This window comes from Chelonoidis abingdonii, chromosome 11, assembly GCF_003597395.2.
Source record: "Chelonoidis abingdonii isolate Lonesome George chromosome 11, CheloAbing_2.0, whole genome shotgun sequence".
Taxonomy (NCBI): domain Eukaryota; kingdom Metazoa; phylum Chordata; order Testudines; family Testudinidae; genus Chelonoidis; species Chelonoidis abingdonii.
The window spans coordinates 63,004,737-63,057,490 of NC_133779.1; the positions used below are offsets into that span (position 1 = coordinate 63,004,737).

The following is a 52,754-nucleotide window of genomic DNA, read 5'->3' on the forward strand; positions in this document are numbered from 1 at the left end:
CCCCCCAAGGCTCAGGTTACGTGCTCAAGTATCATCCCACAAGTGAAACCACTTCCTGATATCCCAGCACCAATGCAGACAGTACCAGTAAAACTCCCACACAACATTAGCAGGTCAATTGTCCCTACTCCTTCAATTCTCTCCCCCCTTTGAGACTGAACTGAGTGGGGTCACTCTAACCCAGGGGTGGGCAAACTATGGCCCCTCAGGGCTTTGGATCTGGCCCGCGGAATTGCCCCCCATGGTGCTGTGGGCCCCAAGTTGCTTTCAGAAGCGGCTGGCATCACTTCCTTGCGGCCCCCAGGTGTTGGGGGGGGGGGAGGGAGGTGCAGAGGGCTCTGTGTGTTGCCCTTGCCTCCATCACTGCTCCCAGTAGCTCCCATTGGCTGGGAATGTGGAACCATGGCCAATGGGAGCTTTGGGGGAGGTACCTGGAGGTGTGGCAAGGGCAGTGCATGTGGAGCCCTTCACCCCCTCTCCCCCAGGGCCCACAGCGCTTCCTGGAGCGGTGTGGGGCTGGGGACAGGGCAGGCATGCAAGGAGCCTGTCCTGGCCCCAGTGTGTGCTGCTGCCACCCCAGAGCCACTTTAGGTAAGTGGTGCCAGGCTGGAGCCCAAACCCCTCCTGCAGCCCACCCCCAACTCCCTGCCCTAAGCCCCCTCCTGCACCCCAGCCTCCTGTAGTCTGCACCCCTCCTGCAGTCTGCACCCCAGCCCCCTTCCTTGAGCCCCCTCATAGACCTTGCACTCCTTCTCTGCCTCAAACCCTTGCCCTGAGCCCCTTCCTGCACACCACACCCCCTCCTGCACCCCAACCCCCTGCCTTGGCCCTGCATACAATTTCCCCACCCAGAGGTGGCCCTCGGCCCAAAATGTTTGCCCACTTCTGCTCTAACCAGTGACCTGGGGAAGTTCAGGCCCCCCTCTTCAGGCAACTGATCAGCTATCACGTTGGTACTTCTCCTCACATGGGCCACGTCCATATTGGGAGCCTGCAGGAGCAGGCTCCACCTCAGGAGCTTGGCGTTGGCTCCTTTCATCTGGTGCAGCCAGGTCAGGGGAGAGTGATCAGTGTACACAGTGAAGTGTCGCCCAAACAGATTTGGATCTAGTGTAATAGCCCATACCATAGCCAGGCATTCCTTCTCTATGGCCGAGGGCCCGTGTAGTTTTGCTCCCGAGGTAACAACTTCTTGCTCAAGTACACGATGGGGTGTCTGTCCTCCTTTTCATCAGCCTATATTAACACTGCACCCAGCGCCGTATCTGAGGTGTCAGTGAACACCATAAAGGGCTTGTCAAAGTCTGGGTTTACCAGAACTGGGCCACTGACCAGAGCCTTCTTCAGTGCACAGAGAGCCCTCTGGCACTGCTCGGTCCAGACCACCTAGTCTGGCTTCCCTTTCTTGCATAATTCAGTGATTGGGGCAGCAATGGAACTAAAGTGTGGCACAAATCTTTTGATAATACCCCGTATGATGGGGCAGCACCGCCCTGCACTAGCCCCAGCAGTGTCAGACCAGTAGCACTGACAGCAGAAGTCCTGTCCCATCTATACTGGACATGCTCCAAGTGCTCAGGGAGTATAAAAGGAGAGAGCTCAGCTCAGTCTGGGCTGGCAGCTGCAGGGGAAGGACCTGACCGAGAAGCTCCTGAAAAGGACCAGCCACTGCCTGTGAAGGCATCGGGGGTGGAAGCCTCTCCAGGCTGGCTCGAAGCCCTACTATGGGAGGAACCCAAGGAGACTACTGACCTGGAGCCCCACAGAGAACCTAGGGTCTCATGGGAGACCCCAACTATCAAGCTGGTAGGAAGTGCCCCAGAGGGAGGGTGACGGACTGGTACTTTGCCCCCATGCTGAGCTAGTGGCAAAGTTCTACACTGTGTTTAGGGCCATAGGCTGGGGCCCAGTGGAGTGGGAGGGACTGTGGCCACTAGGCCGTGCTGCCCCATGACCAGGGGCTGCTCTGTGGACTCTGGCCACTAGGCCATGCTGCCCTGTAACCAGAAGCTAAAAGGGCTTGGACCTGCTTTTTGGTTTGGGGAGCGGGCCACTTTCTGATTGCCTCCACCTTGGCTGGTTCTGGCTTTAATCAGCCGCTCCCCACCCGATGGCGCGGGTAAGATACTTCAGCTATCCCCACCTTGCACTTCTCAGCTTTTATGGTCAGCCCAGCCTCCTGGAGTTGGTCCAGCACTTGTCTAACCTAGGACACGTGGTCCTCCCAGGTCTGGCTAAAGACACAGATGTCATCAATATATGCCCCAGCAAAACTCTCCATCCCCCTCAGTAGCTGATCCACCAGGTGCTGGAAGGTGGCTGGCGTTCCCTTAAGGCCAAAAGGCAGGGTTAGGAAATCATAGAGACCCAGGGGGGTGATAAAGGCAGACTTCAGCCTGGCTTTTGCATCCAGTGGTACCTGCTAGTAATCCTTTAAGATCTATGGTGGTAAGGTTGTCCCAGTTTGTCTAGGAGCTTGTCAGACCTGGGAATGGGGTAGGCATCAGACACTGTGATGGCATTAGCTTCTGATAATCCACATAGAACTGGATCAACCTGTTCTTTTTGGGGACCAGCACCACAAGTGAGGCCCAAGGGCTAGTAGATGGCTGGATCAACCCCAAAGGCAGCATATCACTGACCTCTCTTTCCAGGTCCTGAGAAGTTTTCCTTGTAACTTGAAAGGGGGAGCATCTTATAGGAGGATACGATCCTGTCTGCACCTGGTGAACAGTCACTTTACTGAGTCCAGGCTGGTTCTAAAACAGCGGTTGGTGTACACGCAGCACCCCTCTGATCTCAGCGTGCTGGGCCAGGGTCAGCTGATCAGAGAGGGGAATTGTTTCCAGGGAGGCACCAGCTTCTGTCCCAAGGAATAGATCTACTAAAAGGTCATGTCCCTTCTCCTCCCAGTATCCACACACGGCCAACACCACGTTCCCCCTGTCATAATATGGCTTCATCATATTAACATGGTACACCTGGTGACAGAGTGCCCAGTTGGACAGTTCCACCACATAGTTTACCTCATTTAGTTGCTTGACAACTGTGGCAAATTGCCGGTACTGTTCTGCTGGGTCTCACGCTTTCTCTTCTCTGGGGTAGGTTCAGGGCGCTATTGCTTGCCCCTGAACCAGTTCTTAATCACTCCCCTAGTGTCCTTGGAGGAGAGGGGTGGAGAGGGAGGGACCTGGGCCCGCCCTCTACTCCAGGTCCAACCAAGGGGCCCTGGGGTTGTGGTGAACCACTTGACTAGCGTTTTCTTCCCCTGGGTACTTTCCCTCTCATCCGTCAGCTTGTGAAGGGCTTCTCGCCTCTTTTCTATACAAGCCTTGTGCCCCTTACCTAGGTTCTGTTGGGCTTCCCAATCCACCGCAGCACTCCTCCAAAACTTCTATTTCTCTCTGGACAAACTTCTTCTCTTTCTGCAATCTGCACTCTGCTCCAATCCAACCTTTCTCCTTCAACTACCACCCCCTGTCTGACTTAGCAGGGGGTTATAATATCCCATGACTGGAGTCAGGTGCTCTTAACTGGAGTCAGGTGCTCTAATTGGCCACAGCTGTTCTAGCTAATCTAAAGCAAACCTTCCTCCCTTGGCAGGGAATAAGGCCCCCTGCTAACACTCTTATGCTGCCCTCTGGCCATGCTGTATCACACAACCTTGAAAGGGCCTTCCCAGGCAGCTTGTAGTTTGTTTGTTCTCACGGGTATGAGAGCCATCACCTGGTCTCCAGTGGCCTAGGTGCGGGCCAGGGCCGTGCAGTCATACCAGACCTTCCACTTCCTCTGGGCTCGGGCCAGATTCTCCTGGGCCAAGCCCATGAACTCAGCAGATCTTTCTCAGAAGGTCAAGAAATACTCCACTACTGATTCTTCTTTGGGAACGGCCCTCCCCTCTCATTCATCTCTCATCAGATCCAGGGGCCCCTTTATCCTTCTTCTATATAACAGTTCAAAAGGCAAAAACTCTAGTAGATTCCTGGGGCACTTACCTCACCTGCTGTTTGCATACAGGGAAGTACATGTCCCAATCCTGCGGGTGCTGGTTCATAAATGTTTTCAGGATCATCTTTAGCGTTCCACTGAACCTCTCCATCAGCCCATTGAACCAGGGATGATATGCTGAGGCACAGATGTGTGGGACCCCACATTTCTCCCACAAGCACCAGAGTGGGGCTAAATGAAGTTGGATCCTTGGTCTGTCCAGACTTCTTTGGGAAACTCCCACTCAGCTGAAAATTGTCAACAGTGCATCTGCCACAGTGTCTGCTTCGATAGAGGACAAGGCCACCGCCTTGGGGTAGCGGGTGGCGAAATGTACCACCACCAGAATGTATTTCTTCCCCAACCGGGTCATCTTGCTGAGAGGTCCCACTATGTCCATGGCCACATTCTGGAAAGGCTCCTCTATAATGGGCAGAGGTATCAAAGCCACTTTCCCCTTGTCCTAGGCCTTCCCCACCTTCTGATGGGGTCACAGGATTGGCAGCACTGTCGGACCTGGGTAAAGACCCCAGGCCAGTAAAAGTTCTGTAGCAGCCTCTGCCTGGTATGACAGATTCCCTGATGCCCTGTGAAAGGCATGTCATGAGCCAGGTACAGGAGCTTGCAGCAATACTTCTGGGGGACCACCAGCTGCCTCTGGATCCCCCATGACTCCATTTCCCTGGGGGGAGCCCATTCTCGGTACAGGAACCCCTTCTCCCACAGGAACTTTTTCTGGCAACCTCTCCCCATGGTCTGTGCCACACAGAGGCCAGCCAGGTCCCTTAGCTTTCACAAACATTCCTCATTCAAACACAAAACAGGATTAATTTACTGTTACGAAGTGTGGGGGAGTCGGGGCCCTGTACTCCTCTTCCTGAGATTCACTGACTTTCAGCCAGCCAGTAAAACAGAAGGTTTATTAAATGACAGGAACACAGTCCCAAGCAGAGCATGTAGGTACAATCAGAACCCCTCAACTGAGTCCTTCTGGGGGGTTCAGGGAGCTTAGACCCCAGCTTGAGGTTCCCTGCATTGCACCACCCAGCCCAAACTGACTCTAAATATCCCTCCAGCAGCTTTCTCCCCCCCTCCCCCCTGCTTCTCCTCTCCTTTGTTCAGTCTTTCGGGCAGAAGGTGTCACTTCTTCCCATCCCTCTCCTGGCTCAGATTACAGTTCAGGTAGCTTCCTTCTCATCCCCAATGTAACTCCCTGGCAATATTCCCAGGTCAAATCCGCCCTGCTCCATCACATTTACACAAAGCATTTGAACAGGAACATCTTGAAATCAGCTTCAGACTCAAGAATATGGCTGATGCATCTTTACCAGTAGCACACTAGGCCATTCCTTTCTGCTTTCAGAAAGGTGGTTGGCAGGATATGGTCAAATCATACATCAATACATTTAATGCATGCAACATTATTCTTTATCCTTCAGCCTAAATTATACAAAATACAAATAAAATTCTACTACTACATATTCCCCTTTTGACCCCTCAAGAACAATTCTTGAGTGGGTCATATTTTATACAACCGTTTCATAGCAATATACTGAGAGGCCATTTGAGCTTGTGGTTGTAATTTAACAAACTTTTTTTTTTGTCCAACAGCACACACAACACATTCCTAGCAAGCAAACACAGGACAATAATGACACAACTAGCAATGGGTGAAATATGATAGACGATATGCCCTTAGAGGTTGGGGACCAACCTGTAAAAACGTCATACCAGTGATAGGCTGTCAGTTCTTTTTCAGACCTAGCAATTTTTAGCATGTCTCCATTTGCATGTAATATTTGAATTACATGCTTTCCTATATCCTTCTGTGTCTGTTGTAAAAACGGAGTCACCTTTGTTTCTGACAAGTGATCAGTTAAATTGTGCCAATCCAGACCAAGGGTAACAGAGAGATTAACCAGGGTAGCAGTTATAGCTCTCTGTGTTTTTTCTATCTTTGGCAAATAGTACATGTGATTGCTAGTATATAATACGCTGGCACTACATCTACCTTCATCCACTGGGGGTTGGCTGATACTTGCATCTTCCCAAAATCCTGTTTTCCATCATGTAACACATACACATTGTCTGTTGTACAAAACACGTCACATTTTCAGTTTGTCCCACAAACATCTTCCCAGTGATGTATTCCTACTACAGTAGGGACAAGCACACCCATTTCTGAGGGCTCCACTCTGTACACCCTCGGGTGTCCAATAATTTCTCCTCTTTTCCAGCCCACTGGCCCATAACCAGGGTAGCCAAAAGGATCCCATGGTCAATTTTGAGAGTGGGCTCACTTTCCATATTTCTGTCTCCACGGACTGACAGTGAGCAATTTTAACAATAATTTGAGTTAAACAATAAATACAGTTAAAATGATGATTAATCCTTTTCTGCCTAATGCAATAAGGGTTTTTTTGTGTAACACAATACACAACAATGCTAGCAACAAGACAAAACATAAAACAAAAAACACAATTTTTGTCGCAAAAGTAGATTCATGGTATTCTTGGTTGCTCTTCAGATGGTACCAGCTTTTCCTGAAATTCTGAAAGAAAAAGAGTATTTTCCTTCCCCTTTTGAGGTAGCTTAAAAATATCCCTTCTTTTTACAAATATCCTTGCTGATTGCAGGCAAAACAGAGTTACCCCCATACTTTCTTGGGCTTCTGTTCTATAGGGAGGCCAGTTTTCTATGACTTTTTTAGCCTTTAAGGGTTAAGGGGAAATTATCTCACTGTTCAGTTATTAAATTCATGAGGAGATGTACCTCAGTTTTTCTCCTTATATAGCAGACCAAGTTGTAATGTTTTTTCTGCTCTACTAAGTTTTGTTTATTCACAGGTAATAACTGAGAAGCATCATTACCATATGACCTTCAAGGTTTTTCCAAAAATCATACACACTATACATTGTTACAGGGGTACTTATTAACATGAAGTTTATCCCAATGTTTAATATTAAAATCAAATCTATTAAAAGTGTCTTGTTATACCATGTTTTTTATTATGACAATTTGTTTTTGAGGCCAGTGTGTTCAATGTTCTCTTGAAATTGTTTTCATAGGCTTTTTAACTTAATTATATCCTTGGCCTTTTGGTGAATTAAAAAGTAGGGATGTCATGCATATAAGCAAACCCCTTTTGTACCTATCTTTAGCTTGCAGCACTGCATACACAAAAAAAGTGTGTGTGTGTGTGTGTGTATAACCTTATCCCTCTCTTATTCTTAGGTTTGACTCCATTTTCCACCTTCCTATGGACGGTCGGAATTTGAGCCTTTTGGTTTCAGGTAGTTTGCTGACCAGGTATGTCCTTTATCTGCAGCTTCTTTGTGCTGCCATTTATGGTCTGTTCTTTCCTTCCTCTATCAGTTAGGTAATTTGCATCAACACAGAGATTTTTTGGCGTGCTTTTGGATCCAAAGCCATCAGCAGCTCAGACTCTCTATCTTAAAAGGTTTCAGAGTGGTAGCCATGTTAGTCTGTATCAGCAAAAACAATGAGTCCTTGTGGCACCTTAGAGACTAACATTTATTTGGGCATAAGCTTTCGTGGGCTAAAACCCACTTGATCGGATGCATAGGGTGGAAAATACAGAGGCAAGTATAAATACACAGCATATGAAAAGATGGGAGTTGCCTTACCAGTTGGGGGTCAGTGGTAACAAGCCAATTCAATTAAGGTGGAAGTGGGCTATTCTCGACAGTTGACATTCTTACTTATTTAAAAAATGCTAAACCTACAGCAAGGTGGTGACCGTAAAGATCTGTCACTACCTTGAAAAGTAGCTTCAGACACCAGATTCTGGCTGATGCATCTTTACAAATCACATGCTAGGCCATTACTTTCTACTTTCAGAAAGGGTGGCTGGCAGAATATGGTCAAATCATACATCAATACATTTAATGCATGCCACATTATTATTCTTTATCCTTCATTCTAAATTATACAAATTACAAACATAAAATCCTACTACTACATGAGATCTGGGCTGGGAGAGGGAGGATTCTGGTCTTGTTGCAGAGGGAGAGGATGGAGCTCCCGTGGAGTGCAGAGCCTATGGCTGAAGCTATAGGCATTGTTCCCCAGCATAACTAATGTGTTCAGGTACAGACACGTCTTGCAGCTCCTGTAGCTCCCCCAGACCTGCTTCCTGGGAAAAGCTCCCCTGGCTGCTAAAGGACCTGGTGACTGGCCAGTCTGAGATGCCAACATGGGATGAGCACAGACTGAGAACCCCAATGACCATGTATTCATATGAGGCCTTGGTGGCTGCAGAGCTCTCTACTATCATGTGCTTTGCAGCAGGGCTGAGAAGCCTGGCTGGGTGGTGACAGGGCAGTCCCTGCCCCAACCTGCTCAGAGTCGACATGGGAATGCTCACTCAAAAAATTGTTCCAGCACCACTGGCTCCAGCATAACAGCGTCTGTATCTTCAGCTTGGTAGCAAGCCATGGCCTCTGGTCACTGCTGCTGTATTATGCTGGCTGGGGACGGGCATGCTAGTCCCACTGCTCACTGGATGGAACTGGGTTGCTGGAGTGTGGGAGGATGTGAAATAGGGTGCAAACCTAGCTGAGCTTTGCATTATTGTGCAGAGCCCCAAGTCTGGCCCCCTGCTGTACAGGTGTGCTGTACAGCGTGGAATCATGCTGCATGGTCAGAGCTGCTGCTGACTCTGGTGCAGGGCATGGCCATGTCTGGATGTTTCTGAATGCTGAGTTCCTGTGATTTAACTTGTCGCACCTAGAGGGGCTAGGCCCTTACTGGCTTGGTCTCTGAGCTGAGAGGAGCAGTGTTCTCCAAGGGGTAGCTCTTTTGGCAGTTGACTCCTGAGCTCTCTATGCAAGGGCCCTGCAGGTTCGGTGTCTCTTAGTGCTTGGGCCCTTGGCCCCGGGTGCTAGCATGGAGCCCAGACAGCCAAATGAACCCTGGAGGGTAGATCCCAGTCGAATGTGCAGCAGGGCAGGATGTTACATCCTCGGCATTTTGTAACCAGCCTGAGGCTGCTGCAACACCCCTCATCCTTTCTTGGAAGTGGCTGGTGGGGGGTGGGATCCGCAGATGAAAGGGTTTCTCTGTGCAGGAGCCAGTTCTAGTGTCCCTGGGGGAGGGAGGGATGGGAACCGGGGCTGGGTGCAATGCACAGGGTGTGCAGTGTCCTCACTGGTGTCCCTGATCGGTATGATCCTGAACAGAGAGGCCCTATTCCAGCCTTTTGGAGCAGGGCACGCACTGTCCCCAGCCACTCTCACAGCATGACTGAGTAGCCATGGTCTATGTCCCCTTCTGGGGTGCTGTGCACTGACATTCCCCCTCTATGGTGGCTCTGCTCCTGGGTGGAGAGGATCTGTCTTTGGCTGGAGCGCTGGCTGTGGCGCCGGCCCTTCCAGCACAGCTTGGAGAGCTCCCTGCGGAATTTGACACCAGCGAAGGCATAGACCAGGGGGTTGAGGCAGCAGTGCAGCAGGCCCAGCCCCTCTGTCACTAGCAGCCCAAAGTCCAACACCTGCTCCAGAGTGCAGTGGCGGCCAATGTAGCCTAGGCGCTGCAGACTGTCCAGCAGCAGGAAGACATGGAAGGGGGCCCAGCAAAGCACGAAGAGTGCCAGCAGCAACAGCACCAGCCGCAGTGAGCGGTGCCTGGCCAGCAGCTGTGCCCGATGCAGTGTGCAGAAAATGCGGCCATAGCAGAAGAGCATCACCAGCAGCGGCAACAGGAAGCCTAGGAAGAAGGCGGTGAGGTGCAGCCCCACCCGCCAGGCCTGGGCCTCCTGGGCTTTGAAGCCCCAGTGGCAGATGGAGGCCTGGCCCTGGGGCTGGAAGGGCACGGTGCGGAAGTGCAGCTCCGGGACAGAGAGGGCCAGGCAGATGGCCCAAAGGAGGGCGCAGGCCAGGTGCAGGTGCAGGGCTTGCAGGCGCCGGTACAGCTGCACGGCATGCACGATGGCCAGATACCGGTCGATGCTGATGCCAGCGAGAAGCAGGATGCTGCTGTAGCTGTTTATTGCCGACAGTGCCCCCACCAGTTTGCAGAGCACCTCCCCAAACACCCAGCCATGGGCAAACTGTGTAGCCCAGAAGGGCAGCCCTAGCAACAGCAGTATGTCAGCCAGCGCCAGCTGGAAGAGATACCGGTCGGTGAGGTGCCAGGGGCATCGTCGCCGACCCAGCACCACCAGCACCAGCCCGTTCCCTGCCAGCCCCACCACGAAGACCAGGGTGAAGACTGGGGGGACGAAGTACCGTCCAAACTCGCTGACTGCATCCAGCCTGCAGGGGGCAGTGTCCTCGCTTATGTCTGGGTAGCCGCTGTAATCCTGGGAGGGGGAGAGAGAGAGAGAGGAAGGCTTACAGGGGATGCCAGAGAGAGAAGCCAGTTTACATGCCATCCATAGCCTTTGACTGTGCCAGGCAGGGGTGCCTGTGCTGACATCAGCATAACCCGGAATGGGGAATTAGAGGGGAATGACAGACCCACCAGTGACATCACCTGCCAAACCTTGCTGAGCCATGTGGGGTGGGGCTCTCTGTGGACAGCTTTTATTTTCTCCCACGTGCTTGCTGTGGGAGGAGGATGCTGGAGAGTCAGCTGAATAATAATGATTTGGACCTAGTTATGGCAAGGGGGCAGCTGGCAGCATTAGCAATCAAACATCATGATAGTCTCCTTGGTGCCCGTGGCCTCCCCCATCTGTTACCTCAGTATTTGGGGGGCAGGGACTCTTGTACAGCCCTGAGCACAATGGGGCCCCAAGCCTTGCATGGGCCCTGAAGGGGCCACACCCACAGAAATGGAAATGGATGATGGGTAGACGTTTCAGACATTCCAGTTCCTTAGCCTCCTAAATCCCATTTTCAAGAGATGTAGGGATTTGAGATCCTTGAAAATGGCACGTTGGTTTCTAAATCACTCAGGTGTTGGTGAAAGTTTTACCTATGGGGCATATGCTGCTGGTATTATGGTAGGGCCCCTGTAGGATACATTTGCCCTTCATTCTTGCTGCTTTGAATGTGAAAACTCAGTGTGTTTCAGTTATTGTCCTGTTTAAAACATCTCTGGAGCTTTGTACAGTCATTTTGGCTTCGCAGTGCACAGCTGTTGCCTTCTCATTCCGGCTGTAAGTTATGGGCCATAAATCATAGAATATAAGGGTTGGAAGGGACCTCAGGAGGTGTCTAGTCCAACCCCCTGCTCAAAGCAAGACCAATCCCGAACCAAATCATCCCAGTCAGGGCTTTGTCAAGCCTGACCTTAAAAACCTCTAAGGAAGAAGATTCTACCACCTCCCTATGTAACCTGTTCCAGAGCTTCACCACCCTCCTAATGAAAAAGTTTTTCCTAATATCCAACCTAAACCTCCCCCACTTCAACTTGAGACCATTACTGCTTGTTCTGTCATCTGCTACCAGTGAGAACAGTCTAGATCCTGTCCTCTTTGGAACCCCTTTTCAGGTAGTTGAAAGCAGCTATCAAATCCCCACCTCACTCTTCTCTTCTGCAGATTAAATAATCCCAGTTTCCTCAGCCTCTCCTCATAAGTCATGTTTGCTCCAGCCTCCTAATTATTTTTGTGCCCTCTGCTGGACTCTTTCCAATTTTTCCACATCCTTCTTGTAGCGTAGGGCCCAAAACTGGATACAATACTCCAGATGAGGCCTCACCAGTGCCGAATGATCATGTCCCTTGATCTGCTGGCAATGCTCCTACTTATACAACCCAAAATGCCATTAGCCTTCTTGGCAACAAGGGCACACTATTGACTCATATCCAGCTTCTCATCCACTGTAACCCCTAGGTCCTTTTCTTCAGAACTGCTGCCTAGCCACTTGGTCCCTAGTGGTGTATGGGATTCTTCCATGCTAAGTGCAGGACTCTGCACTTGTCCTTGTTGACCCTCATCAGATTTCTTTTGGCTCAATCCTCTAATTTATCTAGGTCCCTCTGTATCCGATCTGTACCCTCCAAGGCTGCCTTTATCAGCTTCAAATGAGGAATGATCAGTCTCATTCACTGCACAGCAGGAATGTGCCTTAGAATCATAGAATATTAGGGTTGGAAGGGACCTCAGGAGGTTATCTAGTCCAACCCCCTGCTCAAAGCAGGGCTAATCCCCAGACAGATTTTTTTGCCCGAGTTCCCCAAATGGCCCCCTCAAGGATTGAACTTACATCCCTGGGTTTAGCAGGTCAATGCTCAAACCACTGAGCTATCCCTCCCCCCCTTCACTTACTATTAAACACATTAGGGTCAGGTTTGAAGAATGTAACCTGGAAGCCAGCCCCTGAACTCCCGGTCAGCCCAATTAGCATTCCCCAAAGGTCAAATATCACACTGGGGAAATGTATCTAATACAAGGCCCCCTCAATCAGAGTCTGGCCTCTGTGGCCATGGTCCCCACGACACTGTCTGACTTCTTGGGTGAATGGCCATTACTAATGCCTTTAACCACTCTGGTTCAGAAATGATACATTGGGATTCCAGCATTCTTTCTGCCAGTGACCCTGTACAATTTAGACCAATAAATAGCAGTGTCACCCTGCCCTCTGACCTGGGGTGCTGCAAGTCGCTCTCAGCTATGTCTGTGCATGCTGCAGCCAGCCAGCCACCCCTGGGCTCTCACCAGCCTTGGTTATGGAACTGGATCCCAACTCATTCCCACATTTTCCTCTAGAAATCTTGGTCCTGTACTGCCCAGCCCTCTCCTGGACCATGCAAGTATGTTAAGTCTCTGTTATTTCTTTAAGATAATCATATGCCAGCATATTATTTCAGAGTTCTTCAGACTCTTCCATTTACAGCCACAGGATTAGATAAAACAGTAAAAGAAATTTATTAACTATAAAGAGAGATTTTAAGTGAATACAAGTCATGAGGCATAAAAGTCAGAAATGGTTACAAGAAAAATAAAGATTAAAATGCAACTGGTGCCGCACGTAACAAACTATGTTAAATTCAAAGCAAAGTTTTTCTTACCACGTGTCCTCAACATTCTTACTGACCAAACTTCTTAGACCAGGACCCCTTCTTCTGTTTAATGGCTTCTTCCTTTGCCCCTTCTTGCGCAATGAATCAATGGACGGAAAGAGAGGGAGGAGGAGGTGTTTTGTGGTGTTTGCCCACCTTTTTAGAGTGTCAGGGCACCTCTTGGAAAACATTTCAAGATGAGATTCAGAAAAGCGTGCCCATAGGTAAGGATTTTCTCTGCTGGTTTTCCCCTGTTTGAACTCCCTTTGTCTCCCTTTGTGCTTAATGACTCTGTTTACTGCTTATATGCAAATTAAACATAGCACACATTCCTTTGTTTGAGACAAACCTCAGTTTGGAACACGTTAATAACATCTGGCAGGGTTCCTTCCCCACTCTAAACTTTAGGGTACAGATGTAGGGACCCGCATGAAAGACCCTCCTAAGCTTATTTACCAGCTTAGGTTAACAGCAAGCTGCCACCACCAAGCATGTTCCAAATTTTAGGGGAGAGCCACTTGGAACTCTGCCTTCCCCCAAATATTTCCCAAGTCCCTAACCCGCCCCCCTTTCCTGGGCAGATTTGAGACTAATTACTCCCCCCAGTCCTTACACCCCTTTTCCTGGGTAGGCTTGAGAGTATACCCTCACCAATTAGTCCTGGTGAATGCAGATCCAAACTCCTTGGATCTTAAAACAATGAAAAATCAATCAGGTTCTTAAAAGAAGGATTTTATTAAAAGAAAAGGGTAAAGTTTATCTCATAAAATCAGGATGGAAAATAACTTTACAGGGTAATCAGATTCATAGAGCCCAGAGGAACCCCCTCTAGCCTTAGGTTCAAAGTTACAGCAAAACAGGGATAAACCTCCCTCTAGCAAAGGAACATTTACAAGTTGAGAAAACAAAATTAAAACTAACATGTCTTGCCTGGCTGTTTCTTACAAGTTTGAAATATGAGAGACTTGTGCAGTAAGATTTGGAGAACATGGATTGATGTCTGGTCCCTCTTAGTCCCAAGAGCGAACACCATCCAAAACAAAGAGCACAAACAAAAGCTTCCCCCACCCTCGCCCCAAGATTTGAAAGTATATTGTCCCCATATTGGTCCTTTGGGTCAGGTGTCAGCCAGGTTACCTGAGCTTCTTAACCCTTTACCAGTAAAAGAATTTTGGTGCCTCTGGTCAGGAGGGATTTTATAGAATTGTATACAGGAGAGTTGTTACCCTTCCCTTTATAGTTATATGATTTCCCTGAAGGATGTTGTCATAACTTCACATCCAAGGTTGCCACATACTTTTTATCAGGACAATATTGACAGCAAATTATGAGTTTTCAAATGATATCTTACAAGACATACCTTGTACAAATATTATTACAATAATGTATAGGGTATGGGCTCAGGGTACTTTCTGTCACAGACCCCCTGCCTGTGACAAATTTATAGACAGTAAATTGAGCTCTGGAAGACACTTACCTCGTAAAAATTGTCATACACTGTGGTGAGGCCCATGTTTCCAATGGACTTGATTCTTCTGCTGCCCAGACCCTCCCTGATCATGCACTGAAACTAAAGGTGAGACCTGTAGCAAAAAGCAGAACTGTCCAGCAAGTAATCTTGTAGCTAATAGAAAAGCTTCCGGTGATGAAAGAACTGTTTGTGTCAGGGAAAGAAACTATAGATAGGCAGAACTATGAGGCTTGGTGCAGACTAGCAGAGCCCCCCATTGCAAAGATTTTAGGGAATGCCTTCTGTCTCCCACAACTTTCACCGCTGTCTGTGTGTCTGGTAAATGATTAAATCTCTGGTCCATGTGGGTGAGGTTGATTCCCAGAGTCCTGGCTGCCCCATGACTGGTCTAATGAAGGAATCTGTTTTTCCATCAAACTGGAAGTAGGATGTCTGCTTGGAGAATAAGATTTTTGGAGGAAGGGGTAGGGGACAGGAAAGCTTTAATTTGCAAGGCTGTACTAGGTGGAGGGGAAGAAAGATTTGATCTGGGGCATCTGTGCCTGGAAGTGGCATGCATTGAACAACAGGCCATAACCTATTCTCCCCAAAAAGTAGCCTCCTGTGCAGTTTGATGCACTCTGGGAACCCTGATGCTCTGGTGGCAATGGGAGCTGCAGTCGTGATTCCTGGTGATGTGCGTCTCTGATGTGCTGCCAGCAGTTGTTTGTTTTCTTGTCTGAATGGGGTAGATGCCTCCATTGCAGGGGTGTGGAACTAGAGGCATGGGCCACATCGCTGTCTTTAAGGCACATAAGGAAAGACTGGACCTTACTGATGATCATTCAATAGCAAGGGAGCAGGTCCCAAAATGGGATTTGCAGCATACTGCCACTGGAGATCTCTAGCAGGAATTCCGGAGCCATCAGTATAATATCACTCACCATTGACTGAACTGGCTTGGCTTTGCCTCAGTGTGTGTCAGTGTAATTGTTCAAAATGCCAACCTAAACACCGAGCAGCTCTGATTCCGAAACCGTGGTGTGATTTTGTTTTACAAGCAATCAGCCCTGAGCGAGGTCTCGTTATCAGCATGTCCCATGGGAGGCACATTATCCTTGCGGTACACACCTCCACTTTCCTCTCTGTGGGCTAATGCAGTGCTAGGCTGGGTAGATCTAGGGCTGGATCAATTTTGGATTTAATAATTTGGGTTATGGATGTGCCTTGAGGGTCCCAGTACCTATTGAAGACCCCCCCTACTGCACTGGGCATCATATAGATGCTGAGATTGGAGGGGGGAAGGGGAAATTGCACTGGGTATTGCACAAACCCCAGGTGAGATTCAGCCCACATTGTGCCAAGGAGGAGGGCATTGCAGATTGCTGTGCAGGCTCTAGGACAGACCGGGGTCCCGTTGTCCTGGGTGCTGCACAGACAGATGTTGTACTCAAAGTGCTATACGGGATCTTTTCAGGGGGATTAAGGCAAAACGCCACATTTATTAGTAATACAGGTATTAATTAATACTCTATGATTATGCATATTATAAATTCCCCTCTCACCCGATGGGTGGTATTGGTGTCTTCCTTCAACCTCGGGTCCTCTACCCAGATGGCCTGGGAGTTTGAGGGTTCTGTGCAGTATCTTAGCTGTTCCTAGCACTGCACTTCTTGGACAGAGAGCTCTGATCGTTGTTCCTTGGGATCTGTTGGACGCCATTCACCCAGTTGGAGTCACAGCCCCGAGTTTGCTCCTCCACCACTACGGACCACTTGGCCTGCACTTTCCACATCCTCTCTAAGTTCCCTCTTTCAGGCCCTCGGTACTTCTTTCCAGCTTTATATTCCTTCTTCCGTGAATGTTGTGTCACTATGCGTCGGAACTGCCTCTTGCTATAATGGTCTAGTGCCACCAGACTCGCGGTGTCTGTCTCGCGCTCCATTGGTGCTCAACTTTACACTGTATCGTCTGTGCGCTCTCGTACTTCTTGACCATATGAATCCCTCGCCTCGTCTTTACCGTTCGCAATCATAGAAGTCCATCGCCACAGATCTCCGCCCTTCTCTCCACAACTCTCTCTCTCATTAGGTTCTTTCATGCGGCAGTTTCCAGATCCCATGTCCTCTCTCTCGTCGCCAGATGATTCCCTCCCATACGCTCCTCTCAAATTGCCAGCCCACATTCGCATTCGCTCCGTTCAGTTATGCTGTTCCCCCCACAACTGTGCTTTCTTAACGTCCTGCCCTTACTGCTATGAGCCACTTCTCCCCTGCGAAGCGGCCTCTCCTTCTGGCCGGTCTGTCTACCTTCCTTGTGCGCTCCTCTCGTGCTTAGCTTTGCTCCGTCACTCGAGCCTCTGTGCGCTTGGATGCTCAGGTGTCAGTGGCGTTCCGGCGCCAGTGAGTGGATCCCTCTGTGCTGCTCATGATCAGTACTCAGTGCTGTCTTTAGTCCAGCCCTTTCCAGACAGTGTTGGTCCGGGCATGGTAGTGAAGGGAGGGAAGGTATCAAGACTGATGGGGTGGAACTTACCAGCGGGCGCACAATAGCAGACATACAGACCAGCTACAAGTACCTTGGCGCCCCAGTCAATGGACACATGGATGAGCGAGGCAAGAGACAGCAACATCCAGTTCCCAAAGAGTAAGGGAACAGGTTCTGAAGAGCCAGCTCAGTGGGAAGACAAGTCCACGCCATCAACGGCTAGCCCCTGCGATATCAGATGACCGTCGCTGACCACAAGTATAGTGAGCTGGCTGCCAGGGAAGGAGCAATAAGTTTACTCGTACTCCATGCATTTTCATACAAGCACACTCCTTGACACACGCACTCCGTCTTGCTGTTGTTACCAACTAGTTGCTCCCCTTGACTGCGATGGTGCTAGCACATACGCGTGAAGTGCATTAGATGCGTGGGGCAGGGGTGGGCCGCTGGCTTGGGGCTTGCTCCTGCCTCTGTGATGCGACCATTGATCTTACCAATGCGATGACAAACGAGACCCGGCGTCCTTCTGCAGCACTTCGTATTTATAGCATGCTTCCCTCTTATGAAAATCCAGACCAGCATTCACAGGATGCTGGTCGTTCTGTGGTCCAGTTGGGGTCTTTGTGCTGCTATGTTTACGTCTTGCTCCTGGTGCCAGGGCAGTTGTTTTCCCAAAGCAGCGTCCAATGACGGGGCGTTTTCTAAAGAAGTTGCTTGCTTCTAATGTCAAGGGATATTACTTACTTCCTTCTATTTGCGTGCTGTGACCCACTTGGACAAGTTGGTGTGTGTCCTGTTGTGCTCATGGATCTTCCGCATTATCCTCTTCAACTGTTTACGTGGATCGTGGGGGTGGGTAGTCTCCAGCCTCATTTATGTAGTGCACGGCCTATAATGCATTGTGCTGCTTTTCTCTGGGTGTTGTCCCAAAGCTGCTCAAAGAGGGCGTTTTCTAAAGAAGATGCTTGCTTCTAATCAATATGTCTACTCTTCTTTATTGGGCCCACTTGACAAGTTGTATTGTCCTTTGCTCTGGCTCCCATTCCCTCTTCAACTGTTGTAGCTGTCTGGAGGTGGGTGTCTTCCAAGCCTCATTCATTCACACCTCATTCAGTCAATAGGGCAATTGATTACAGAGTAGGGGGAAGATGTTGTTCTACTTCTAGCGAAAAAAGGCACATGTTTCTTTTACTTTAACTATGCTATCCTTAGGGGCTATCACATTTGATACAAGGTTTTCTACCAATTTCCTATATAGGGATCTAATACAAAGTTGTATGAAAATAGAGAGGCACAATGCCAAGTCATATGAAATACAAAATAACATCATGCAGGATGCAATGTCATAAAGATACTTAATACAGAAAGATATTTAATACAAAATAACACAATGCAACGTTATAAAGATTTATAGAGATAGTTAACAGAGATTTCTCTACACAGAGACAGTCCTGCCCCAAAGAGCTTGCAAAGGTTTGTGCATGTGAATATTGTTACTTGTATGCATTGCTGGGCTTGGCAGGACAGCCCACTGGCGACACTGCTTGCGCATCATAGTGGGCGTGTTAGGTCCAGTGTGAAGAGCCCATTAGGGATGTGTTGGGTTCAGCATGAAGGGCCCCTTGAGGATGCTGCTGGCGAGTTGTTGGGAATGTGCTGGGATCGGTGGGAAGTCCCCATTGAGGATCCTGCGCATGTGTCACTGGGGAATTGTTGGGATCAGTGGAAAGGCCCCACTGGGGATGCTGCTCATGTGTCATCGAGGACATGTTGGGATCAGTGGGAAGACCCCATTGGGGATGCTGCTCATGTGTCGTCGAGGACATGTTAGGATCTGTGGGAGGGCCCCATTGGGGATGCTGCTCATGTGTGATTGAGGACATGTTGAGATCAGTGGAAAGGCCCTGTTTGAGACATGATAGGTTGAGTGGGAAGAGCCCCATCGTGGGTGACAGGCTGGGAAGGAATGGCCCAACGTTAGATCTTATGTTAGGGCAACTCAGTAGGAGTTAGGATGAGGCACCAGCCTGAGGATTTCCATGCCTTGTGTAGCCTGCTGAGCCATCACAGCCTTCCCATAGTGTCCAGGTGCTGCGCATATCCCAGGTGGACAGTGAGCTGCAGGCTGCATCCAGGTCCCTAGCCTGTAGGTGAAATCCCTAGTCTAGGTGGAATGTGGGATGTCACCTTGCTGCCCTGCACTCACTTTCCCCTCAAGCTGATATAGCGGCTTTTCTCTCTCTTTGCTGCTGTTTCCCCCTCACTAGTTCCTGTTTCAGAGGTTACCCCTGAAGAGAAGGTGGAGTGATAACCCGCTCCTCTCCCTTCCTCCCACTCCAGGCTCGGTCATTTGTCAACGGGTTTAAACCGTGGGAGAGGAAATGTTCATGCTGATATGACCGTCACATTGGTTTCTTGGGGAAATGTGAGGCACATGGGCCGAGTGTTAACTATAGAACAGCGAGTTGTGGCTAGCTTGGTCAAATAGTTAGCTCATGCATGCTAGCAAGAGCCGTGTTACATCAGTTTTCAGGGTGCTTGCCAGGGCAAATGTCGTTTGTGAACGGTTTAGCGATAATATGCTGGAGCATGTTTGAGCCTTGCTGGCTTCACTTGTCACTTTCTGCCACCGTCCTGCCCACCAGGGAAAGTACAAAGCTGTCAGGAGCCTACTGTCTGTGCCTGCAGAGGCATGAGCTCAGGCTGGGCTGCTGTTGTCCCCCTACCACACTCCAGGGGTGATGGGTGTGGATCATGTGGTTAATGTTACCGAGGCAGCGCTAACCTTTGTGGTGGGAAGAAGGCGCCCACACTCCTCCCTGTCTCAGCAGCTTGGCTGCACTGCCGTCCTCCTATGAAGTCACAAACTGGTCACCCAGAGGGACTGTCAGAAGCTCAGGAGAGCATGTCATATGGCTCCCTCCTCCTTCCCCCAGCCTGTCTCAGTGTTCTGTGCCCCATGGACCCTGCTTCCCACCTGACGCATGTCTCTGGGTCCTGTGCCCTACAGACCCCGCTCACCGCACCTTGTCTCACAGCCCGTGCACCCCTGTCTGCCCCACAGACCCTGCCATTGGCTCCAGCATGTGCTGCTCAGCCAGGCTGCCCATGGTTTATTTTGACATTTTTAATGAATCTGTTAAAATTTCAATTAAAAACCTGAAACAAACCATAAAGTTCCTGCCGTTACCTACTAAAACGGCTGCTGTCCTGATGGGCTCCTCCCCCTGGGGCTGTCTGTGGTTTTGAGTCTCAAGACACTCCTGTAAGTAATGCACTTTGACTTGTGCAGCACATGCTGATGTACTAGTGAAACCTCCCTGGAGCGGACAGTGGTTTCCTCTTTCTGCAGAGCACTGAGGCGCCCAGGGGACACGATAGATAATATGGCTTAGGGACCGGCAGGGCCTGATGCAGCCCGTAAGATGGTGCTAAAGTAGCCCAGAAAAGGAGGCCAGTCTCTGATCCCTGCCTGCCATAATGGGGCTAACACTGGGGCTAATCCTGGCTCTTGTTGACTCTCTTCAGGAGCAATTTGGGAACTGAGGAATATCTGGCCAGAGTTTGTGCTGGTTCCTGAGCAGGGGACGAATTGGGGAGACAAGCTGTATCTCAGGGTCACTGCTCCCTGTATGACTTTCTTGGCTAAAGTTGTCCCCCATTGATTTCACAGCTCAGCATTGTTCCTGGTGGCACTGCTGGGAGCATGCGCTGAGACATCTCCAGAGGGCTGCCGGTGTTTTAGCCACTCTGGCACAAGCTCTTGTTTCTATTCCAGCAGCACACAGAGATGTAATGTGCAGACTCCACTCTCTGCAATAACCCTTAAGTGGGAAACAGGATAACTCACTCTTTCCTGCCTGAAAACACCTGTAGACCATTGCTCCTTGCATTGCTCAACCAAGTTCGCTGATAAATGTGTTTTAGAAAACAAACAATCTCTGTCTCAGATGAGAATGGTTATTAATTTTTATTGGGAATAAAATGCACCAGATGCTATAAACCTCTGTGAAAGTGAAACATAAGAGTCATATGAAATAACCTTTCAAGCAGGAACAAATGCTACAAAGCACTAGAATATAAAGTGATTGCCCCTGATAGGAGAGGGGACCCCTGCTGGGCTTTGGGTGGCTGCAGAATATCTTATGCTGCTTCACCTTCACCCCACTGCTTTCCTTACATTGCTAATGTGTCTGTGTTCATGCTATTGCAGCATCATGCTCTCCTGGAGTGTTCCCATGTCCTTGAGAGATGCAGAGTCCCTGACATTTGCCATTCCTGGATCCTTTCGCCACAGCTGGAGAAGTTTGCACAGAATAGCAGCCCTGAGTCATCTTTGCCTGCCTATAGGGTATCCTTCCTAAGACTGGGCAAACAGCCAGTGAGAATCATCCCTGTTCACCCCAGAAGCGTGCAGGAGGGAGTCACCTGCAGGGGCTCCTTTACTCAGCTCAGGCTGAAGCCTGTTTGCATTTGTTAATGAAATACAAACACAGTCTGAACCGGGACCAAAGTCACTGTTGTCTGGGCTACAAGCTGATGCTTCTTCTACTCTCAGTATTGCCGGGGGCCTGTGCAGAGTAACCCTGTCCTATGGGACAAGGGACAGAGAAGGGAAGGGTGCAGGGTGTGCTCTCAGTAATGCTGAGTTTGGCTAGAGAACACAAACTATTCTCGCAGCAAAAAGCTTCGCTTAAGTGTTAATGCAGCACTTGCCAGTGGCGGAGCAGTCTGGGGAGGCTGTGCCGAGACACCTTGATTGGGGGGGTTGGGGGGCTGCACAAATGCAGAAGGTGTTATGGCTCCACAGAGCTCACCTTCTCAGTTAGACAGGATGGGTCTAACGCACCAAAGGCTGTTGCACTAACAAGCAGCATGGGGATTGCCCCTTGCTGTTATTTGGGTGTGCATACTGGGGGCAGTGGGGAGTGGCAGTTGCGGGAGATGAGTGTGTTTAGGGGAGATGTGTGGCTGTGAGGAGTATGTGTGTTTGAGGGAGGTTATGTAGGGCTGGGTGTGTTGTTGATTGTGAGCAAGGACTTGAACTGGAAGAGGAAAGTCATTGGCCGGTGAGGCAGGGACTGTTTTTGTTCTGTGTTTGTACAGTGTGTCCATGATTAGAGCTCCTAGATGCTACAGTCAGACACCTAGTGGGGCTGTTGTTGTAAGCATAAGTGGTGCAGAGAGCAGGGATGGTGTTGGAGGAGTGAACACTGGGCTGAGAGTCAGGGACTCTGATCCAAGTGCTGTTTTTGGGGGAGGTCAGTGAGTCCCTTTGGTGTGTGCAGCCAGTATGTACCAGGGATGTTACATTGCAGCACTGACTTGCCCCTGCTGCAGGACCTGGCCCCATCTGTTCCAGCCAGACTAATATCTTCAGTAAGGAAACTTCCAGACTCTCTTGTTATCATGATCTGAAGCTCCTGAAAATGCAACCTTGCTGCATTGACTGAAACGGCTCAGCACTTGGCACCTGGTAACTGATTTAGGGGAAGGGACAGACCCATGGACTGCTCAGAAACCACGTGTACAACCTCTGGTATCTGCACCTACAATCCACAGAGATTTGGTGATCGCACCAGCCCATCAGAAATCTTCTACTGTTTCTTCCCAGCTCATTCTGACTCTCTCAGCTCCTGCACTCCTGCTTGTGGTGAGCTGCACAGGAGGCTGGGTAACCACAGATGTCTGGTTATGATTATAGTGACTGCTTGTCTCCCCTTCCCTGCTCCTTGGGGAATGTTTCACTCCTTGCTGCCCTTTCTCCCCTTCCCTGCCCCCTTGGGACGCTGTTTGCCCCTTGCAGCCCCAGCTCCCCCCTACAGCCCTGAGTAGGATGCTTCAGTGGTCTCCGACCAGGTGGAGTCCTTGCGCTGGCTCGGTGTCTGTATGTGTCTGCGCAGGAACTTGTGGCTCACACAGCCCATGTGGCCCAGTAGCTCCAGGAACTTGTTGCGGAACTTGATGCCAACAAAGGCATAGAGCAGCGGGTTGAGGCAGCAGTGGAAGTAGCCCAGGCTGGCAGTGACAGACATGACAATGTCCAGGCTGGCCTCTCTGGCACAGTCCCGCTCCACCACCTGCAGGTCGATCAGCGTGTTTGCCAGCAATGCCAGGTGGTAGGGTGTCCAGCACACGAAGAAAACCACCACCACTGTCAGGATGACCCGCATGGCCTTGTGCTTGTGGAAGCCCTGGGAGCGCAGCAGAGTGTGAATAATGCAGGTGTAGCTGTACAGCATGGCTCCCAGGGGCAGGAAGAAGCCCAATATGTGGTAGCACATGCTGAGGGCCGTTTTCCAGTGCCGAGAGGTGTTGATGGAAAAGTTGTGGGAGCACAAAGTGATGTTGAGGCGATAGTCCTTCTTGACTTCCAGGTACAGGAAGTCTGGCATGGTTAAGAAGATGCAGATGCCCCAGACCACCAGGCAGCTGGCCACCATCAGATGTGACTTTTTCCTCTTGTACATGTGCACGGCATGAACGATGGAGAGGTACCGGTCGAAGCTGATGCACACCAGGAAGAAGATGCTGGAGTAGAAATTTATCTTGAAGATGGAGCCGACCAGTTTGCAGGTGCCAGTGCTGAAGACCCAGCCGTGCACAGCCTGAACTGCCCAAAAGGGGAGTGTCACCACTAGCAGTACGTCGGCGAGCGCCAGGTTGAGGATGAACACGTCGGTCCCAGCCAGGGACCTCTTGCACTGCAGTAGCACAGCCATCACCATGCAATTCCCGCATAGCCCCAGTGGGAATAGCAGGCTGTAGAGGACTGGCAGGAAGACCCTGTCAAAGGCCTGGATACTCTTGGAGGTGCAGGGTGGCACAGAGCAGCAGGTGTCACTCTTGTTGTAGTAGTCAGGGGAGAAGCTGATGTTCTCCAACAGGTAGGAGATATCATCTCCGCTGAAGGTAAATGCACTGTTACCCTAGACAGGAAAGGAGACATGTGAAAGTCAAAGGGTTATTCTCACTCTGCACCCTTGGTTTCTCTGTTACTGGCTGGGAGTGTCTGGGGCTGCCTACAGCAGCTCTCTTCTCTGCAGCTGGTCTGCGAGGGGTTGGACTGTTTAGGGCTGCAGCCTTTGGGATACTTCAGCTTATTGCCTGGGCACACTGGGCAAAAGTGAAATCTGCAATGCTCCTGGTGTACAAGTACCACTTAACGTTGTCTGTGCAACAAGGTCCAATTGCTCAGACAGTGGACTGGAAGCAGGACTCCTTGGTTCTATTACCAGTCTGCCATTGACTTCCTGCTGGACCTTGGGCAAATCATCTCCCCTTCTGTTTGCATCTACTTCCCCTACTGCCCTTTCCCTGCCTTGCTGTGAAGCTTGTAAGTTCTTTGGGCCAGCAATCATCTCACTCTGTGCAGTGCCTGGTTGCCCTGATCTCTGTTAAGAACTCTAGCTGCTACCGTAACATTATCCCCATCAGTGTGACAATCTTGCCAGCTGTTTGAAATGGGCCATCCTGATTATCACTACAAAAGTATTTTTTTCGCCTGCTGCTAATAGCCCACCTTAATTGATTAGTCTCATTAGAATTGGTATGGCAACCCCCCATTTTTTCATGTTCTCTGGATATATATATCTTCCTACTGTATTTTCCACTGCATGCAGCTGATGAAGTGGGCTTTAGCCCACGAAAGCTTTTGCTCAAATAAATTTGTCAGTCTCTAAGGTGCCACAAGTATGCCTCATTCTTTTTGCTGATACAGACTAACACGGCTATCACTCTGAAACCCACTTGCGGTTTTTGGGGAATGAACTATTCGCAGAGGGATATTTGCACTCAGTCCCAGGTGTGTCTTAGTGCCCAGTGAGGTATTCAAGTTACATGCTGGATGTAATGACACAAAGCGTGTTGTTATTGTGTTTATTATTTTTCCAGGGCCACAGAGCCCGCGGGGAGTAGAGGGGACCTGCAATGTAATTCTAGCTGCAAGACTAGTGTGGAAGGGGGTAATTGCTTGGGTGGGGGTTGGGGAAAGGGTTACAGGGAGAGAGGGTTAAGGTAAGGGGCTGTGAACTCAGGGGCCAGTCCTGCTTTCAGTGGGAGTTTGGCCAGTGCTGTCGCTGGGAGTTGGATGGGTTCTTTGAGACAATGTAAAGTGACTAAAAGCAGTCAGTGTTTTTCTGATGGAACAGTTGCTGTCAAAAATGCAGTTTCATTGAAATCTAAAGGTGTTGCAGGAACCTTTTGATTTCCATGAATTCTTTTTGACAGGAAAAAGTCTAAAGATTTTATTTTGACTTTTGTATTAAAATATTACATAGGCATATAATATTTAAAATGTTAATATTGTACAAACCATGCTGATGGTCCCTAATTGATATTTTTCATAATTTTTGTTTAATAAGAAATGTTGAAATTTCAGCTTTTGGTTCAGATTTGGAATGAAAATTTTTCAAACTGTCAGAAGGTTCTGCAAAATGGAAATACTGGGTGCAAAAGTGACTGAAAAACCATCCCCTGGGGAGCATCTAAACATCATCCACGTTAAGGTGGTTGCATTGTGCTCACGCACGCATGCCCCAGGGGCAGTGGAGGGCATAATCTGTGCTGTTGCCTTGTGTTTGTATAAACAAGGTGTTTTTTTTTTTCTATAGATACGAAGAGACGAAGAGACGTTAGCTCCCAGTGGGAGCAGGATACAATTCTCCCCCATTGCCCCATCTCCTGCTGAGATCTGGGGAGAGTTCCCACCCCTGCCCCTGTTGAGAGCTAGGCAGTTCTTCACCCACTAGCTGCTCCCTTTTCCCTTGCCCCTCTGGGAACTGCTGAGGTGCAGAGCACTTTGGAAAATCTGACCCCAGATGTTTGCTTTTCTCTTGGCTGGTGAGGTTGGGCAGACATGCCCTGGCACATGGTGTGAAAACCAGCACCTTGTGCTCTGCATTGACTTTGATGGCTCAGATCCCAGCAATTTAACTTCTCAGAGTAACACTTCCTCTTAAAACCGAGTCATTGAGGGAAGAAATTGTTAATGATGGCACCAGGTCCTGGATGTGCTCTGTAGCCAAGCTCTCCTCCTTCAGGCCACTGTTTGTCACTGACTTTTGCATCCCAGAACTGTACGCTCCATTCCCCTCTAAATCACCCTGTCAGTAACACAGAGCCCTGAATGCTTCCCCACTTGCACATTTGGTTTCAGCGATAGAGGCAAAGTCCTTATTCACCACACTCTTCAACAAATTCTCTCTTTAACTGCATGACCCCCGAACCTTCAGACACCCTGCAGACCATCCCTGGCCTGGATTAACAATTATTGTCTCAACACAGCTGGATACCTGACCCGAATCAGCAGATTTCTTTACTGCCTCCTCCATAGAGATGCTGCTCAGTCCTGCTCCCCCCGCCCCCGCTATGATTTGAGTTCAGTCTTAGCTGTCTCTCCTTGCTGATGGGTGTGCATGGTGACCCCAAAGCCCAGGTGCTGTGTTTGTAACTTCAGAGAGTTTGTCTTGGCTGATAATGAGCCCAGGTTACAGCCCCTGTCCCTTACCCAGTGTCCCCGAGTGTACAAAGCATTCCCTGGGAGAATGAGCTGGAAGCAGCTGGTGAGGGAATACCCTGCCTGGCAGGAATGCTGGTGCTGCCTGAGTTGGGATACACAGAGCTGTGTCCCCTTGCAGAAACACCTGTTTTTATTGCTATTAAAGAGCAATGTGCATGTCTGGGTATAATAGTCTGATGCCTGTTCGCCACGGGCCCTGCAAGGTGGAGGCTGCGGGGAAGGTGAAAGCCCAGGTTGTTCTGCTGACACGGACTGTCACTCATTGCCATGGCTTGTGCTCAAGGTGCCTGTCCAGCAGTTAATGTTTACTATCTCCCTAGTAGTGAACAATGTCAATGCGACGGGAGAGCCTTTCCGTAGCCTTTGCTTTCATGCAGCCACTGGCGTTTCAGCCTCCAGGAAATAATGGAAATACAGTGCTCCCAAAAAATGCCAGATTGAGAGCCCTGAAGTCCTCTGTTCATCTGCAGCCTGGCCGGTGGCAGCACAAGCGCCCCTCCCAACCCATCCTCCCATAGGCTTGGCCTGTGGGGATGGGAAAGAGAATGCTGTATCCAAAGCCCTTTAGTCTATGGTGACTCTGCCAAGAAGTGCCGGTGTGCTAGCTTGGGACTCAGTTCCCAGCTCTGCCATTTATGCTCTTGGACTTGTCGCTTTTCAAACGCACCTAAGTGCTATCGTAATCTGTCTCACTGACTTTAACAGCAAGGATGAACGTCGCCCCAAGCGCAATCCTTGCACTGCCTCGCAGCACAGGGGCAAGTCATACTGAAGCTGTGTCCTGTGCTTGGTTAAGGCACTTTCAGATGTTCCAGACATCTAGAATTCAAACTGCCCATAGCTAAAGTGATTTCCTTTCTAGACGGGTTGTTTTACCCACTGTGGTGGTTCTTTAGAGGTTCATCTGCTTGGAGTTACAGAGAACGAGCTAAATTACATTTTTGAAGGATTGAGAAATTTAGTTTCTCATTTAATAATTCAGAAACAGCAAAGGGATTTTCCTCAAACTTTCAAAAAGCAAAGCAAAACAAAAAATCACCCCAGATTTCAGGCAACAAGCACAGAAAATTTCAGCCTGAAAAGAAACTTTCTGACAAGTCAGTGAAAAGTGGAGTTAGAATCTTTGCTTTTACTCACATTTATGCCTTTCACTTTAACTTCTCTGTTCAGAGACATCAGTTGGTCAAAATTAGTGTTTAGAAGAATGAAATTAATTAAGAACATTTTTCTTCTGTGTATGAATGTTAATATTTCCAACCACGCCAAGGTTGCACAGTTTAAAAGGATTTATACATTTATTCTCTTTTTTGTAATAACCTCAGTTTGGGATATTTTCAAAAGTTAATTCCAACACTTAATTGACTTGTCTGTGTAATCAAATCTTTATTAGATTAAATTATCTACTCTAGGTGCTTATATTTTGTTATTTAGCTGAAGGATAAGGATTTTAAATGTATTTTTTTTCACTTTTGGAATTAGCCTTTTTGAGCAAATCTTACTGATAACTTGACATAACACAACATTTCTGACATAAGTGTCTCTTCTAGTACAAGCCCCTCCATATTCCCTTGAGTTTTTAAACTACCCCTGTCACCCCCCACATTTGTAAATAAAATAAAGACCTTCCCAATGATTTTATCAAATGAAAACTCACCATTTTATCCATGGCTGTGGATGTGGCCCCTTTCTAGCATAAAGTGCTGGATGGGTTGGGCTTCTGAGAGAACTGCAGTGGTCTTTGATTCTGTGTAGACTTCAAGTATCTGTGGTTTGAAGTTTGAGTGACACCGTCTCTCTTTCTCGGAGTGGCTGGAAGGAAGCAGCACACTCGTTCTCAATGTCTCCGCTGTTCAGTGACAGATGCAGATGAGCTCAGAAGTGACCATCCAGAGAGCTGGGGTTTCTGTGATACATACCCTGGCAGAGATGGGCCACTGCTCCTTGTGCCATAGTGTGCCTGGGATAAGAATGGCCAGTATGGATTGTGAGCATTGCTAAAATGCTTTCAAGCCCTTGGGTAGGTGGTGCTGGACATTTGTAGTGCTCAGAAAGATTGCTGGATTGATGGTCAAGGAGCATGGGGGCAGAAGAATAGGATGGACAGCAGCCCATGTAAATGCCAATTGCACTGGCCCAGAGACTCCAACTATTGGCCATCCTCAAAAGGAAAATTTACAGCTCCAAAGAGTGAGATGCAAGGCTAAAGAGTGAGGCTTTCCAGGTAGTGTGTTAGTCATTGCTTAACACAGGGACTCTCTTCTTTGGTCCTTGGTGACATCCAGTAGTCCAGGTTTTTAATCCAACTAGTACTTAAATGTTCCAATCTGAGCTGAAGTCTAGGGCATGTGAGAATTCTCTATGCAAAGCAAACTAGGACAGCTCCCAGCAACAGAGTATATTTGAAAAAAGGTTTCTAACCTGCTACCAGGACAATGGACCATGAATTTTGTCCAGTGTGGTTCTTATTTTGAACTGTATTTTGCAGAATCTGCAAACTTTCAGTCAAGTCCTCCTCATTTTTCAGGCAAACTCATATTTTTTTTTGACTATCAAGTATTCACACACACACACACACACAAAAAAGTCCTCATATTGCTCAGGAGTGTATAGAACACAGATCTGTAATCTCCATGGGTACCACAGTACACAAGCTTGGGAAGCAGCTTTCCAAGCTCTAAGTCCTGTGGCTGAGGCCTTGGATATATTGTTGTCCATTTCAGCACCTGAGTAAAATTATTTTAAATCTTTATGTTTACACAAAATGAGTGAGAGAAGCTTAAGAATGTGCGAGAGAGTGAGATAACATGCTAATGAGGAAGTCTTACCAAACAAGTGAGACTTGACATGTCTGCTAGCCCCCAGAAGTGTCCTTTCCTGGTCTAGAAACCCACCCATATAGAAGTATATATATATGCCAAGATTACAATCTTAAGTTTCAAAAAGTAATAGAAGCTTCTCTCATAAGCAAGCTTTATATGTCTTTTAGGGCTAACCAGGCCAAGCCCTGGGGATCTTCCGCTTATGCTCAGTAATTCTTGCCCCTCAAAGTCCAAGCACCATAAAAGATACAGTTTCTCCTTGTTTAGGGTTTTTTGTTCCTTCCCCTGTTCTGCTTCAAGTTGCAAATTCAGCAGTTGGGAGGAATTCAGTTGCGCGTCTCCTCTTCATGGTGCCCAGGGGAAAAAGAGCAATCAGCAAAGTATTTTGTCCTCTGATGTTCCACAATTGTTTGTTTGGTGTTGATGGGCTTTCTTTAGTTGAGCAGGAGATAACACCAGCTGTGGCTGTGACGGGATCCCTGGCGTACAACCTGGAACTGTGGGACCACTGTATTCACTTACCTCTCCAGCCTGGGTTATCTCACACAATGCTATGCCAGTGATAAGCAGAAAAACCCCTCCAGGTACTGTGATCACTCAGCCATCAGCATGTGGAGCCCCACACCCAGCTAAATTGCATGAATGCTCCCTGAACCACTCAAGAGTCATGCAGAGAGACGCACCAGCAAATCACCCGAGTCCCCAGCCTCGCACCCCAGAAATATACCGTCTTACACTGCTCAAGACTTCCTTGCTCATTCATTGGTTCCCCACTCCTACAAAAGAGTAGTGGACGTAAAATAGTCCTTGTTAACCTGAGCTGAGATTCCCCAAGAACTTCAACCAAAACCACACTGTTTTAGGTAAAATATAAAACAGATTTATTAACTACAGAAAGATGGATTTGAAGCGATTATAAATAGCAGGTACAGAGTTCAGAGTTGGTTACATAAAAAATAAGAATAAACTCACAGCCTAAATTCTACAGGTTAAGCAAGATTTGAATCAAGTATTCTCTCACCCTACTAGATGGTACAGGTAACTCACAGTTCTCAATGCTTAGGGCATGTCTACACTTGCAAAGTTACAGCTCTGACAGTTACAGCGCCGCTCATAGACTGCTGAAGGAAAACCGCTGTTGTGTGTTCACACTGACAGCTGCCTGCACAATAGCATGTTCACACTTGGTGCACTCTGGGCAGCTATCCCCACAGAGCACTTCTTTTTCTTTTGCCACTGACACTTGTGGGAAGGCGAAAGGGGTCTTATAGCATCCTGGGTCCTGTCCCAATGCCCTGTAATGTATTGCTTTACAATCCCTGTGCTACTGTCTGCATTTGGCACCATCTTTCAATGGTTTGTGTACTGTGCACCCTGCCCTACCTTTTTCTGGCTGCAGGAATGGAGCCAAAGCTGTTGACCAGAATGCTGCTCGCACTGACCAACATGTCACGAATGGCACTGGAAGTATTCCTTAAACTACAAAGGCAAGAGGAGTGTGACATTGATCTCACCACGCATTGTAGCTATGACACGAGAATGCTTGTGGCATTCACAGAGGTGCTGACCACAGTGGAATGCCACTTTTGGTCTCAGGAAACAGGCACTGAATGGTGGGATCGCATTGTGATGCACGTCTGGGATGATGAACAGTGGCTTGCTCATGAGAAAAGCCACATTCATGGGACTGTGTGATGAGCTTGCCCCAGCCCTGCGGCGCAAGGACACGAGAATGAGAGCTGCCCTGTCGCTGGAGAAGCATGTGGCAATTGCACTGTAGAAGCTGGCTACTCCAGACTGCTACCACTTGGTCGCTAACCAGTTTAGAGTGGGAAGATGGACCACTGGAGTCGTGTAGATGGAAGTGTGCAGGGCCATTAATCGCATCCTGCTCTGAAAGACCATGACTCTGGGCAACGTGCAAGAGATTGTGGATGGCTCTGCACAAATGGGTTTCCCTAACTGCGGAGGGGCGATAAATGGCGCGCACATTCCAATTCTGGCACCAGATGACCTAGCCACCGAGTACATTAATCACGAGGGGTATTTCTCAATGATTCTCCATGTGCTTGTGGATCACCATGGACATTTCACAGATATTAACACAGGCTGGTATGGAAAGGTGCATGACACATGCATCTTTCGGAACACTGACCTGTTCAAGAAGCTGCAAGCAGGGACTTTTTCCCAGACCAGAAGATCACCATAGGGGAAGTCGAAAAGCCCATTGTGATCCTGGGAGACCCCGCCTACCCGTTAATGCCATGGCTCATGAAGCCATACACGGGGCAACTTGACAGAAGCAAGGAGTGGTCCAACAACAGGCTGAGCAGGTGCAGAATGACTGTGGAGTGTGCCTTTGGCTGTTTAAAAGCCCACTGGTGTTATCTGTATGGGAAGCTGGACATGGCCGATGACAATATTCCTATGCTTATAGCCGTGGGCTGTACGCTCCATAATATTTGTGAAGGGAAGGGTGAAAGCTTCATGCAGGGCTCAACCACAGAGGCTCAGTGCCTGGAGGCTGAGTTTGAACAGCCAGAGACCAGGGCTATTAGAGGGGCACAGTGTGGGGCCATACGGATCAGCAATTTGAAGCTAAAAGCCACTAGTATTTGTTGCTATGCTCAGGATTACTGTGCTTGTAATGCTAGGAGGTGATTGGTGCACATGATGCAAGACGGGGCCTTAACATAATTGTATGTTGCTTTCCAGTGCTTTTTTGGCTTTCGCTTAATAGACTAAAGATTGATTTCAAACAAACACAATTATTTTATTGAAAGACAACCAGAGGAGAGAGTCAAATTAAAAAAATAGCTGGGAGGGGGAGGGGGGAATGAAGTTCTCAAGAGGAGGAGGAGTCTTGGGATGGCTATAGATTTGTGTATGTCCAGGGATTATACCCATCCTTCTCCTGGAGTCCGATGCAGCAGGTGCTGTACTTCAGCAGGGCCAAACTGCAGAGGGATGGGTGTTGAGTGCAGTGGGTATTGGGAGTCCACACTGCTGAACTGTGAGGAAAGAGGAGTGGAATGCTGCATGTAGAGAGTGGAGCCAGGAGGTTGATAAGAGTGTGTTGGCTGTATGTGTGTGGGGCACATGGGAAAAAGTTTTGTGACAGCGGTTGCAGGGGAGGGTGGGCACAGAGCTGGTCAGTTTGAAGAGCTAATATCACCTGGAACGTGTCCGCTTGACACTTCATAACTGTTTAGAGCCGCTCCGTGGCTTCTTTCTGGTGTGCCATGTTCTCCTTTCGTTCTCTCTTCTAGCTGTCTCGCCATTCCTTCAATTCCTTTTTCTCGGTGGCAGAGTGCTTCAGAACCTCACGCATAAAGTCCTCCTCAGTTCTTCTTGGATGTTTCCTAACTCTTCGCAACCGTTCTGCCACCAATAACAAAGAGGTAGGCTGTGCTTCCAAGGTCATCTCTATGAAGTTTAAATGCAACGTTTTACAGAAGCCGAATTGTTTGCAACACAGACAACACGGTTTCAATGCTTTAAAACACAGCCAGTACACACACTAATTGGTGTTACTAACCAGTGTCACTAACTGGCTGACCCCAGGCAAGCAGACATAAACCACAAGACCCCCAAAATGGTGAGTAGCCGCAGGGGCAGGGTAAATCATTGTTCCCGGACCCTGCTGTATGCTGGGCACATGGCTCTTGTGCACTTGGGGAGAGCCAGCACTGTAGGATGGGCCTGATAATCATTCCTGTCCCCACACTTTCCACAGGAGGTGATCATTATGGAAGATATCTTGCTGCTGAAGGTGAGCAGGGAATCAAGGGAGGGTTTTCTCCAGGCCTGCGGCTTCCACCGTGGCCCCTATGCGGCTCACCTATGTGCAGCAATGGTTGTCCTGCCCCCTAGTTCCGACAGCACAGTGGCATGGGAAAGTTACCGTTAATGGAGCAAGAAACAAAGCAGCTCTGCTGAGGAACCTGCAGCAGAGGATTGCCCAGTATCTCCATGAGAGTTTCCTGGAAATCTCTGAGAGAGATGACCAGGAAGTGAGGGAATGTATCAACAGCCTGTTCTGCCACTCAAACTAGGCATGAGGTGGGAGACAAGCCTGCTTTCTTCTACCCTCCTGCCCCCAACAACTCTTTTCAACAATTCCCTAAATCAGATCCACTTACCAGGGGCCTCCTCTCCTGTTTGTGCTTTGCCAAGATTCGACTGCTGTGACTAGCTAGGCTCCTCCAGGGTAGAAAAGAGCTCCTGATCGCATGCATCTCTGGCCTCCAAGTCATCCTCTGCCTCTGGTTTCCCCTCCCACTCTTCATCCAAGATTGCCTGCTTTTGTCAAGGACTTTCAAATTTGCAAAGAAATGTATGGGGTGGGGCTGACGGTTGGTCACTTGAGGACAGGGCAGTGGAGTTCAAACTGATGGCCAGAGAGATGAGAACAGGCACTGTGGGACTTCCTGGAGGCCAATCGCAGCTCTGTAATCACCACTGGCACCGCAACCCTGTAGCCCTGGTGCAGAAAGCTGTACACCTCTCGTTGGGGTGGTTTTTTTTAGAGTGCTGCATCTGCGCAGTTTCTGCACACTAAGTAGCTTGGCAGTGTGTACATCTTGGGAGTTACAGCACTCAAAGCTGCTTTACTGCACACAACTTGCCAGTGTAGATGGGCCTTAGACTGACCTGCCTTCCAGCCTGGGACCAATCTCTTGAGCTCAAAGTCTTTGTCTTCCAGACAATCTTCCAGGTGTTGAGATGGGGGGCGGGGGGAGAGAGGGGCCAAGTGATGATGTCACTGTTCCTCTTTTATACTTTCTTCCAGCTTCTAGAAAGATCCTTGCTGTGATGTGGGGGCATGTCAGACGGTCCCTATTGTGTACATGCCTTCTCTAAGGAGCCTCTGTGAGCATGGATTCTTCATAATGGGCCATCAACACCTGTCTGGCCAGGGGAAGGTTCCCCTTTGTTGTTCCTGAAAGGCCAGCTGTGGGCGTCTCCCAACCTCACAACATATTTTAGTAACGTAAGTAGCAGTACTTCATGACTTCACATACAATGATAGCACATACAATTCACCAGGATATTAAGGTTCAATAGACCAAGACTTTTAAAATGGTACTTCACAAGGCATGTATTGTACAAAACATATCATAATCATATGACATTGGTGAATATGGGGGTTCCAGGGTCCTACTTTGAGGTATAGAGGGTCACATGTTGAGCAGGAAATAACAACTCCTGTGGCAAACTAATATTTTACAGTTGTTAATGATTCTTTCCTGCCTGGTGATTTACAGTTACAGAGCAAATCCTTAAATACTATCTTATAACATGGGATGCAGCAAGGATTTTTAATGAATCTGTAAACTCAGAGGTTATACCCTATGACTGGAGAAGTGCTAAGATAGTTCCCTTCCTAATTTTTAAAAAAGGGGAAAAGCATGATCTGATAGTGTGACCTCAATTGTATGCAAGGTTTTGGAACAAATTATCAGAAAATAGTTAAGGACATAGCGGTGAATGGTAATAGGGTTAAAATACAGCATGGTTTTATAAAAGGTAATCTGATCTCCTTCTTTGAGAAGATAACTGATTTTTTTAGTCAAAAGAGACGTAGTAAATCTAAACTCCCTAGATTTCAGTAAGGCATTTGGTACAGTTCCACATGGGGAATTATTAGGTAAATGGGGAAGATGGGGATTAATATGAGACTCGAAAGGTGAATAAGAAACTAGTGGAAGGGGAGACTACAATGAGTCATACTGAAAGGTGAACTGACAGGCTGGAGGGAGGTTACCCATGGAGGTCCTCAGAGATCAGTCTTGGGACCAATCTTCTTTAACATTTTTATTATTGATCTTTGCACAAAAAGTGGGAGTGTGCTAATAAAATTTGCAGCGGACACAAAGTTAGAAGGTATTGCCAATATCGAGGAGGACTGGAATATCATGCAAGATGATCTGGACGATCTTGTAAACTAGAGTAATATAAATGAGATGAAATTTAGTAGTGCAAAGCACAAGGTCATTCATTTAGTGATTAACAACAAGAATTTTTGCTATAAAATGGGGATGTATCAGTTGGAAGTGACAGAAGAGGAGAAAGACCTGGGTGTATTGGTTGATCACAGGATGTTATGTGGCTGTGATGCGTCAGGTGAGGTATTTCCAGGAGAGACAGGGAAATGTTAGTACTGTTACAAAAGGCTCTGGTAAGCCCTCATGTGGAATACTGTGTGCAATTCTGATCTCTCATATTTAAGAAAAATTAATTCAAACTGGAACAGGTGCAGAGATGGGGCTACTAGGATAATCAGAGGAATGGAAAACCTACTTTATGAGAGGAGATTCAAAGAGCTTGACTTGTTTAGCCTAACCAAATGAAGGCTGAGGGGAGCTATGATTGCTCTCTATGAATACATCAGAGGGATAAATACCAGGGACAGAGAGGAGTTATTTAAGTTATGTGCCACTGTGGATAGAAGAACAAATGGATATAAAGTGGCCATCACCAAGTTTAGGCCTGAAATTAGACGAAGGTTTCTAAGCATCAGAGGAGTGAAGTTCTGGAACAGCCTTCCAAGGGGAGCAGTGGGGGCAAAAAATCTGGCTTCAGACTGAGCTTGATAAATTTATGGAGAGGATGGTCTGGGACTTCCACACTATGGCGCATGGCTACCGGAAGCAGTGGCATGTCCCCCCTCCAACTTCTATGTGTAGGGTCAGCCAGGAGGCTCCGCACACTGCCCCAGCCCCAAGCACTGCCCTCACAGCTCCCATTGGCTGGGAACCATGGCCAATGGGAGCTGCAAGGGCAGCGCCTGTGGATAGGGCAGTGCGCATAGCTGCCCTGGCCAGCACCGTGCCTCTGCATAGGAGCTGGAGGGGGGACATACCGCTGCTTCCGGGAGCTGCTTGAAGTAAGTGCCGCACAAAGCCTGCACCCCTGACCTCCTCACATGCTCCAACACCTCGATCCCTTTCCCACTCTCTTAACCCCTCGATCCCAGCCCGAAGCACCTTCCTGCACCCGAAATCCCTTATCCCCAGCCCCACCCCACAGCCCACACCTCTAACCAGAGTCCTCACTCCCCCCGCACCGCAGTCCTCTGCCCCAGCCTGGATCCCCCACCCACATCCTGAACTCCTAATTTCTGGTCCCACCCCCAAGCCCGCACCCCTAGCCAGAGCTCTCACCCCCTCCCCAACCCCCAATTTCATGAGTATTTGTGGTCTACCATACAATTTCCATACCCAGTTGTGGCCCTTGGGCCAAAAAGTTTGCCCACACCTGGACTAGATGATCATGATGGTCCCTGCTGACCTTAAAGTCTATGAGATTAGTGCATGTAGCAATTTACAAGTGTTCCATAAAGTTTAAAGACTAAGCACATTTTTATAACTTTAATACCTATTTTAACAATAATAACAGACTGGTGAGCCAGACTGGTTCAAACTTTGTATTTGTCACTGTTCAGTTGAGACCTAGGGGGCTTGGCATGAGCTACCATCTGGTCTCTTTGCAACAGAGCCTGTGCTTGAAAGGATTTCTGAAGCAAAAATACAATGCTGGAAGTTGTAATTTTAATGCAAATGCTGCATCAGTTGTGATGAAACTTTGACTTTGAACTGTATTTCCTTCCTCTTAATACATGGGTGAGGTGCTATGGAGAGGCAAAGGAATGTCCCAGCAAGCCTCAACAGTATGGTAAATGCAACTTTCTGAGATCACTGCAGTCAGGGCCAGCTTTAGGTCAATTCAGCCAATTCCCCTGAATCGGGCCCCGCCCCTAAGAGGGCCCTGCGCCCAAGCCCCAGCACGGTGTATAGGCAAGAGCAGATGCGCTGTACCGGGGTGACCCGTCTTCCCCAGGGGGCAATTTAAAGGGCCTGGGGCTCCCAGCAGGGACCCTTTAAATTGCCACCAGAGCCCCACTGCTGGAGCCCTGGGGTAGGGCTGCGGGGCTCTGGGGGCTTTTTAAAAAGTCTGGGGCTCCCATTGCTTCCCCAGGGCTACCGTGGCTATTTAAAGGGCTGGGGCAGTAGAAGCAGGGGAGCCCCGGGCCCTTTAAATAGCCCCCAGAGCCCTGGGGTAGTGGGGGGGCTCCAGCTGCCTCTGCCGCCCCGGTCCTTTAAATAGCCGCAGGAGCCCCGCCGCTTTCCCAGGGCTCCCATGGCTATTTGCAGGGCTGGGGGGTGGAAGCAGGGGAGCCCCCAGCCCTTTAAATAGCCCCCTAACCCCAGGCTGCTGCTGCTACCCTGGTGGGGGAGGGAGGAGGAGGGGGCACTCACCGTACAGGGTTGGCTGTACCCGCTGTACCCACACCCCCTGCCCACACCAGCCCCGCACCCCCTACCCTGCCTGCAGCCAGCCCCTGCCTGCAGCCAGCCCTGCACCCCCTGCCTGCAGCCAGCCCGTCTCCAGCCAGCCCCTGTCTCTAGCCAGCCCCACACCCTCTGCCCTGTCTCCAGCCAGCCCTGCACCCCTTGCCCGCAGCCAGCCCATCTCCAGCCAGCCCCTGCTGCACCCCTGCCCTTCCTGCACCAGCTCTGCACTCCCTGCCCTGCCTGCACCAGCTCTGCACCCCCTGTCTTGCCCACACCAGTCCCACATCCCCTGCCCAGCCCACACCAGCCCCGCACTCCCTGCCCTGTCTCCAGACAGCCCCTGCTGCACCCCCCTGCCCAAAGCCAGCCAGTCCTGCACTTCTCTGTCTTCAGCCCTGCCAACCCATGCTGCACTCTCCTGTGGCCCTACCTGAAGCCAGCCAGCCCACCCCACACCCCTGTCTCCAGCCAGCCCTGCACCCCTTGCCCTGCCTGCAGCCAGCCTCTACCTCCAGTCAGCCCCTGCCCTGCCTCAAGCCAGCCCCATGTCCACTGGTGCCGGACAATAACCCTGCACACCTGCTTCAATAAGGGGGGCAGGGAGTGGCTGGGACCCACACATGTGCACACCCTAGGGTGACCAGACAGCAAGTGTGAAAAATCAGGACGGGGGTGGGGGGGTAATAGGATCCTATATAAGAAAAAGACCCAAAAATCGGGACTGTCCCTATAAAATCAGGACATCTGGTCACCCTAGCACACCCCCAGGGAGTGGCGGGGACCCACACGTGTGAAATGGAGCCCATTTCTAATTCAGGCCCATCTTTTTAAAAAAAGAACTTTAGGTAGGATTAACATACATCTGTATTTTCCCAGACGTGTCAGGCTTTTTGGATCGCCATCCGGGATTCTTCCTGGGAAAATACGGACATATGGTAACTCTATTGGTGCAAAACATACATACTGCGGCACAGCCCTTAAATCAGAACTTTTTATAGGGAACCGGTTGCTAAGAAATGAAAGGGGTTTTTTTACATTTTTTTTCTTTTAGTCATCCCTGCCGGGGCCCAGCCAAAAATGTTCGAATTGGGCCCCAGGCTTCCTAAAGCCGGCCCTGACTGCAGTCCATGCATTAGTTACAAATTAATCCCCTTGCTGAGGTGTACTGGGAAATACGGGGAGCACTGAGACAGACATGACCATTTCTCTCAGACACTCCACAGTTCTGTGCTTGCCTGAGCTTCGAGTCTATATTGTTGCAAACACTCTAGAATCTTTGGAAATGCACAAATATAGCAAGTGGTATTGTGCAAAATAATCCCCATCTCCTGAACTCTGTAACAACTGCAGCCCCCTCTGGTTTTCCATTGTAAGCAACACTGTTTATATGACCCAAATTGTCGAAGCAAACATTCATCCCCAGACAAGTAGCACAGGCTGTGGCATTTAACCTTCCTAAGAAGTACCAGGGCCGGCGCAACCCATTAGGTGACCTAGGCAGTCACCTAGGGCACTAATATTTGGGGGGCAGCGACCTCGGCAGATGGATCTTCGGCTGCCCCAGTCGTCATTTGCATTTCAGGGGCAGGACCTTCTGCTGCCTCTGTGAAGGATGGCATTTCGGGGGTGGGACCTTCCACTGCCTAGGCCGGCGAAAAAGCTGGCAGTGCTCCTGAGAAGTACATTCACCCAGGTTCATGTTAAGGCTCACATAGAGGCTTTCACAGCTAGGCCTGGCGCTTTGGGAAGATGAGTCAGAAGGCTGATGATATTACTTTAAGTCACCCCCACAGTCGCACGTTTGGCCCCTGTATAGTCTAGAGCAGTGGTACTGAAACTTTAGTAACCCGAGGACCCCCATTTTGATTTAAAATTTTTCGTGGACACCCAAGTCGGCTTCTAATTTTCCCTGGGAGTGCTCAAACCTGTTCAGACCCAGGCCCTGCCCCAACTCCACCCTTTCCCGCAAGGCCCCACCCCTGCTCCACCTCCTCCTGCCCCTTCTCTTCCCTGCCTCTTTCCACCCCCTCCCCCTGAGCATGCCCCTTACCCGCTCCTCCCCCTCCCTCTCAGCACCTCCTGTACACCACTGAACAGCTGTTCCACAGCATGCAGGGAGGGAGAGGGAGGAGTTGATCAGCAGGGCCAGTGGCCCCAGATATGACTCGCAGACTCACTGGAGTGCCCTTGGGTCCACGGACCACAGTTTGAGATTGGCTGGTCTAGAGTAGCCTATGGATTGTTACGCTGGCTGCGGATTGCCAAAATGCAGCATCCTTTGGCAATGCCCCCTACAGTGGGGAGGGACAGCAGAAAGGAGCCTGATGTAACCCAGTGGAGTCCAATGCAACAGACCTCAGCTGCCAGGTTAGCTAAAAAACACTGGGTTTGGCTTTATTTCTCTGCTCTGTTTCCAGACCTGCAACTTCACCTGGGCATTGTATGGCTTAGACTATCAGTCCCAAAAGACGTATTAAATTTAGTGAAAAGACTATATTTACTTGGAAATCAACATATTTTAATGGTGACCAATGACTTTTTAGAAAAATAATTAAAAGTACAAATGCAAAATAAGATTAAATGCAATGATTTAAATCAAAGTTTCCAGCTGACTGATTTAAAGCTTGATTAAAATCAGTGATTTAAATCAGTCCATCCACTCTGTAACTCCACTGACTTCATCAAGAGCAGAGTTTTGATCTCATTCATGGAAACCAGGTAAGCTCCCGGTTGTTTAGTGTCACTAATGACAATTAAACTTTGCTCCTGGTTGAACAAGATCTGCCTAGGCTTGGGAAGCGGTTCTTTTTTCCTGACCTGGGTGGGAGGGGAAGGAGATACCCTTTTGCTTTAAGCTGGTTTCTCTGCCACTTGGTGAAACTTTTTTGCCAGGTGCAGAAGAGGCAACTCTGGGGAGTGAGGTGATGTGACAAACTCAGAGGTGAACCCCCCCACTGAGCAAGAGAGACCAAAACCATAGAGCATGTCTTAGTGTATTATATACAGCTGTACCAGCTATGGACTGGCCACAGAGATTGCTTATACACACACCAAATGCATTCCTCTTAAGATCCGTTAGTGCTTTGCCAGGTATTGCTAAATTAGCTTCAAATACATTATTTTACATAGTGCCACATAGTGGCAGAAACATATAACACAGCTTAGTGTTCCATTACAGAGAGAAAAGAGACTAAAGAGGCAGATGTCAGTCTGGAGAATGTCAAAGCCACGAATTCTGCAGACCCTGCTGTACCCATGAATTTTCCAGTGCATTTGATTGGAGCAGATGGTGGTCATGTGCATAAAGTGAAATATGTACATCAGGGTTTGCAGGACTGGGGCCTAAATTTGTTATAAATTGAATTCCATACAATGCATGTTGGGCCTTTCCTAGGGATGTGTCCATGGTCGGCGGGTACAATAGGCCAGGGAAAGTTTAGCCGTAGCCTTCCTTGGTGCTGCCGCTGACCTGCTGCCGCAGTGGCCCTGCCCATTCCATGAGACCTCCACTGCCTCCTGCACTCTGCCCCCCAGTCCCTGCTGCTTGCCATGTCCCTCCTCCTTGGGACAGGGAGAGCCAGCAGCTGATGGAATGAGAAGGCTCAGCTGGGTGCTCTGGGGCTGGTGGCTCGGTGGGGTGAGTGGAGCCTTCAAGAGCGGGAGGAGCGAGTGCTCTCAGTGCTGGGGGGGAGGGGGGCAGCAGTTCTGACAGGAGAGGGTCTTCAGGGCCAGGAGGGGCTGATGTCTCTGGGGGGGCTGGCCTGGCCCTTGGGGGACTGGTAGCTTGGCCCCGCACTTGTGACCAGCAGCTTGTCTGGGGAAGGCAGGGGCTGACAGAAGGCGGGTCTGACCTGGTGCTGGGCCAGCCGGGTGCTTGGAGGGCTGGTGGCTCGGCCCTGTGCTGGCAGTGGAGTCCAGCAGCTCAGGAAAGGGAGGGCCTTTAGGGGAGGGGGGACAATGGCTCGGCCTGGTGCTGGGGATGACCCAGCACTCGGGGGCAGTCTTCACAGCTCAGCCTGGTGCTAGGGCCAATTGGTCTAATATGTATAGGTGTGAATAATACACATTTATATCTATATAAAATGTGTATTATCCACACCTATACATATTAGTATGCATTAGTACAAAGAGCATTAATCACAATTTTTAGCAGTTGTAGAGCATAAACTGGACTACAACTTGATCATTAATCCTGTTTACTTATGCTAAGTGTCCCATAATCCCTTGAATTAACTGAAGTAGATTTTATATTAAGTAAATAGGAAAGATGACAGGATTAGGACATATGATTATTTTATCCTAGCAACAGCTAGGGAGTTCTCCCAGGCCAGTACTAGAATGTCTCAAAGGAAGAGGACAAGACAGGATTGCTGTACCTTAATACAAAGCCAGGAGGTGCCCTTACACCCCTTGGTTTTTGGAATGCATATGTTCAGAACACAGTGATATGTTGTTTACCATAGTGACAGAAAAACAAGGTAGAAATCTGATTTGTAAACTGTAATTTCAACTGATTTACACCGTTTCTTGTTCATATAAACAGGTAGGCTATAAACAGATGGCTTTAGGGGCATAACTTTGGGACCACCCCTTTTGTGTAACGTGAATGTAACAGTGCTGCATGGGACAGCTCCTCAGAGACTGGTATCGTACTGAACCTTTTTCCTATACTTCATTGTTGTTATTATTGACTTACAGCAGTAAACTTGGCTGACATTGGTTAATTGGTCTCTTGAATATATTTCATAATGAACCAAGGTGTGGTCAAGCAGTTGACTGTATAATTTATCAACAGGATAAAACTCTTAATTTGAAGGGAAATGAAACGCCATTTCTGTGAAGCACAGGTTTCTCTTCCTTAGTCAGCTGCGTAATTGTTGCTGTGTGACTAACTAAATCACTGCTATAAGTGCCCCTCTGGTGAAGTTGTTCACTGGGTTTCCAGGACAGTGTCTGCAGAGCCAGTGGCACCATGACTATTGCTTGAGAGTTAGCATTTCTCAGCTGTCATGATGGTGTTTCCAGGGCTAATGGAACATGCAAGCTACCCATGGCACTTTCTGTTTGAAATGTGAGGTGCGGGGGCAGAGTGATTGACTGAATATAACCTCTTTGTGTGAGTTGTAGAAGCACAAGATTTTGGGAGGTAGCTGTTGAGTCCCTTCTAAGTAGTCTCCCAGGGAGCAGTGAAGGATTGTTCCTTCATGTGGATTCATTAGTGCTTTGTTCAAGTGTCCAAAGCAATGAAGCTCCCAGAACTCCCTGCTGCCAGCTTGGTAACTCTTGCTGCCACGGGATATTTCCCAATCTTCATCCAGAGGATGACAGAAGAGGAGAAAGACCTGGGTGTATTGGTTGATCACAGGATGTGATGTGGCTGTGATGCATCAGGTGAGGTATTTCCAGGAGAGACGAGGAGCGTTAGTACTGTTATAAAGGGCTCTGTCTGGTAAGTCCTCATGTGGAATACTGTGTACAATTCTGATCTCCCATGTTTAAGAAAAATTAATTCAAACTGGAACAGGTGCAGAGATGAGGAACCTCCCCCATTATCTAGCCTTGCACAAAGGCTAGTCCGGGGATGGAGTGTAGCTGCTCTTAGTTAGTATGTGGGGAGTAGGAGTGGAAGGAGGAAGGAGCCTTCACCACTACCATCTCCTGCCCTGAGCCTGTCTCTGCCTTGCACAGCCACATTTGCAGTCACTGCACGTTCCTGTCTACAGGGACTGCCCCCACCCTAACCCAAACCCTGCCTTCTCCTGTAGAGTGGTGCAGCCCCCACCCCCCTCCACACTCACGCTGTCTCATGGCTGTGCTGTAAAGGCAGGACTTGGCCCAAACTGTTTAATATGCTATTATTTCTGTCCCTTGCCCGAGGACAGTGAATCGGAGGCAATGGTATGAATTAAGTATTAGTGACTGAAGAGAACCTGCTACAGCCATCTCTTGGGATTGTAATAAATCTCGTAATGAGAGTGATGATTCAAGGTCTTGGGACCACACCTCTCAGCAGTTGTTATTAATTTGACTAATAGTAGCACCTAGCAGCAGCAAACAGAAATCAGGGCCCTATTATGGTATGCACTTCCTCCCCCTCCTAAAAACAACCCTTGCCCCAGGAGTTTACAGATGAGGTATAAACCAGTAGGTTATCATCTAGTTTTTCAATGAGATGGTTCAAAGCTGACTTTACCCCCATCTATAGGTACTGACATGGGGAGAGCAGAGGACTCTTTACTCTCGCAGACAAAAGCAGTGTGAGACCTCACAGCCAGAAGCTGAAGTCAGCAAAGAGAAAAGTGGAAGTGAAATGCAGATTGTTAACAGGGAGGATAATAAAGCACTTCAGCTATTATCTAAGTCTGTGGTGGATTCTGCAACAGTCACAGTTTCTAAATCCAGCTCAGACGTCTCTTGCTACAAGACATGTTTGAGTTAAACCATGAATTATCGGACTGGTTGCAGAAGGTGCTGTGTGTGGTTCTCTGGCCTGGGTTACAAAGGAGATCAGTCTAGATGGTAGTACGATCCCTTCTGGTCTCAAAACATAGAAATCTTCATGTGAATAGTGTCTCAGGAAATTTCCACTGTCAAAATGAGTCAGACAGGTTTAGAAACTGCTCCTGCACAGATATTAGGACCAGATGGGACCATTAGCATCATCTAATCTGACTTCATGCATTGTCCAGCCTAGTGACTCGCACCCAATGATTCCTGCATCCTGCATGCTTGTGGCTGTGGTGCAGTATATGCTTTTATAAAGAGGTGTTCTGTGGACTGCAGCACAATAAACCAGAGGGCAATGATGGGACTGTATTGAGTGGGGGAGAGGCGTCCAGTCTGCATTGCATTGGTGGTTTACAGGGTCTGAAAGTAAGTAAATGAAACTAACAGATGGGTCATGGGCAAAATAGTAGACCAAAAATCTACAGAAATAAATTCCCCTAGATGTGAAGGCCAGAAGAGACTATTCTGTCCATCTAATCAGTAGTCCATCATAACCCAGGCCAGAGTGTCACAGCCAGCAGTTCCTACATGCAGCCCAATAACTGTGGTTGAGTGAGAGCAGAGCTTTTAGGAAGAAATGGGCAGTCACAATGTAAAATAAACTCCTTTCAGTTTTGAGGTTGCAGCTGCTACTAGTAGCTTGAGTAGGTATGACTATTGAGGTAGCTATGTAATTTTCGGGTTGACAGTGTCTAAGATCAGCCCTGACACAGAGCATGGACTGGTTTTACTTAACTGCCAAAAAGCGCCATCTCCCAGTGCTAGAACTCACTAATAATAGGAACGCTGCTGGCAGCAGAGTCAGAAGCGCCGACTCTAACCTCAGAGCGTGAAATGTTTTTACTTTATCGATATGTGGCTTGTTATCATCTCATCTTAGCACCTGTTGAGGCCTCCTTTCCAGTTGCAGGCAGTCAGCAGGAAAGCTGCAGAGCAGGCATACCAGTATTATTTTCACACCTTTGTGCAGACACGGCTGCTGAGCTTTTGTTTTTTCCTCTTTGTGGTTTGTGATTTGCGTTTCACTATCTGCTAAATGACAAAGAAGTGAGCTGTGGCAACACCAGCACACCTTAAAAAAAGGCCAGACCAGAACTGTTAGCAACTTCCCTCTTCTACATTGCTGCTAGTGATTCAGGGAAGACAAAAATGTGAATAAAATATTTGTAATTCACTTGATTGCAGACCAGACACAGCCAAAACTCTTTGCCTGAGGGGTAAGGGTAGCACTGAGGGAACCTGAGACTGGGGATGGTGCCATTGAGATGGATGCTTGGTTTTCTGTGTATAATTGCCTTGGAGAAAACAAAACGCCATCATCCCTGCTAAGGCTGTGATCCTCTCAAATCTCCTGTCTCAAGCAGGTTTGTAATTGATAAGTAAAGTTAACTATAGCTTTAGTTACACGAATGATGGACTTGTCTGGGTTACAGAATGAATCGACTTTGGCAGGACATTAAGACTGTTACATTGGTGTTTCATTTAATGAATGTTTCTTTGGGGTGTATAAGTAAATACTCAAAGATTATTTATTATTTTTGTAACTAGAGGCTCCAGTCCTGGACCAGGATCCCATTGTACTAGGTGCTGTCGAAACACAGAACAAAAAGACAATCCTTGCCCCAGAGAGCTTTCAATCTAAACGACAGCAGATAAATACAGACAGACAGATGGGGGAGCACAAGGGAACTGGTCAGCATGATGGGCAGTGGTCTCAGCTGCTCAGTTGCTTTATTGGGGCTGAGTGTTTTGTACCTGTTTTTGCAGAAGAGAGTTTTAAGGAAGGATCTGAAGTAGGGCAGCTCTTTGCTTTAATATGTGCAGCACCTGGATGTTTGATTCACTGTTATGGCAGGCCAAATTCTGCTTTGAGGTGCAATGATGTAAAGCTGCAGTATCCCTGTTGGGGAGATTTTCAAAGTCACAAATGGCTCATAAACATGTATGTAGTTTGAAAATTTCCCAAGTGGCTTCAGGTGACTGTTTCTGTTTACGCTGGGGCACGAGAAAGCAGATTATCGTCTATTGTCAGTTAGCAATAATCACTATATAGAACATAGATTCATAGATTCTAGGACTGGAAGGGACCTCGAGAGGTCATCGAGTCCAGTCCCCTGCCCTCATGGCAGGACCAAATTCTGTCTAGACCATCCTGGATAGACATTTATCTAACCTACTCTTAAATATCTCCAGAGATGGAGATTCCACAACCTCCCTAGGTAATTTATTCCAGTGTTTAACCACCCTGACAGTTAGGACCTTTTTCCTAATGTCCAACCTTACATGTAGTAAGATTACCCACATACACACCCAAACCTTACCATTTCCTCACAACAATGCAAATACTAAAATGCAAGAACGTTATAAACCTCTGACTCCCACCATGACATCAGTCCCTAAGTGTTATTCTGCTGGTGTCAGGCTCCTACATCCCAGCTGAACTAGTATCCCAGCATGCTCATTGTCAGTTCAGTGACACACATCAAAGAAGAGAACATTTCATTGCAATACCGAGTGTGCAAGCAAGCGGTTACTAACATGGATGTGTGTGGGCAGTTTGCTGAGTAATATATTATAAGCCCCAAAGGCCTGTATGCTAGAGATGGGTCAAAATGCTCCATCAGAACTATTTCCACATGTTTATTTCCCCCTCACATGCGCGCACACACACACTGTTCCTCACAACTTCTTGCCAACTGCTGCAAATGGACCATTTTGATTACCACGACAAATTTTTTTTTCTCTCCTGCTGATAATAGTTCACCTTAACTGATCACTCTTGTTAGAGTGTATATGGTAACAAATAAATTTGTTAGTCTCTAATGTAAGCAGAGTCAAGATGAGCGCTACCCTGACATCTGATGGTGAATTGTAGGGAGTGTGGAAAGAATTTCAAAGGGTGTGGAAAGATTTGCATTGGCATCCACCCCCCCACACACACACTTAGCATAAGCCCACAGCAGCTTGGGATGGTGATTTTAACAGCTCTGGGATCCCCAATTTCTTTGTTATTGGGGCAGGAGGAAAAAAAGGTTTGTCATCCTGATTGTGTGAATGGGGAGCTGTGGGACTGCTTTGTGACAGAGATGACTCAACCTCAGTTGGGTGGTACTTGTAAAACATGGGACATGGATTCCAATGCCCAATGAATGGAGAGAGAGAGTGTGTGCATGCTAGATGGGATGGGATGGTTGCGGGCAGATAGACTGCTGAGGTAAACAACAGTGATAGTCCGTTGCCCAGAGTGCTTCAGCTCCAATGAACACACCAGGGGGAGAAGCAAGCAGAGTTTATTTGAGATCTCAAAGTGGTGCTGGGAGACTTGACATGCCTCAAATCCAGCACCCATTAATACAAGCGGGTTACCTTTTTTATACTTTACTTCTTGCTAAGCCATTCCCTTTCCCCCTCCCCTTTTCCCCCTATAGCAGTTACATTAATCAGTGTCATTAAACTGTTAAACTCAAAGCTGGCGACTTGGAACAGTGAGCGGAGTGGAGTGAAGTGGTTTGCAGGGACAGCTGGAGAAGCGGCACAGCTGGTGTGGTGGAGCTGGGTTGTGGTGAAGGCTGCAGCAGAACTCCATGGAGAGGTGGAGCAGTTGGCCCTGGCCCACGTAAGGTGCCCCTTAACATCCTGTGTGGACTCCCCCCCCATTTCCACCCAGGCTGGGGGGTAAAACTCTGCAGATAAACTCTTGAATTCTGGGGTGGCACTGACCAGAGACTTTTGGGTTGTTGGACTTTGGGGTAATTGACTTAAGACCCTAAGGGGAAAAGGACATTGCCAAATGTACTTGGAGGTGGGTTTTGTTTTATGGTTTGTGTTATAATCCTGTTTGTGGTGTTTCTCCAATGTGATGCCGCATTGTTTCCTTCCTTTATTAAAAGGATTTTGCTACACTCAGACTCCGTGCTTGCGAGAGGGGAAGTATTGCCTCCTAGCAGTGCCCAGGGGGATGTGGTATGTAAGTGTCCCAGGGCACTGGGTGGGGGCTCGAGCCGGTTATGCATTGTGTTGCTGAAACGGAACCCCCGGATACTGAACCCGGCCCTTGTTGCTGCCAACTCAGAGGGGCAGAAGGGTTACACTGATGCCACAAGTACTCCTGTTCTTCTTCCATCAGAACTGTTTTAGACAGAAAATGGCTTTTTGACTAAAAAGAAATGTTTGTGGCAAAATTCTCGTTTTCATAATTTTTTTAAATTTTTGTTGAAAATTGAAGAATGTCCCCAAATTTTTGAAAAAGGCTTATGACAAATGTGAAAGTTTTTCATTTTATTTTTCACATAGTGAAATAGTCATTTCCTGATGGGCTCTGTTTTCTGCTGATGATCTTGCAGGTAAGCCCAGGAGCTGAGAGCAGCACATTGTTGTACATAACAACAACAAGCTCAGTAAATACACCTTGGAACTAACACTGCAGTCAGTGTGGTTGTTTCACTGCAGAATCACAGTCATGAATTTCAGTGGGATTGTTACAGCCCAAACAAATCCGATATCTAACTTCCCATTCGCTTCCCTCTGTTTAACTCTCTAACACAGTTAATCAAAGCTAAACTTTCCCCAAGTGGCTAGGGCTGCAGTATGCCTGCCTCACTGTGTTATGTTGCCCAAACCATTATTTTCAAGGTCCCAATATTGCATCCCAGGGAGAAAAACTTTGGGCTTCTGTGTCAGCTTTGATTGAGTAAAGGTGGCATCACATTTGCTGAGTCTCTTTTACTTCTCGTGCTTGCTCAGTGGTGATTCCTGGATCAAGTGACATAGTGCTGCTGCTGATAGATAGCATCTGCTTGTTTTGTTCAGGAAGTTAGGTTATATAACTTGTTCTGGATTGTGTGTACTCAGCTACACTCACATCCAGGGGTTAGCTGATGTGTCACTGCAGTATGACAGCAGAGATAGTAGTTCAGAGAATTTAATCTGCAAAATAGATGGGCAGGTACTCAAATAACTTCTTAGGCCAGGTCTACACTATGAGTTTATGACAAATTTAGCAGCGTTAAATCGAATTAACCCTGCACCCGTCCACACAACGAAGCCATTTTTGTCGACCTAAAGGGCTCTTAAAATCGATTTCTGTACTCCTCCCCGATGAGGGGAGTAGTGCTGAAATCAACATTGCCATTTTGAATTAGGATTAGTGTGGCTGCAATTCGACGCTATTGGCCTCTGGGAGCTATCCCACAGTGCACCATTATGACTGCTCTGGACAGCAATCTGAACTCGGCTGCACTGGCCAAGTAGACATGAAAAGCCCGCGAACTTTTGAATTTTATTTCCTGCTTGCCCATTGTGGAGCTCTGATCAGCACTGGTGACCATGCAGTCCCAGAATCAACAAAGAGCTCCAGCATGGACTGTATGGGAGGTACTGAATCTGATTTCTGTATGGGGAGATTAATCTGTTCTATCAGAATTCCGTTCCAAAAGACGAAATGCCAAAACATTTGAAAAAATCTCCAAGGCCATGATGGACAGAGGCCACAACAGGGACTCAACACAGTGCTGTGTGAAACTTAAGGAGCTGAGACAAGCGTAACAGAAAGCCAAAGAATCAAATGGACACTCATGGAGGGAGGGACGACTGACGACTGTAGCTATCCCACAGTTCCCGCACTCTCCAAAAGCTCCCCGTGCCTGAAGGGTCAAAAACATTGTCACAGGTGGTTCAGGGTATATGTCATCAGCCCCCGCCCCCGTGAAAGAAAAGGGAAAAAAATCATTTCTCAGCTTTTTTCAATATCACCGTATGTCTGCTGGATGCTGCTGGCACATGCGGTGCTGCAGTGCTACATAGCAGCATCTCCTTACCTTGCCTTGCAGACAGTACAGTATGACTGGTATCCGTCATCATCGTTCCGTGGGTGCTCCTGGCTGGCCTCGGTGAGGTCAGTCAGGGGCGCCTGGGCAAAAATAGGAATGACTCCAGGTCATTCTCTTCTTTAAGTTTTGTCTAATGGAGATTCAGTCCTGCCTGGAATACCATACCAGCTGGAGGCTTCTGCCTCAGGCTGCTTTCCCAGTCAGCAGTACCACGTGGTTGCGCGCCTACCCCAGCCTACTCCTTGCTACCAGGGCTCACAATCAGATACTTAGACCTCTACATTTTGCTGCAAATAAAAAAAATTAAGCTGCCATTTAGAACTGTCCCCCAACATACATATCCTGGGACATTTTGTATTTACCAGTGTCAACCAAAGGCCCACACACAAATGGAGATTCAGTCCTGCCTGTGCTTCTATCCTAGTGCTTGTCACAGATTCCCATTTTCAGCTATAGGCTGAGCAAGTGCAGAATGGTGGTTCACTCTACTTCACTGTAAGCCAACCCCTCCCCTCCCCCCTTTGATCTCTGCTTGCAGAGGCAATAAAGTCAGTGTTGTTTCTTATTCATGCATTCTTTATTACTTCATCACACAAATGGGGGGATAACTGCCACGGTAGCCAGGAGGGGTGGGGGGAGGAGGGAAGCAACGGGTGGGGTTGTTGCAGGGGCACCCCCTAGAATGGCATGCAGCTCATCATTTCTGCGGGATGTCTGAGGCTCTGACCCAGAGCGGCTGTTTGCCTCTCTGGTTCTTTAGTAGTCTTGCCTGATATTCTAGGCAGGACTGATTCTCCATTAGACAAAACTTAAAGAAGAGAATGACCTAGGGTTAGGGTTAGGGCAATCCAGGGAAAAGGGTGTGAAATGATTGTCTGCCGTTGCTTTCACGGAGGGAGGATTGACTGACAACATTTACACATAACCACCCGCAACAAATTTTTGGCCCCATCAGGCATTGGGATCTCAACCCAGAATTCCAGTGGGTGGGGGAGACTGCGGGAACTATGGGATAGCTATGGGATAGCTACCCTCAGTGCAGCACTCCGGAAGTCGAAGCTAGCCTCGGCACATGGATGCACACAGCTGAATCAATGTGCTTAGTGTGGCCACGTGCATTCGACTTTACACAAGCTGTTTCCAAAAATTGATTTCTGTAAAATTGGAATTATTCCAAAGTGTAGACGTATCCTTAGAATCAGCATTTACTATTTCTTAAAGATTTTCCTGCATGTGCTGCTGACCCTGACCCCCTAATTGCTAATGCCTAAAAAACACTAAACCTAAAATTAATTCCTAAACCCTTACAAACACTTATTCCTAAACCCTGCCCATAGCCCTAAACTTAGAGGAGAGTGAGGATTGGAGTTATGTTTGGGTTAAGGCAGTGGTTCTCAAACTTATTTGATTGCCCCTCCCCCCCTTCTTTGTGTCTGTAGGAGTTGACCACTCCTGTCCCCAAGTTCATATAATGCCACCCAGCTCTGAAGGCAGTGTGGAGAGCAGTGGCTATGGGCTGGACCCCCAGCTCTGAAGGCAGCACGATGCCAGTAGCAGCACAGCGGTATGGGTGGTGATGTGAAAAGTGATATTCATCAATATCACTTTTCACAGCAGACTTAGCACCCCATTGCCACCCTTACTTCTGTACTATTGCTGTCACCCCAGGGCTGACAGCCAGAGCCCTGCTGCCTCCAGATAAGGGATTGCGAGTGGGGGGTGGTAGGTGGAGGAGTGCTCAAGTGGCTGAGCTCCAGCTGTCCCCTTTATTCCCAGCTTCCAAGTGTGCACAGCCTTTCTGCACAAGCGCTAGACACCCAAGGCTGCCAACCAGAGCTCTTATTAAAAAAAAGGCCAAAGAAGCACACAGCTTCCATATCCCTTGACACATTCCGATGCCTCCCTGGCAAGGCCCATCCTGTAGTGTGAGAAATGCTTGGTCAGGGTTTAGGGACAGGGTTAAGTTAGGGTTATGATAATGTTAGGGGTTGGGTTAGGGATAGGGGTTAGGGTTATGCTTAGAAGTAGGGTTAGGGGAGGGGGAGGTTAGGGTTAGGGTGCATTAGAGTTAAGGGTTAGGGGAGGGGTTAGGGTTAGAGATAGGGTAGGGGAAGGGTCAGATTAGGGGTAGGGGTAGGGTTAAAGTTTAGGATTAAGAAGTCAGTGGTTGGGGTAGGGGCAGGTTAGGGTTAGGGGTTTGTGATTAAGGGTTAAGGTTTAGGAGTAAGGGTTAAGCATTAGGGGTAGGGTTAGGGCTAGGGCTGGGACTAGGGCTGGGTTAGCGATTAGGGTGAGGGTGAGGTTTAGGATAGGGGTTTGGGTTTGGGATTCGGGTTTAAGGTTTAGGGTTAGGGTGGGGGAGAGGCTGAGGGTTCGGGGTTAGGCTTAGGGTCAGTGCTAGGGGTAGGGTAGGGTTAGTGTCAGGCTGAGGGTTTTGGGTGATGGTGATGGTTAAGGGTTAGGGTTTGGGGTGGGGTTAGGGATTAGGGTTAGGATGAGGGGGGGGGTTAGCGTTAGGGTTAAGGTAGGGATTAGGTGAGGGTAGGGTTGGGGTTGGGATTCAGGTCAGGATTAGGGTTAGGGTGGAGGTGAAGAGTAAGGGTTAGGGTTTAGGGCTAAGGGTTAGGGCTAGGGCTAGGGTTTAGGGGTGAAGGCACAGGGTTAGGGTTTAAGGATTACGGATAGGGGGCTGGGGTGAGGGGTCAGGGGTCGGGTTAGGGTTTAGGGTTAGGGTTGGGGTTGGGATTTAGGTGAGGGTGAGGTTTGGGGTCAGGGCTTAGGGTTAGGGTTAGAGGGTTAGGGTCAGGGGTGGGTTTAGGGTTGAGGTTAGGGGTTAGGATTTAGGGTTAGGGTTTAGGGTCAGGGTGAGGGTTAGGGTTTATGGTTTAG

General features: G+C 48.5%; 2 protein-coding genes across 2 annotated transcripts; both read right to left on the bottom strand.

Moving 5' to 3' along the window:
* Positions 1-9,241: 9,241 nt before the first annotated feature.
* LOC116819089 (C-X-C chemokine receptor type 3-like) lies at positions 9,242-16,352 on the bottom strand. The gene is made up of 2 exons (XM_032770521.1): positions 16,134-16,352; positions 9,242-10,309 (listed from the first exon to the last, which is right to left on the bottom strand). Exons 1-2 carry the CDS (start codon positions 16,350-16,352, stop codon positions 9,242-9,244), a joined length of 1,287 nt encoding a protein of 428 aa, XP_032626412.1.
* Positions 16,353-20,845: 4,493 nt separating this feature from the next.
* CXCR3 (C-X-C motif chemokine receptor 3) lies at positions 20,846-28,138 on the bottom strand. Its single transcript, XM_032770530.2, has 2 exons — positions 28,069-28,138; positions 20,846-23,823 (listed from the first exon to the last, which is right to left on the bottom strand). Exons 1-2 carry the CDS (start codon positions 28,078-28,080, stop codon positions 22,714-22,716), a joined length of 1,122 nt encoding a protein of 373 aa, XP_032626421.1. The 5' UTR covers positions 28,081-28,138; the 3' UTR covers positions 20,846-22,713.
* Between the last annotated feature and the right edge of the window lie 24,616 nt (positions 28,139-52,754).

Excerpts from the sequence above, each read along its gene's own strand:
- LOC116819089 (XM_032770521.1), bottom strand. The coding sequence starts at position 16,352 with ATGGAGCGCGAGACAGACACCGCGAGTCTGGTGGCACTAGACCATTAT. Across the intron at positions 10,310-16,133 it reads GGGGCTGTGACTCCAACTGG|GATTACAGCGGCTACCCAGA; the intron begins GTGAATGGCGTC and ends TCCCCCTCCCAG.